The following is a 72,089-nucleotide window of genomic DNA, read 5'->3' as shown; positions in this document are numbered from 1 at the left end:
CCAGTCGGCCCTGTGCCATACTCTTCTGATAAGGCTGTCCCCTATCGTTACAATGTTATGGCTTTGGAAGATGGGAAGGAGGTTCCCCTGCCCTCTACTTCTGTTGTTAATATTGCCGATGTCAGCGGCCTGACCCGCAGCGGTCGTGTTTTCTCGACTCCTTCGAAACCCCAGGCTGATGTCCGAAGGGCTGATGTTGTTGATTGTGATAAACGCCCAGTTGGGAATGCTGTTATTGCTCCAAATCTGGCACTTGTTGCCAATAAACTTGCCATTGTTGTAAGAACTCATGTCTCTGCTGGCCAGAGTGGCTCCATGAAAGAAGACTGTGATGAGATGCTGAGGCTCATCAAGAGGAGTGAATACAACATTGTAGATCAGCTACTACAAACGCCATCAAAGATCTTTGTGCTATCTTTGTTGATGAACTCAGAACCACACCGTGAAGCTCTGCAGAAGGTGTTGGATGTGGCGTATGTAGACCATGACGTCACAATAGAACAATTTGATAGTATTGTTGCAAACATTACCGCTTGTAACAATTTGAGTTTTTGTGATGCTGATCTCCCTGAGGAGGGAAGAGACCACAATTTGGCACTACACATATCCATGAGCTGTAAGGATGATGCCATGTCGAATGTGCTGGTAGACACGGGATCATCACTGAATGTGTTGCCAAAATCCACTCTTGCTAGAGTCTCATATCAGGGGCCTCCCGTGAGGCAGAGTGGAGTAGTGGTTAAAGCTTTTGATGGGTTCCGCAAAATTGTGATTGGAGAGGTTGAGCTCCCAGTCAAGATTGGACCAAGTGATTTCCAGATCAGTTTTTAGGTCATGGATATCCACCCATCATATAGCTGTCTGTTGGGCAGACCATGTATTCACGAGGCAGGCGCCGTGACATCCACCCTACACCAGAAATTGAAATTTGTTAAGAATAAGAAGCTGGTGGTGGTAGGGGGGAGAAGGCTCTCCTGGTTAGCCATTTGTCTTCCTTTTCTTACATAGACATTGAGGATGAAGTTGGAACGCAGTTCCAAGCTTTATTTATTGTTGAGCCTATTAAGAAAGGAACTTCTTCATTTGTGTCCTACAATGATGCTAAGTTGGCCATTGAGCATGGCACAACTACCGGTTTAGGACAAATGATCAAGCTGGAAGACAACAAATCCTGGGCTGGCATAGGGTATTCTTCTGGCGCTTTCAACAAGCATGGGTTGTTTCAGAGTGGTGGGTTCATCCACGCCGTCCAAGACGAGGAAGTTGCTGCAATTGTAGAAGAGGATGCAGAGGAAGATTCTGGCAACTTTGTCATCCCTGGAGGGGTCTACAATAACTGGGTCGCTGTTGATGTTCCAACAGTTGTCCATAAGTCAAAGTAATGTTCATTTTGTTTAAAAACCCTTCTCCCATGCCAAAAGGAGGAGTGATGACATTGTTGGCTCATAAATACAATGATATTTCATTCAATAAGTTCATGTTAAATGTTTTTTTTTATTATTTCCACTTTTTGCTTTTTAGCATGAAATTGGTGATCACATAAAACCTTAAAAGTAGGATAAAATCAATATTTTCATCTGCATAATGATTTGCCTTGTTTGAATTCTAAAATCTCTTTTATATCCAAAATCATTATGCAGGTTGATCAAACCCATTGAACATAATGATCCAACATCATCTCCCAACTTTGAGTTCCCTGTATTTGAGGCAGAAGAAGATGATGTTGAAGAGATTCCTGATGAGATTACCCGTCTACGTGAGCAAGAAGAGAAGATCATTCAGCCACATCTTGAGAATCTGGAAACAGTCAACTTGGGGTCTGAGGATTGTGTGCGAGAGGTGAAGATTGGGGCACTCCTAGAAGAGTCTATTAAGAAGGGGTTGGCTGAGTTGCTACGAGAATACGTCAACGTCTTTGCCTGGTCATATGAAGACATGCCTGGTCTGGATACTGATATCGTGCAACATTTCCTGCCTTTGAAGCCTGAGTGTGTGCCTGTGAAGCAGAAGCTCAGAAGAACTCATCCCGACATGGCAGTGAAGATTAAAGAAGAAGTTCAGAAGCAAATTGATGCGGGGTTTCTAGTGACTTCTACATATCCTCAATGGGTGGCCAATATTGTGTCTGTGCCTAAGAAAGATGGAAAAGTCTGAATGTGTGTGGACTATAGAGACTTGAATAAAGCTAGTCCGAAAGATGATTTCCCTCTACCACATATTGATATGTTGGTAGATAGTACAACTAAATTCAATGTCTTCTCGTTTATGGACGGATTTTCCGGATATAACCAGATTAAAATGGCACCCGAGGATATGGAGAAGACAACATTCATCATACCTTGGGGAACATTCTGTTATCGAGTGATGCCCTTCGGTTTAAAGAATGTCGGAGCCACATATCAACGAGCTATGACTACCTTGTTTCACGATATGATGCACAATGAGATCGAGGTATATGTTGATGATATGATTGCAAAGTCAAGAACGGAAGTTGAACATGTAGAGCACTTGTTGAAGCTATTTCAGCGTTTGAGGAAGTATAAGCTTCGTCTGAATCCTAACAAGTGTACATTTGGAGTCCGTTCCGGCAAGTTATTGGGCTTTATTTTTAGTGAGAGAGGTATTGAGGTTGATCCTGCCAAGGTCAAAGCAATACAAGAGATGCCTGCGCCCAAAACTGAGAAGCAAGTCCGAGGTTTTCTTGGCCGCTTGAATTATATTTCCAGATTTATATCCCACATGACTGCCACATGTGCGCCGATATTCAAGCTCCTCCGGAAAGATCAGTCTCATGATTGAACGGAGGATTGCCAAAAAGCCTTTGACAGTATTAAAAAGTATCTGTCCGAGCCTCCGATTCTGTCTCCACCTGTGGAAGGGAGGCCATTGATTATGTATCTGACAGTTCTTGAGGACTCTATGGGTTGTGTCCTTGGTCAGCAAGACGAATCAGGAAAGAAAGAATATGCCATCTACTACTTGAGTAAGAAGTTCACCGATTGTGGGTCTCGATACTCGATGCTTGAGAAAACATGTTGTGCTTTGGCTTGGGCTGCTAAGCGCTTACGCCAGTATATGTTGAATCATACGACTTGGTTGATATCCAAAATGGATCCAATCAAGTATATCTTTGAGAAGCATGCTTTAACTAGGAGGATTTCCCGTTGGAAGATGTTGTTATCTGAGTATGATATTGAGTATCGAGCTCAGAAAGCTATTAAAGGTAGTATCTTGGCTGACCACTTGGCACATCAACCAATTGAGGATTATCAGTCTGTTCAGTATGACTTCCCAGATAAGGAGATTCTGTATTTAAAAATGAAAGATTGCGATGAGCCTACGCTCAATGAAGGGCCAGAGCCTGGTTCCCGATGGAGCATGGTGTTTGATGGCGCTGTAAATCAGTATGGAAATGGTATTGGGACAGTGATTATCACTCCTCAGGGCATACATTTTCCTTTTACACCGAGGCTAACTTTCAAATGCACGAATAATATGGCTGAGTATGAGGCCTGTATTATGGGATTGGAAGAGTGTATTGATCTTAGGATCAAGCATCTTGATGTTTATGGTGATTGACCCTCGTTATCAATCAGATTAAGGGTGAATGGGAGACGAATCAGCCTGGCCTCATCCCATATAGAGATTATGCGAGGAGGATTTCAACATTCTTTACTGAGGTTGACTTCCATCATATTCCTCGAGATGATAATCAGATGGCATATGCGCTTGCTACACTTGCTTCGATGATTATGGTGAGACTCTGGAATGAAGTTCCCAATATCACTATGATGTGCTTGGATAGACCAGCTCATGTATTTGCAGTAGAGGAGGTGCATGATGATAATCCATGGTATTATGACATCAAATGTTTTCTCCAAAGCCAGATTTACCCGTCTGGGGCATCTGTGAAAGATAGGAAAACTTTGAGGAGATTATCAGGCAGTTTCTACCTCAATGGCGATGTGCTTTATAAGAGGAATTTTGACATGGTTTTGTTGAGATGTATGGATAGACACGAAGCAGACCTGTTAATGATTGAGGTCCATGAGGGCTCATTTGGTACTCATTCCAATGGACATGCCATGGCTAGAAAGATGTTGAGAGCAGGCTACTATTGGATGACAATGGAGTCTGACTGCTGCAAATATGTTAAGAAATGCTACAAGTGTCAGATTTATGTGGATAAGATTCATATTCCACTGACACTGCTAAATGTGATTTCATCACCATGGCCTTTCTCTATGTGGGGAATTGACATGATTGGTATGATAGAGCTGAAAGCGTCCAACGGTCACAGGTTTATTCTCGTAGCAATTGATTACTTCACCAAGTGGGTTGAAGCGGCATCATGCAAACGTGACCAGGAAAGTGGTTGTGAAGTTTATCAAGAATCAACTCATATGTCGTTATGGTGTGCCAGATAAGATCATTACTAATAATGGATCTAACTTGAACAACAAGATGATGAAAGAGTTGTGTAGCGAGTTCAAGATTGCACATCATAATTCTTCTCCTTATAGACCCAAGATGAATGGGGCTGTTGAAGCTGCTAATAAGAATATCAAGAAGATTGTCCAGAAGATGGTTGTTACGTACAAAGATTGGCATGAAATGCTGTCATTTGCTTTGCATGGATACCGTACATTTGTCCGCACTTCAACAGGGGCAACCCCTTTCTCTCTTGTTTATGGCATGGAGGCTGTACTCCCAGTAGAGGTGGAGATCCCATCAATGAGAGTCTTGATGGAAGCCAAGTTGACTGATGTTGAATGGGTTCAGAGTCGTTATGACCAACTGAATTTGATAGAAGAGAAGAGATTGACGGCCATGTGCCATGGTCAGTTATATCAGCAGAGGATGAAGAAAGCCTTTGATAAGAAGGTCAAGCCTCGTGTGTTCCGAGAAGGTGATCTTGTGCTTAAGAAAGTTTTGTCTTTCGCGCTCGATTCTAGGGGCAAGTGGACTCCAAACTTTGAAGGTTCATATGTTGTTAAGAGAGCCTTTTCAGGCGGTGCTTTAATACTTACAACTATGGATGGAGAGGATTTCACTCGTCCTATGAATTCAGATGCAGTCAAGAAATACTTCGCCTAAAATAAAAACAGAATAGCTCGCTAAGTTGAAAACCCGAAAGGGCGGCTTAGGCAAAAGATGAGCGTCTCGGTGGATTGAAAACCCGAAAGGGCGATCCAGGCAAAAGTTAGAGACATAAAAAATGAATATGTATCCCGCTAGATTGAGTACCTCACCTTGGAGCAATCTAGGCAAAAATTAGGGATTTGGCAAGTAACTGCATCCTGACAAGACTTTGTTCTACAGTTGTCTTCTGTCAAAGAATTTCGCTCAGTCATCGTCAAACTGAAGCTTCAAATACATTGGATTCAAAGTTGGTGGAGAAATGGTCATTATGTTCAATGTAGCCCTTTTCCAATATATATCGCCAATTTCAAGTTTGTAAAGATCCATGGAGTCCCGCCATTTGCAGACTACCATTCCATCAAATAAATTTGAGCCTTTATCCAATTCTTTGCACTCTTATTTGTTTCTATTCAACAAATGTTTTGCATGTTTTAATTGATAAATATCATTGTTTTAAATAATTAAAATTTTCATAAATTGTTTTTAAACAAAGTCAACATCCACAATGACAAAAAGGATACTTAGGACGTCTTCAGTGCTCTCCCAAGGATAACATGATCTCCAAAAGGGTAAGACATTTGTTCATATTCCCAACATACTTGTATCCTCTTCATTATCATTCAAGTTGTCTCCCCCGCGATCACAGCAGAAAGTTGTACATCCCACCAAATCACTAGAGAATTTGAAGTTTTGGATGCAGTCTTTATCTTCTAATTCCCCAGTGAGTCTGGATTTAGCATTTGTGTTATCAATTATATGTTTGTCCTCCCTTGCGTGGATTGACCTAAAATCCCTTATAGATTGATAAATGGAATATGTTAATCTTTTAAAATAAATTGGTTTTCCCTCACTTCAAGTTAGAAATTTCTCCGACGGAGTGAGCAGGAAATCCCCAGCATGAGTGGAGTTATCATCAAGTTGGTTTGTAGCTTTTCCCCTGGGTGGACTTGTCTACTTTGATCTCTAGCAGATTTGCTCCTCGACCATTCTCAACAGAGTTGATCCCACTTTTACTCCCCAGTAGGGTAACCAGCAGGGTATCCCCAGTATTTGCCTACGGGTAATCCCCGATTCGGTCGTCAGCAGTGTTTCCCTAGTGGAATTGTCTGATCAGAGCCCGTTTGTGGTTTCCTCCCGAGCAGAGTGTTTAATGAAGATGTTTATCTTTCCTTCCCCATCGGAGTAGTGTCCCTTTCTCCTCGGCAGATGTGATTTCTTCAGCAGTGCAAGAAATGTGTGGGTATTGGAACCTTCTGATTGGTGGTTGTTTCCCCACAGAGCTTCATTTCGCTCTTCGATAATTTCCCCAGTGGAGTTGCTTCTACGGCAGATTTTATGCGTGTTTAGAGCACTGCAGAGATCTTTGCTTCCTGGTATCTGTCGCCCCCATCAGATTGGATGTTCTCCAATGGGCCTGACTCTCTCTTTTGAGATGTAGTACCGGATGTTTGTCCATCAATTCTTGGACCTGTTTGTGTTAGATATGTCTGTTTTGTCAGCATTCATCATGCATAAACTATGCATATACATGCATATTCTTAACATTCAGATATTCATGTTGCATTCTTTGCCATATATCTTTGATTGTTGTCTCCTGCTATGTGGTGATATAGTTCTCCAAGCAGATGTCGGTGTTTGATCTCTCCATGATAGAGTCAGCCCCATAGGCAGAAAGTGTCTACCCTTTCTTCCATATTCCCCACTGAGATATGTCCTCGTGGATGATTGTTATTTCCGTTTCTGCCCAAAATATGTACTGGGATGGAATTACTCCCCTGAGTTATATCCTCATTGGGTTGAGTCTTGTTTCGGTGTGTCTCTCTAGCTTGTTCCTAGATCGACTCCTTTTGTTATTTCCCCTGCACTTCCCCGTAATTTAGATGAACGATTGCTCAGTAACCAGTAATTATCCATCTATTCCCCGGCGGAGTTTGTGGCCTTCTACCCAGTAATCGGTAGTTGTAAGTCCTATTTATGTGGTTTTCTACCCTCATACCGGTAGTTGTAAACCCCATTTTATTCCATCGCAGAGTTAACCTGATTTTGTTCATCCTAATCGATGGCGGTTACTCTTCTGTGGTTTTCTACCTAGTATCTGGTAGATGTAATCCCCTCCTTGACGGTTATCTTTACCTAATATTCGGTATTGATATTCCTTCACCTTTTGAGTATATCTCCCAGTAACCAGTGATATATCTCCCGGATCATTTCCTTTGTCAATGTATCCCCAACGAGTCATCTTTCATTTACCCTTGGTTAGCAATTATCGTCCCTCCCTTTGATTAGTCATCATTTTATACCTAATATTCGGTATCTCGATGTCCTTTCCTTTCGGTTGGTTTATCCTTTATTAACCCAGTAACCGGTTGTGGATAATCTTCCATGCGAGTATGTTATCTACGTTCTGACGGTAATAGATAATATATCTCATGCGCTCTTCAGTCGAAGTCTTTTGTTCTTCTCTAGTCGAGTAAGATTCGTTTCCCCTTTTGCGGAGTCGAATGTCCATCCTGTAAATTGAGTTTGCTTTTTAGCCCTCCTTTTGGATGATGAGTGTCTTGGAAATATTCCCCAATTCACGCTTGGTTGGTCACCTATTATATGCCCAGTAACCGGTATCCCTGGTGTTCCTTCCTTTCTACTCCCTATTATGACTTTTTGTCCCGTGTGGAGTCAGATTTCCTGAGTCGAAGCATACCTTTTTAGGTCTTCCTCAAATATTTTTGGATGTTTGATATCTCTCACCCTCATACCGGTCTTAGATATTCATTCTTCCCGAGCGTGTTGTTCTCTCACCCTCATATCGGTGTTTCGATCACATGTCTCCTTGAGCTTATTACCCAGTAACCGGTAATACCTCATCCTGTTGTTTCCTCAGATGAGTCCCGTCTGGACATTTCCCGGTGAAGTCCCTTAGTGGATTTTCCCCATCTGAGTCCGGATTTTTTATCCGAGGTATCCTTTATGGATAGTTTTGCTGTATTGGCATATTCCTCAATACATGCATCTTTGAGTCAGCTTGAATCTTTCCATTGATTTATTTTCATGGAATTCCTCTCGTGTCTCAGCAAGTCTTAAGTCGTGACCTGCTCACGCAATTTATTCCCTTTCTTATTCCCATAAGAGTCCCCAGAGTCTCTGTCCCATTGAGCGTACTACTCATATGGATTGCCAGTTTCTCCTGATTTTTTTTCTTCTTTGTGGACACATATTGTCATACCCAAATTTTGTCCAGGCATATTTAAATTTTCATAGCATTGATTTCATTTTTATTTTTGCATCATATGCATAGCATGACATACATTTCATCATGAATAAATACCCAAAATATCAGTCAAGATAAATTTATTGAGAATACAGACATATTAGTTAAATCGTTTCTGAAGAACATGCACAAATCAGCGGGTAAAAAAGTTTCAAAATTAAAAACACATACACCAGTATTATTAATCTACGGTTCACGTAGTTTAACCTGGTGTGTTCGTTGTATTTTTCAGCGGCTGTTTCGGTTGCATTTCGACTCGCCTGAGCCTTTTAACCAGTGCAAAATTATTTCAGAATTTGAAGAAATGCTGTATTTTTTCAATAAGTATATTTTGTGTTGATCATTTTAATGTGTCCGATTTAATTTTTCGAGTAAATTTATATCCAATTTCTATTTTTAGTCGGGTCATTTTATTTCTTTATTCAAAATATCAAATTAAATAATTAAGATTTTTTATTTGTGATAATCATATTTTAGTTAAAAACGAATAATAATAATGGTTTTCAAAATAATAATGTTAATATAAGGTGGCATTGGATTCTCCTTTTTTTAAGTTGACAGCTCACCACAATACTGTTTCCAATCTCTCAATGTCTCTTTCCCTCATGTTTCCTCAATCTTCACGTTACCCTCTCTTCTCTCTCCCCACTCTCACTCAACGTTACAAAAAAAAGGGAAATAAAATGGAATTACTGTTTCCCATTTAATACCCACACACACGTTACCACAGACAAAAAGAAAACCCAGTACTCTATATCTCTTCCCTCTAGCTCTCCACTCTCTACTCTCACTCACTTCTCCTATTCTCCACCTTCATCCTCACCAACGAATTCGCAAAAATCCGCCATCACACGCTTCCATCTCCAAAACTCACACATTGCCCTCACCGTCAACAACCTTTCCGGCTACCCCCAAATCTGCCGCCACAAAACGACAACCCTTCAATCTTTTCATCCAACAAATCGCCAGCTTGCAACCCTTCTACCGCGGTGACCACCAACGCCTCCGTTTCACCCACCGTCGACCCACACAAACCTTTCGCCGAATCTCGCGCACCCCACACCTTAATCGTTCCTCACGCCGGCGAACTCACTTTGTTTCACAGCCTACCACCACCCATCTCCTTCTTCTTGATTTCTCCGTCACAACCACAAACCGTTCATCGCCGAAATAGAATTGTACCTTCCAACCCTCCAACCGTTGAACCACCCTTTGTCACCACCGAAAACCCCTGTTTTCGGCGATCTAAAAGATACGGCTTCCAAAACCATCTACTCAAAATCATTAAGGGAGTGCGAAGTTTTTTTTGTGAATCAGTGTGGATTGTCGTTTGTTTTATTCAGTTTGCAAGTTGGGATTTAGTTATGATTATAGAAGCCAATTTTGAAGCACGATGAAGAAACGGTAGGACGCACAACTATCACTGTTAGCTTCATAACACACTTTCGAAATTCCATCTAGCGTTTCCTTGTCCAACAATAATGGTCCATGACGGTAACAATCCAAATCGAACTTTCCTGCTATATGATGTGGTTTCTTGTGTTGATAAGTATTTTCGGTTACATGTTCAGTTCCATTGTTGTTTGATCTGTTGGGCATACGAAGCTTTGTGATTAAACTTGTGAATAATATTATATCAATAACTATTGTGTTTTGTTTGTGTGGTTTTAATTTAGTGTAGCTTTATTTAAATGGGAAAGAAAATTCAGATACACAGTAAGAAAATAAATTTTCAGAAAAAATAGGGTAGTCAATGCTTATGTTCATCGTCCTTCTGTAATGTGGGTTTGAAGCATAAACATATATATTATTTTGTTATGTTGTTATTGTATGTTAATTGATGGTGATGCTTAGTCAATGCTCATATTCATTTTCCTTCTGTAATGTGGATTTGAAGCATAAACATATATATTATTCTGTTATATTATGATTGTATGTTAATTCATGGTGATGCTTATTAAGTGGCTTAATTTATGGTGATGCGGTTTTGCGGTAGCTTCCGTTTCTAAATTGGCACCGAAACTTATCTCACATTGTGGTAATGATTATTCCAGCATAGTCTTTATGATTATGTCACTAAATAGTAATATTCTTGTTTGAAGAATTATGAGTTTGTACTTAATTTTATTTATTAGTATTCAAGTTCTTCTTATATCTTTTATTATGAACATTCCAAAAAGCACAGCCACGTAAATAATATTTCATTTCACGAATAAGTTTGAAGCATGGCCACGTAAATAATTCGGTTGCGTATGAGCATGTTGATTCTTTCACTCTTTATAACCAAATGCATTTGATTTTTATTATTTTATTTATTTATTTTGGTGCAACTATTTAAACAAATGAATAATAATTAAATTGATATTTTCAAATATATTTTAAAAAAACTTACTCCAATATCAAATGATCCATTTTTAAACCCGATTTAAATTCGATCAACCGTGCAAATTCATATCATTTTTCTAAGCCAATACAATTTCTAAAGAATATTCTTTTTATAATTTAAACCTGGGATGAAAAAGAATATAGGAATCGTCCGCTTCACTATTTCTCAATTACTCGAACGATTGGCGTACGCCACATTGCTCGAATTCTTGTCACCCGATTAAAACATCAAACCATAATATTCAAATCATTTATTTTAAATCAACTATAAAGTCTAAACTCTTTTTAAAATCTAAACTTCAGATAATAAGGATGGGAGGCGTTCGCCTCACTATCTTTCGATTATTCGAATAATTGGCGTACACCATATTGATCGAATTCTCGTCGTCTAATTAAAACCTTGAAACTCACAAATTAAAATCACACTTCCAAATTAAATATAATGTCCAAAGATTTTATTTTTATAATTTAAAACTTTGGATGAAAAGGAATATAGTAAGCGCTCGCTTCACTATTTCTCAAGTACTTGAATGATTGGCGCACGCCATATTGCTCGAATTCTTGTCATCCGATAAAAACCTTAATTGTACAAATTCAAATTATTTTTCTAAATTAAAACCACAATTATACAAATTCAAATTACTTTTCCAAATCGAGTATAACTTCTAAAAAAAAATTATAAATCAAATTCTGGATGATAAAAGAATGGGAGGCGTTCGCCTCACGATTTATCGAATATTTGAATAATTGGCGCTCGCCATATTGCTCAAATTATCGACTTCCGATTAAAACACACTAAACAAACTTGGATAAAGGAATGAATGGCGCACGCCTTATTGTTCCTTGAATAAACCAGTGGGAGGCGCACGCCTCACTACCGTGCATATTCGATTTCCGCAAACAAACTTTCAATAAATAATTTAAACGAAAAAGGGAGTAAAAGGCGTTCGCCTTATTATTCCTTGAAATAATTGAACGATTGGTGTGCACCATATTGCTCAATCTTTTGTCGTTCTTCAAAAATGTCTTAAACACATCAAATCTATCTGTTCTCGCCCCCGTGCGATCAAAACCAATCAAACAAAACACCAAACATATTAATTCAACTCGTCACCCCTGTGTGACCAAAACTCTTTTCAGAAAGAACATTGTTTAATCCTTTCTAATGCGCACAACAAACCAATGCTTAAACCTCTGCTGAGAGTAGACAAGCCAACGTTTAGCCTTTAGAACATGATCTAAACAATTGTTCGGTAAAAGACACCAACCAATCGTATTCCCCGAACTACGAATGCTCTGATTTCCTTATTGCACCATAAGGATACGTAGGCACGAGATTGTGAGATCTTGGCGAGCACACTAATAAAAAACCTCTCATTTCCCCCTCCTGAGGTCTTCATCCATATTTATCATCAATTCTAATTACTCGAAGAAAGCGAATAACATTTAACCAACATTCAAATAGCAAATTGGACTAAAAGGTTCCCGTTGAGTACAACGGACGTGAGGGGTACTAATACCTTCCCCTTGTGTAATCGACTCCTGAACCCGAATATGGTTGCGACGACCATTATTCTATTTTCTAAAAGGTTTTATCGATATTTTCCAATTCCTTCATTGGGATAAATAAAGTTCGGTGGCGACTTTGTTCGAACATAAATTTTTCTGCGACTATCGCGAGGAATCGTATTTTTCGAGATACGACACATATTTCCACAAAGTATTACCATTTTGCATACAAACCTTTGCATCATTGGGTCTCTTAGGGACCAAAATTCGTCTCTTTGTTATTATTTAAGCTCATTCTACCTCGTCGAGAGGAATATTTTTACCTTCACTTCTCCGGCTAGAATGACCTTAAATAGGGGCATCTGTAAGACCCCAATTTTGACCCTAAGATCCCTCATGGCATCATAACATTGCATTTGCATCTTGCCTCAAGGATCATAGCATCTTGGCTTCTTACCTTTGGGTGGGATTCCCTTGAGAGTTGGTTTGAGATCACCAAGCATGCTTGAATTTTATATTATTACTTTTCTCATTCTATTCACTAACCAAAAGCACAAAAATATGTCACTAGCATCTCTTGTTTGTAGCTTGAGCAGTCATAAGGTCCAAAGCTTCTAGGAGATCCTATGTGCATTGATATGGCCAAGAGAAGGTGAAAGCAAGCATGCCAATGGTTCCCAAAAGCTCTCATCCATCAAATATGCCTCCCAAGTATCTCAATTCATCATTTTGATCAAAGCAAATCAAAGGGTTTGAGGTTTGTTTCCCAAGAAACCCCTAATTCATCTGTTCATCAACTATGCCTTGCTCATGAAGCAACCTCAACCCATGATCAAATACAATAAAGGGAAGTTATTTAATTCATCATTTCATTCATATTTGAACTTATTTGAGCATCCTCAATCATCAATTCATCAAGATATGAGGCATGGACTTGAGAAGTTGATCAGTCAATTCATCTAACTATTTTGAAGTACATTGAGACCTAACTTTCTATGTGTTTGTCAAATGGAGATGACCCCAAGATAAAACATGTTATTAAGAACCATATGAACAACGTTCATGTTCATCACAAATTTATTTGAAGCTTGTAAGGTCATCATACATTTCAAAACATTATAGGTCATTTTGACTGAAACCCTAATTTTAGGTCAACTTCCCAAGAACATATCTCATTCATTTTTCATGATTTTGAGGTGGGATAAAATTCATTGGAACTATTAAGATGTCTACTTCAAATGTTATGTTGAGAAAAATTTCAAAATCCTAAAAGAAATACATGTGATAATGCAAAACATTATAGGTCACTTTGGACCAAAAGCATTGAAATGTGAAAAAGTCCAACTTCAAGTGCCCATAACTTCTTCATCAAAAATACAAATGATGCAAAATTTAAGTTAAAATTGATTTTCTTAAAAATATATACAACTTTGATGTTGAAGATTTTGTCATTTGGAGCTTACATCATTGAAACAGAAGTGCTTAAAGTTTGGCCATTTTTGGAATTTTCACATATACATGTTTTGCACCCTACACTTCATGACCACTTTTCATCAATTTCCAAGCTTCAAATGAAGTTTTGATCAACATAACAAATGATCCTCATGCAAAAAGCTTTCCAACCATTACTCATAAGGTTGTTTTTCAAGTATAGACATAGCATTTTCGAAGGCATGAACATATTGGTACATTTTTGAAAATCATTTAAATTTGCATTGCATGAGATGATTATGCACAATCTGCACGACCAATTTGATTCCAATTAGCATCAACTTGCAAATCCAAGTGGAATTGGGCCCTCCATGCGCCTGTACAGGCCCATGCATGGAGGCCCTTTCCATTCATGCAACACTTTGATCATGCACTTCGGCCATGCTTTTGCTATAAATACAATGCTCATGCCTCTCATTTTAGGAACCTAAAGGCACCTTACATGCTGCACGAATTACTCCTCACCCTCACTCAAAAGGAACTCACCAATTTTCTCTCAATTTTTCAAATCTAGAATTCAATTTCATTGATTGTTTTTTTAGATCTAAAAGTTCCTAAGCTTCACCACCTTGATTCATAGAGTGTACTGCAAGCATTAACACCAAGAAATTGTGTCTCCAAGCTCTGCAAATCAGAGGTTTACTTCTGATTTTATTGTCTTCGAATCTGCTCATATATTGCTTGTTTCTTATTGTTTTTGTGTGATCTGAAGTCCTCTTCATAGAGGCAGTTAATTTGAGCTTTAAATTTTCAAAATCCAATAAGTTCAGTTGGACACCACATAAATTCCACCTCTGATTTCTCTCAATGTAGAAACCTAGAGTGGATTTGGTTGGCACAGAGGTGATGTACATCACCCTAGCTTTCGTTTGGTACCTGGATTGTGGTTTTTCATGCACATTTATTTCTCTGTAAATTTTGCCCTTGCCGGAAGCTGGCCGGAGAAGACGGTGGCGCAAGTAACCATCCAATCTCCAGATTCAATCTGGACCGTGCGTGTGTGTTTCCAGATCAGATCCCATCCACTCATTGTTATGACTTTTCCATAGGCCATGTGTTATTCAGTTGACTAGTGTGTATGGTGAGCGTGCGCTTCCTGGCCACGTGATGATCCACGTCAATTAATGAAATCACATCAGACGCTCCACGTTTTTTCCATTATTTTAATTTCTGATTTTATTTTCTTTATTGTCTTTTAATTCCATTTCATTTTAAAAATTCACATCTCCTTCATTATTGGTCCAAAAAATGTGAGACCAATTTCATTTTTCTTCTTCTAATTTCTAGTTTCTAAAAATGATTTTTAATATTTTTTATTTTATCATTTGATATTTTTTAGGAATTTTCTCTTTTCTGGTTAATTTTAATTCATTTAAAATAGTTTTTGATATTCAAAAAATACAAAAATATTTTTCTAACCTCTTTGAATGATGATAGATCTATGAAAAATATTCTCATCAATTTATTAATTGATTTGAGATTTATTTGAGATTTTAATCCAATTAGGTTATTTTTATGCATTTTTAATTGATTAAAAATAGTTTCTGACTTCTAGAAATGCTGAAATTTTTTGTCAAACTTTGTTTGACCTTGTTGAACTTAGGATAATTCACTTGGACTTTCCAAAGTTGATTTGAAGTGAGTTTGAAGTTTGACCTTTCTTTATTATTTTAATTCAAGTTTTATTTTAATTTTGAAAAATCCCAAAAATATTTTATTTGTTTCTTGACTTCTAATCTTCATCTTGCTTCTGTTTACAATTGTTTGACCTTGATCTTCTTTATCTTTGGTCAATGCTTATTGATTATTTCATTTCATTTCCATTAATGTACTTTAATATTCATCTTCTACTTCTTCTTTTTTTTCTTTTTTTTATCATTGAGTTAAAGATTGGTGGTTAGTCTTGATGTATGGGAGGTCTAACCTTCCTTGATTCAAATCTAATTCGTCTTGATCATGGATCAAGTGAATGGATTTGCATTAAGGATATGTTGCTTCCTAATCAAGCAAAGAACCCAAATCAATACAAGATCATTTCTCATCTTCTTTTTGGCATGGCAAGTTGTAGGAGCTTGATTCACTAATCAAGATCTCTGACTTGTGTTGTTGCCTACATTATTATTGACTGGCATCAGATAGTTGTGACTTCTACATAAGTCCAATTATGATTGCTTAACATAGCGCTAAATTGCCTTATGGAACACTAACTCTAACACTAACCATTAACCATTAACATTTAATTCTTGCTCTTTACATTTATGCAATTTACTATTCTTGTACATATTATTCATTTGCTTTTGCCCTTTGCTCATTTGAGCACATGTTTATTGTTATGCAATTTGCCTTTTGCTCACTTGAGCACATAATTGTGTATATATTATTGTGCTTGTGTTTTGTTTTGATTGTTGTGGACCAAATGCAAAAATGGACAAATGGACTTAGATTCCAGGACATTCCCTATGCAAAAATGGAGTAAAAAGGCCTTAATATTGAAGATGGATTAGAAGAACCAAATCTCTAAACTCACTCTTGTTCATTCTTGATTTACTTCATGGAACCTTTTGATGTGTGTGCTTTTGTGCTAGGGAATCCTATTTGAGCCAAATTGAAGAACCATTGTCATATGCTTCAAAAGAGAGAGATCCAAAAGCCATTGGAGGATTTCTAAGAGCTTGCTTGATTAATTTGATTGCTTGAGCTTACACTTATTTGCTTGCTTATTCCAAAGGATGGGAGCTACTTGGATCATCAATATGATCTCAAGAGAGGAACTCCATTTGTGGTCTTGTTTCTTATCCTTCATCTCTTGTATGATTAGGACTTTAGTTGTAACACCCCGATAATAATAAAATAATTATTTAAATTGAGTTAATAATTTAATTATTAATTTAATTGAATAATTAGAATTTTATTATTATTATTATTTGGATTATTATTATTGGAAAATATATATATGTTGGAATAAGGAAAAGTTGTCATTTTTGGAAAACATTTCACGTGAAAACAGAAACATCGTGAAAAGGGCAGAGAAGAGGAGAAAGGAGCTGAAGAGCAAAGGTTGAGGAACGGAAAGCTTGAAGCTCAAAGATTCTGCCGGATTGTTAAGGTAAGGGGGGTTTATCGTCGATTAATGGGTATTGTGGGATAATATGTCATGGGTAGTAATAAGCTGTTGATTGACCCTAATTGGGAATTGTGGATGTTGAGAATCTGTCGAATGAACTGTGTTAAAAACTGAAATTAAACCGGTAATTGAGTCTGTTATAATTCCCCGATCGTATAGCTTTTTACGGAATCGGATTCGGAGGTCCGGAAGTCCTCCAACGGCGGAAAATGCGGAGAATTCTGCATTCTGCCTTATGTTAGCGCAGGATCTGATATTTTGTCTGCGTTAACCGGTTAACCCAGGGTGTTAACCGGTTAACACTGTTTTGAAATGTGAAAATATTATTATTTTGCCTGCGTTAACCGGTTAACCCAGGGCGTTAACCGGTTAACGCTGTTGCGTTTTGCCTAAGATTGTTGTTTTGTCCTGCGTTAACCGGTTAACCCAGGGTGTTAACCGGTTAACATTGTTGCAGAAGTGAAAAATTGTTGTGTTAACTGTTGTGTACCTATGTGAGGGTTGGCCTATGTTGCCTATGGTGTAATAGGGATGAATTCCCGCTGTTTCGAGCAGGAGATGTGATATTAGCATGTACTAATATTGTAGTGGTTGGTTGGCATAATCTGACATGCTTATGTGATGAAATGTTGCTGATGTATAATGATGTATAATGATGTATATGATGCAGTGAATGTATATATATGCATGTATGTATGAATGGACTATTGTATGGCTTAGAGTGTGAGCATGTGTCTGTTCTTGAGTTGTTGTTGATGTTGTATTGCTAGGTGATTAGCATGCATTGTTTAGCCTTCGGGGCTGTAGCTAATTCCCATGGTGAGGAATTAGTGAGTTGTGAATTATTGTTGATGTTTGCATACTAGATGATTAGTGTGCATAGTCTAGCCTTCGGGGCTGTAGCTAATTCCCATGGTGAGGAATTAGTGAGTGAGGCATTAGATCTCAATGAGTGGGACTAGTGAGCTCAGTAGCCGTATCCGGAGGGATCGGTGAGCTTGAACTGTATGTTCAAGAAGAGTCGGTACCGCATATGTGGAGTCTCATTTCATAATGAATGCATAGTCTAGCCTGTGGGGCTGTAGCTAATTCTCATTGTGAGGAATTAGTGAGTAAATCGTTGTGTTGTGGTGTTAAAGTTGCATATGGTTTGAGAATTAACCTATGATATGTGTTATTGTTGACATAATATTGGAGTTAATACTGCTGTTATTGAATGTGTTGCCTGATTTGGGTGAATTGATGTGTTATTTACTTAACATTACATAATGTTGTATAATGCCTTTTATATTGATTGAGGAACTCACCCTTACGCCTATTTTTCAGGTAACGAGCAGTGAGTTGAGTAGAAGCTAGTGCTATGGAGTCTAGTGTCGTCCTTAGTGGGTCATGCTCTGATAGATGTAACATCGGGCGGGAACCTTTTAATTATTTGTTGGAACTTGTTGAATTAGTTACATGTATTGTGTTACATGTCTTATGCTGATGTTGAATTCGATTCCGTTGCGTATTATGCACTGTTTTAATTGAAAAATAAATGAGCATGACAGGATGTTTTGACATGTGTTGTGAAATAATTGTGTGACACCCTTCGGGGCATAATTACTCTGTTTGGTATATTATTATTTTAATTAAATAATTTGGGGTATTTAGAAGGGTGTTACATTAGTGGTATCAGAGCATAGTCGGTCGTGTCGAGTCGTAGTTATTCTGTTTCCCTGTACGGGATAGGTGTTGTTTAACCCTATCAGTACTTATTGTTTTGACTTGTTGGACTTTCAGAATAGAAATGGCTGGAAGAGGTAGAGATGATGCTGCAATTGCTGAGGCTCTGGGTATGCTGGCTGGAGTGCTTGGAGGAAATCCGAATGTTGCGGGAATGGGAGCTGCTCGTCAACTGAGTGAGTTCCAGAAGAACAATCCTCCAATGTTCAAAGGAGCATACGATCCAGATGGTGCTCAGAAGTGGTTGAAGGAGATAGAGAGGATCTTCAGAGTAACTGAGTGTGCTGATAACCAGAAGGTCAGGTTCGGTACACATATGCTGTCAGAGGAAGCTGACGATTGGTGGGTTGCTACCCGCACTGAATTGGAATCTGCTGGGAATGCCGAGATTTCTTGGGCTGTGTTCAGGGAAAGATTCCTGAGGAAATACTTTCCAGAGGACGTTAGAGGGAAGAAAGAAATAGAATTCTTGGAACTGAAGCAGGGTAACAGGTCGGTTACTGAGTATGCTGCGAAGTTCACAGAGCTGTCAAAGTACTATACTCCCTATAGTGAAGCTGCTGGAGAATTTTCGAAGTGTGTTAAGTTTGAGAACGGGTTGCGTCCCGAGATCAAACAGGCTATTGGATATCAAAGGATTAGAGTATTTTCTGACTTGGTTGACTGTTGCAGAATTTTTGAACAGGATTCCAAGGCTAGAGCAGAGAGCTATCAGCAGAGGGTTGATAGGAAGGGTAAGAATCAGATGGATCGTGGAAAACCGTATGCAGCTGGCAAAGGTTTTCAGAGGCAGAGTGGGATGAAGAGGCCTAGTGGGGGAGATTCTAGTGCTCCTGCTAAGTGTTACAGATGTGGTCGGGCTGGACATCGTGTTCATGAGTGTACCAGTGTTGAGATGAAGTGTTTTAAGTGTGGGAAAGGTGGTCATCTGGCTGCAGAGTGTCGGTTGAAGACTGTGACTTGCTTCAATTGTGGAGAGTTGGGTCATATCAGCCCACAGTGTCCTAAGCCGAAGAAGGAGAATCAGTCAGGAGGTAAAGTTTTTGCTCTATCAGGTTCTGAGACTTCTGCAGATGAGCGTTTGATCAGAGGTACGTGTTATATTAATGGCTTTCCTCTTATAGCTATTATTGACACAGGTGCTACGCATTCTTTTATATCTTTGGATTGTGCTGTGAAACTTAAGTTAGAGATATCTGAGATGTTTGGAAGTATGGTGATTGAGACTCCTGCGAAGGGTTCAGTGACTACTACTTCGGTTTGTTTGAGTTGTCCTTTGAGTATCTTTGGTAGGAATTTTGGGATAGACCTTGTGTGTCTTCCATTAGTGCAGATTGATGTTATCTTGGGTATGAACTGGTTGGTGTTCAACCGGGTTTCTATCAATTGTTTTGATAAGACTGTGGTATTCCCTGAAGTTGAGGAAGAGAAGAGTTTGTTTTTATCAGCAAGGCAGGTGAATGAGGAAGTAGCAGACGGGGCAGAATTGTTTGTGCTGTTGGCAACTTTAGAGGCTAAAGATAAGCTGGTGATCCGTGATTTAGCTGTGGTGTGTGATTTTCCTGATGTGTTTCCGGAAGAGGTGAATGAATTACCGCCAGAGCGTGAAGTTGAATTCTCGATTGATTTGGTACCTGGTACTAGACCAATATCGATGGCTCCGTATCGTATGTCTGCTGTTGAGTTAGCTGAATTGAAGAGTCAGTTGGAAGACCTGTTAGATAAGAAATTTATTCGTCCGAGTGTGTCACCGTGGGGTGCACCAGTGTTGTTGGTTAAGAAGAAGGAAGGTACTATGAGGTTGTGTGTGGACTACAGGCAACTGAATAAAGTGACGATCAAGAATCGGTATCCTTTGCCGAGGATTGATGATTTGATGGATCAGTTGGTTGGTGCAAGTGTATTCAGCAAGATAGATTTGAGATCTGGGTATCATCAGATCCGTGTGAAGACTGAGGATATTCAGAAGACTGCTTTCAGGACAAGGTATGGACATTATGAGTATTCTGTGATGCCTTTTGGTGTGACTAATGCGCCTGGAGTATTCATGGAGTACATGAATAGAATTTTCCATCCGTATCTGGATCAGTTTGTGGTGGTGTTTATTGATGACATTTTGGTGTATTCGAAGTCTGAAGAAGAGCATGCTGAGCATTTGAGAGTGGTTCTAGGAGTTCTGCGGGAAAAGCAGTTATTTGCTAAACTGTCTAAGTGTGAATTTTGGTTAGAAGAAGTGAGTTTCCTTGGTCATGTGATTTCCAGAGGTGGTGTTGCTGTGGATCCTTCTAAGATAGAAGCGGTATCTAAGTGGGAAGCTCCTAAGTCTGTTGCTGAGATTCGAAGTTTCCTTGGTTTGGCAGGTTATTATAGGAAGTTTATTGAGGGATTTTCTAAGTTGGCGTTACCGTTGACCATGTTGACCAGAAAAGGGCAAGCATTTGTTTGGGACTCAAAATGTGAAGAAGGTTTCCAAGAGTTGAAGAGAAGATTAACTAGTGCTCCTATTTTGATATTACCAAGTTCGTCGGAAGTATTTGAGGTTTATTGTGATGCTTCACTGTTGGGTTTAGGCGGTGTGTTGATGCAGAATAAGCAGGTTATAGCTTATGCTTCGAGACAGTTGAGGGTTCATGAGAGGAACTATCCGACGCATGATTTAGAGTTGGCAGCTGTAGTATTTGTTTTGAAGTTGTGGAGGCATTACTTGTATGGGTCAAGATTTGAAGTTTTCAGTGACCATAAAAGTTTAAAGTATTTGTTTGATCAGAAAGAGCTGAATATGAGACAGAGGAGGTGGTTAGAATTTCTGAAGGATTATGATTTTGGTTTGAATTACCATCCGGGTAAAGCAAATGTAGTAGCTGATGCATTGAGTCGGAAGTCATTACATATGTCTATGTTAATGGTTAGAGAATTGGATTTGATTGAGCAGTTTAGAGACTTGAGTTTGGTGTGTGAGAGTACCCACAATAGTGTTAAATTGGGAATGTTGAAGTTGACAAGTGGTATTCTGGATGAGATCAGAGAGGGTCAGAAATCTGATATGCTTTTGGTTGATAAGTTGACTTTAGTGAACTCAGGTCAGGGTGGTGAATTCCGAGTTGATGAGAATGGTGTTTTGAGATTTGGTGATCGAGTGTGTATTCCAGATGTTATTGAGCTTAGGAAGAGTATTCTTGAAGAAGGACATCGTAGTGGTTTGAGTATTCATCCTGGAGCTACGAAGATGTATCATGATTTGAAAAGATTATTTTGGTGGCCGGGAATGAAGAGAGAAATTGCAAGTTTTGTGTATTCCTGTTTGACTTGTCAGAAGTCGAAGATTGAACATCAGAAGCCGTCTGGGCTAATGCAACCGTTGTCTATTCCAGAGTGGAAGTGGGACAGTATTAGTATGGATTTTGTTTCTGGTTTGCCGAGGACGAGTAAGAATTTTGAAGCCATTTGGGTAATTGTTGATAGATTGACGAAGTCGGCTCATTTCATTCCGATTAGAATGGATTATCCGTTAGAGAGATTGGCGGAGTTGTATATTGAGAAGATTGTGAGTTTGCATGGTATTCCGTCGAGTATTGTTTCTGACAGAGATCCTAGATTTACATCGAAGTTCTGGGAAGGTTTGCAGAGAGCTTTGGGAACTAAATTGAGATTGAGTTCTGCATATCATCCGCAGACTGATGGTCAGACTGAGAGGACGATTCAGTCACTAGAGGATCTTTTGAGAGCTTGTGTTTTGGAAAAAGGAGGTGCTTGGGATTGTTATTTGCCTTTGATTGAGTTTACCTACAACAATAGTTTTCATTCGAGTATTGGTATGGCACCGTTTGAAGCTTTGTATGGTAGGAGATGTCGGACACCTTTATGTTGGTATGAGTCCGGTGAGAGTGTTGTGGTTGGACCGGAGATTGTTCAACAAACTACAGAAAAGATTAAGATGATTCAAGATAAGATGAGAATTGCGCAGAGTCGTCAGAAGAGTTATCATGATAAGCGGAGGAAGTCACTTGAGTTCCAAGAGGGAGATCATGTGTTTCTTCGTGTTACTCCGATAACTGGTATTGGTCGAGCCTTGAAGTCCAAGAAGTTGACACCTCGATTTATTGGTCCTTATCAGATTCTGGAGAGGATAGGAGAGGTAGCCTATCGTATCGCTTTACCGCCGTCGCTTGCGAATTTGCATGATGTGTTCCATGTGTCTCAGTTGAGGAGGTACATTCATGATCCGTCGCATATAGTCCAAGTAGATGATGTACAGGTGAGAGATAACCTGACTGTTGAAACATCACCTATGAGGATTGAGGATCGAGAGTTGAAGCAGTTGCGGGGTAAAGAGATTGCCTTGGTGAAGGTAGCTTGGGGAGGACCAGCAGGTGGCAATGTGACTTGGGAACTGGAGAGTAAGATGAAGGAATCTTACCCAGAGTTGTTCGCTTGAGGTATGTTTTCGAGGACGAAAACTCTTTTAGTGGGGGAGAGTTGTAACACCCCGATAATAATAAAATAATTATTTAAATTGAGTTAATAATTTAATTATTAATTTAATTGAATAATTAGAATTTTATTATTATTATTATTTGGATTATTATTATTGGAAAATATATATATGTTGGAATAAGGAAAAGTTGTCATTTTTGGAAAACATTTCACGTGAAAACAGAAACATCGTGAAAAGGGCAGAGAAGAGGAGAAAGGAGCTGAAGAGCAAAGGTTGAGGAACGGAAAGCTTGAAGCTCAAAGATTCTGCCGGATTGTTAAGGTAAGGGGGGTTTATCGTCGATTAATGGGTATTGTGGGATAATATGTCATGGGTAGTAATAAGCTGTTGATTGACCCTAATTGGGAATTGTGGATGTTGAGAATCTGTCGAATGAACTGTGTTAAAAACTGAAATTAAACCGGTAATTGAGTCTGTTATAATTCCCCGATCGTATAGCTTTTTACGGAATCGGATTCGGAGGTCCGGAAGTCCTCCAACGGCGGAAAATGCGGAGAATTCTGCATTCTGCCTTATGTTAGCGCAGGATCTGATATTTTGTCTGCGTTAACCGGTTAACCCAGGGTGTTAACCGGTTAACACTGTTTTGAAATGTGAAAATATTATTATTTTGCCTGCGTTAACCGGTTAACCCAGGGCGTTAACCGGTTAACGCTGTTGCGTTTTGCCTAAGATTGTTGTTTTGTCCTGCGTTAACCGGTTAACCCAGGGTGTTAACCGGTTAACATTGTTGCAGAAGTGAAAAATTGTTGTGTTAACTGTTGTGTACCTATGTGAGGGTTGGCCTATGTTGCCTATGGTGTAATAGGGATGAATTCCCGCTGTTTCGAGCAGGAGATGTGATATTAGCATGTACTAATATTGTAGTGGTTGGTTGGCATAATCTGACATGCTTATGTGATGAAATGTTGCTGATGTATAATGATGTATAATGATGTATATGATGCAGTGAATGTATATATATGCATGTATGTATGAATGGACTATTGTATGGCTTAGAGTGTGAGCATGTGTCTGTTCTTGAGTTGTTGTTGATGTTGTATTGCTAGGTGATTAGCATGCATTGTTTAGCCTTCGGGGCTGTAGCTAATTCCCATGGTGAGGAATTAGTGAGTTGTGAATTATTGTTGATGTTTGCATACTAGATGATTAGTGTGCATAGTCTAGCCTTCGGGGCTGTAGCTAATTCCCATGGTGAGGAATTAGTGAGTGAGGCATTAGATCTCAATGAGTGGGACTAGTGAGCTCAGTAGCCGTATCCGGAGGGATCGGTGAGCTTGAACTGTATGTTCAAGAAGAGTCGGTACCGCATATGTGGAGTCTCATTTCATAATGAATGCATAGTCTAGCCTGTGGGGCTGTAGCTAATTCTCATTGTGAGGAATTAGTGAGTAAATCGTTGTGTTGTGGTGTTAAAGTTGCATATGGTTTGAGAATTAACCTATGATATGTGTTATTGTTGACATAATATTGGAGTTAATACTGCTGTTATTGAATGTGTTGCCTGATTTGGGTGAATTGATGTGTTATTTACTTAACATTACATAATGTTGTATAATGCCTTTTATATTGATTGAGGAACTCACCCTTACGCCTATTTTTCAGGTAACGAGCAGTGAGTTGAGTAGAAGCTAGTGCTATGGAGTCTAGTGTCGTCCTTAGTGGGTCATGCTCTGATAGATGTAACATCGGGCGGGAACCTTTTAATTATTTGTTGGAACTTGTTGAATTAGTTACATGTATTGTGTTACATGTCTTATGCTGATGTTGAATTCGATTCCGTTGCGTATTATGCACTGTTTTAATTGAAAAATAAATGAGCATGACAGGATGTTTTGACATGTGTTGTGAAATAATTGTGTGACACCCTTCGGGGCATAATTACTCTGTTTGGTATATTATTATTTTAATTAAATAATTTGGGGTATTTAGAAGGGTGTTACATTAGTCATTCTTCTTCTTCCCTCCACTCTAACCCAATCCAAAACTTTTGTGCAAACATTAACACTTGTTTTAAAACATTAGAAACCTAAGCATTATGCTTTTGATTTCAAACTTTCTTTTCATAACACTTATTTTGAATTGAATCTTTAAGTCAACTTTGATCATATTTTGTAAATACTTTCCATTGGTAAATATAACTCATTCAAATGCTTTTGTGGTTTCAATGGCCACTTCCTTATTAAAACTTTTCATAACCTTTAGTTATTAGGTTTGAGTTATCCTTGAGGAAGATGTAATACTCACCTATATCCTTAATGATGGACAATGAGTCTTCCATGCTTATTATAGGGTTAACCCCTCACTAGCATGTTGAAGCTATCCTCACATGGTGGATTTATGGTTTTTAGGTTGAGTTTTCTCCCTTGGATAACAAAAGACCTTAAGGATTTTGGACCAATCAATTCACCAACTTGTTTTGAGATTTTTACCCTGAACTACGAGGTTTTGATCCTAATCTTTTTTAAGATGGTACGTATGCAATGGGTTTATCCATTCAAACAAAAAATTGTAAATAACTTGTATATTCTCTTCTCATCTCTTCAATCATGTTTGCACAAACAAATTTTCACAAAATACCAACCTTACAACAAGTGTGAAAAGGGCTCCCTAGGAGTACCTAGGATGTTTTGGGTGCTTAAAACCTTCTCATTGCATAACCAACCCCCTTACCCCGATCTCTGACATTTTTACTAGTTTTTGATTCGATAAAACTATTAGGTTTTTGTTCGCTTTCTAACCATTCCTTTGGATAAATAGAAGTGCGGCGGCGACTCGACTTGTATGGTTTAATTTTGATTTAGTCAATAAATCTAAAGGTAACGAATACCGCGCTACACCTACCTTGTAGAGTCACAAACTCCGGTAGCATCCTTGGTTCAGACCATGCCTTCACTATTCAAACAACACTTGTTCTTTTGTAACTTTGGCTAATTAACATATATTGGTTAATGCCTCACTCTTGCTATTCAAGCAATTTTATTTGCGTTTTGGAAACCTAATCAACTCTTTCTTTCTTTGTTCCACATTAGTTTCCCGAACTACGGATCTCTGATTTTCTCTTTGCAAAGTGAGAATACGTAGGCACGAGGGTTCAAATCCTTCATGAGCATATTTATCTTTATTTTCTTTTTCCCTTTCTCCTTTTGCGAGTAATCTTTATATAGTAACACTCATTCGAGCAAAGAACAATCAAAATGGTTCCCGTTGAGTACAACGGATGTGGGGGGATGCCAATACCTTCCCTTTGCATAACCGACTTTCTTACCTGTTTCTCTTCCCCTGGGTTTTATAGATGTTTTCCCTTTTCTTCGGGAATAAATAAAGTTCGATGGTGACTCTGTTGTATCTTCGAGCGTGCAACGCGGTCATGTATTTTTCACGTAGCTTTAGAGGGGAATATGGATCAGTAGATACCCTTATTCCTGCAACAGAAGAAACATCACTCTCACAATCACTAACTGTGCGAATAGAGGTATCACACCTCTTGACCAAAGAACAAAAAATGGTAATGGTAAAAGTTTGAGTTGAGAAGGGTGCCTGGTAAGAAAGGGGGGGGGGGATAAGGTAAATGTAATGGATAAAGGTAGAAACTTTGAGTAAAGAGCTGTAATTGCTCTAATATGTACTTCTAGGAAGGAAGAGAAGAAGAGACTTGCTAATACGGAATGCTCGTGAATGAAACTAACTCTCAATAATTGCGAAAAGTTTCCTTTGCACTCAACATCCCATGTATATATGGGCGCATGCGATCAAATGAACCAAACCAACCGTGAAAGTAATTACAAAATCAACAACTGGATTTTCCCTTGGAAGCATAAACAAACTCGAGTGCACTATAAGCAACACCATGCCCTAACTAGTCACTTCAACCCACGTGTTAGAGAGAAGCAACAAAATGTTTCAATGATGGTAAATGCAGTTAATGGGCTTGTTCCCGCTACTGATTTCAAGAGTTTCAATGTTGGTTCGAAGCAGACGACATCTTTGGAGGTCAGCCACAACCGTTAAATACTTTCCCGACTCCCTAAGCGCACGACAAGTCTTGGGGCAACTATTTTGGACCGGCCCAAAACCCAAATCGTTGAGGCCTAAATCAATGCAAATCACCTTCACATGACCCAAGGTATAAAAGTCACCTCACACGAAATACAAGATACATTTTTTTTATCTCCATTTTTTATTATACTCATCTTAAATCTTGAATTGACTTAAACTTTATAGTGTTAACCTTGCAAGTCCACTCCAGACCGCTGTATCGAAGATTAACACCACCAATTAAGAATTTATCACCATTTATTTCAACTATTTCTAATTTCAGAACAATTATATATATATATATATATATATATATATATATATATATATATATATATATATATATATATATATATATATATATATATAATATATATATATATATATATATATATATATATATATATATATATATATATATATATATATATATATATATATATATATATATATATATATATATATATATATATAAAACCTTTATCATGGTCATCACTAGTATATTAACAATCTTAATTTTACAAGAATGGTCAGTGGCGGAGCCAGATAAAAAAATTTGGGATGACCGCTAACGTAAAATAAAGATTATAAATAAAATGTAAATAGTATTTTAAATAAAATATTAAATTTAAAATAAATACAAAGTTAATTACTAAAAACTTAAATTACATGACTTAAAACTACCTTAAAGTAATGCTTTACGCGTTCCGAGTGACTTGAAATCGTCAATAATTGACTCCGAACTAATGCTTGCACTAATCTCCCTTTCAATATATACTGTCATGCTATCTCCAAGAAACCCATCATCCATCTTGTTTCTCAACTTAGTCTTAATAATTTTCATTGCTGAAAAAGACCTCTCAGTTGTGGCCGTAGAAACGGGAAGAGTCATGATAAGACGAAGTAGTCTATCAATTAAGAAGTAAGTTTCAGCCTATCCAGATGCAACCAAACATGAACATAGTTCTTGAATAGTTGATAAATTATTCAAGTTTGATACTTGACGAGCAACAAATAGAAAATGTTGGAGTTGAAATTGCAAATTCTTCTTCTCTTGATCACTAAAATCCATAGGAAAACATTTTTCAACTAAAGAACAAATAGTATCAATGCTAAAAGCTTTATATCCATCCTTAGGAGATAAAGAACAAGAAAGAGTTAACAAATCCATTGCATGCTCACTGAATCTGCTATTCAACTCTTGTAATTGTTTGTCAATGGTAGTGAAAAAGATTTCAACTTTAAAGTAATGTTGAATTGTGACTTGATTCTCTTCAAGACGGGAGCATCCAAATCTTGTTGTTGAATGAACATCATTAAGATCAGGAATCTCAATACCATGCTTTTCACAAAAAGATACCACTTTAGTAAACAATATATCCCAACCATTTTCTCTCAAACCTTGAATAAGATGTTTTGTTGAACGAACCAAGTTCATAGCATTAACTACATCTTGATTTTTTTTGTAAGGCTTGAAAAAGCATATCTGTTATTCCCATGATTTCTTTCATCAAGTGCAAAATAAATATAAAATCAAATGCCTTCAAGTAATTGTAACAACTATCTGCATCCCCACGTGTAGCATAACTCCCTCTATCTTTTGCAATTTTTTTAAAAACTAAACAAGTTGCTTCATACATGTTTATCAAGCTAGAAATTGAATCGTAATGTGATCCCCAACGAGTATCTCCAGCTCGTTTCAATGTACCAACTTGATTTGCACCTTTATCAGTTACAATCTCATCAATCTCTAACAAATAAGCAATTTCTTCTAATTGAGAAACTCGTAACTCATCATGACGCTTTGTAGAAGAACAAACAACATTCACAACAAAGATCAGCTTCTCAAAAAATTTATGAACAGGTTTGACTTCTCTTGATGATGTAACTAATGCAAGTTGCAATCGATGAGCAAAACAATGAACATAGTATGCATAAGGACAATCCTTCATAAAGAGGGCTTGTAAACCATTCCATTCTCCCCTCATATTGCTAGCACCATCATACCCTTGGCCACGAATGTTAGAAACATCAAGGTTATGTCGAGAAACTATATCACATATTTCTTCCTTAAGAGTTAAAGATGTGGTGTCTTTAACATTGCCACATCAAAAAATCTCTCTTGTATTAAACCAACTTTATCAACAAATCTTAATACAAGAGCCATTTGTTCCTTTTTTGACTTATCACGAGCTTCATCAACAACGATACAAAATTTGGAATCACCAATTTCCTCACGAATACTCTTTTTCACCCTACTAGAAAGAATTTGCAAGAGCTCTTTTTGAATTTGATGTGAAGTATACTTGCACTTTTGTGGAGCATTTTCGAACACAACTTTTGCAACTTCATCATTGTAGGATGTTAAAAGTTTCAATAACTCAAGAAAGTTACCTTGATTTCTTGATTTGCTACTTTCGTCGTGATCCCTAAAAGCACAAGCTTGTAATGTTAACCAACGAACAATATCAATTGAAGTCTTGAGTCGTAACCGATTATTCACTCCTAACTTTCTTCCAATTTCTAAAACCCATAGAAATAAAGACAAGTGATCCGAGACGTCCACTTAGTGTTTTGCTAAAAAGGTAACATGGTAAGCAATATGCGGCATCTTCAGATGGTGAATATTCTAACCATGATGGAAATATGTTAAACCAAGTATGTTGAAATCTTCTCGGATGATCCTCGTTACCGGACAAAGGATAGTTTTCTAAATGAATTTGATATGGACCCCATTTTAGATAAGCTCTTCGTATTGCATCCACTTGATTTGGTGGATATTGCCAAATCGGAGGACGCTTTCCAGGATCGCGTTCCAAAGAATTTTCAAAACCATGATGCTCTTCAATTGTTGGATTCTCAAGAACTGTTTCAGATTCGGATGTCGGAATTATAATTTCTTCATCTCTCTCTTCTCTTTCAATTTCACATGCTTTCCTTTTGAAAAAAGAATCAATTTTCCTATTATTCATCTTTACTCTTCCTATAATATCATATCAGATCCAAAAATCAATTTAGAGAACATAAAAATTAAAAGAGAAAAAAATTAATAAACTTAATTAATCAACTTTAATCCGTTTTCAAATACCGGTAACTTCACTATTAGAAATTAGCAACAACAATGATTAAATAAACCTTATTATAGTGTAGAACTATATTTGTAAATTACAGTGTTATGAATTGGCTTAATAAACCTCATATAGATTATTTTAACACATCAAGCAAGAAGAACCCTAAAAATCTCAAAAACACAAATCAAGCAATCACTTTAATTTGTTACTTTTTATAAAAGAAGAATGAATAAAGTTTTTTACCTGTTAGATGCCGATCGCTTTAATCTGTTTCGATTCCGGTGCCGGTAGCAAACCCATATGAGAAAGAAAGGAAAGGTATGAGTTTTTTATCTTATCTGTATTTTAACCTAACTTTGAATGAAAAAAAAAATTAATTTTAATTATAAAATAAGGATGTTTTAGTAATTTAATATATATGAATTAAAAAAAAATAAAAAGTTGAGTGTGACCGTGGCCTTCCCACGTCCCCCTCAGTTCCACCACTGAGAATGGTACTAAAATAATACAATTTCATTTAAATGTCTTTGTAAAACTATTTACATTGAATTACTCAAAACAAATATTGTTCAATTAAATCAAATAAGTTATACTAAAACAAATGTCAAATTAAAAAATAGAAAATTATGTTAAAAAATTATTTTTTAGACTTTTAATAATTAAAAAATTCAAAACAATATTCTCAACATGTGTGTGTACAAAATGAAAATAGTATTTTCTTAAATAAAATCTAAATATAAATAAAGGAAGATATTAAAAAAAGAAGCAGACATACCGTTTTTCCTGGTATTAAATTATGACCTCATTTTTTTTTGTTTGGTGAACCATCCATCCCCTTACCTACCAACTACATTATTTAAATTCCCAATTCCATTACACAACCTTTACGTTCTTCTTATATTACGTTTGAATTCCCCAATTTCTAGGGTTCCGTATAAACCCCAACCTCGATCGTTTGCTCTAACATTTTCATTTAATTCTCCTTTGATTCAGGTCAGCTTCTTACACTTCTTTGTTTTTCTGTAATTTGATTGGAATTTGATGAATTGAATGATCCAATATAATGTTATAGTGATAAATTAGGTATTTAATTGTGGTTTCTCATTTGTTTGTCAATTTATTCTTTTAATCTTGAATTGTTTAACATTTAACCATTATAATATGCTTATGAATATGTATATATATCCCTACAACCGGGTGAAAGTGGTTGGGAGAATTTTAAATAAAATCCTGTTGCACAATACTTACTCCGAATATCTTTTGACAGTTCCATATTTTCATCTACTTCACTATGTCAAGTTTGGAGGAACCACTTGGCCTTGACAAGTTGCCAAGCGTTAGTACCATGGATAGAGTTCAGAGGTTTTCATCTGGTTGTTGCCGTCCACAAGTAGATAATTTGGGTATGGGAAACTGCTGGATTGAAGGACGAAGTTGCAGCACATCTAACAGCTGCAAGTGAGTCAAAATTTGTAACTTAGGATAAGTCAATACCTATGCATATATTTAATTATCACTCAACTTCATATCTACCTCCTTTACTTTTCACTGACTGCTGTCATATATTACCAACCTATCATCTGCCCACCAGGGCGGTCTTTGAAGGCGTGCAAGGGAGGCTACCTCACAGGACCTCAAATTTATTAGGGTTAAACTATAGCTAAACAGGACCTCATAAAATATTTGTCAGGTTAAATTGTAATTAAATAGAGCCTCTATTGGTTTTGTCATGGTTAAACTAAGACGAACCTACACAGTGTCTCTAAAATCTTGAGACGGCTCTGCTGCCCACTATATACATAACATAACCTTAAAACTATATTCTGTGCAGTGAAGACAATGAAGATTACCCTTGGAAAAGGCAAACAAGAGACATGTCCCGGGGAGACTCCTTCAGTCAAAAGATTGCGATCATAGGGAGAAACTCAAAATTTGGAATAGTCAACAATTCATTTTATACCTCAGATTATCAGTACAGTCAAAATCGCAATAACAAAGACATGCAAGATATGGCATATAAGGTAATGCAGTGGCAGCAGTACTTTCTGTACGCTGTCTTTTTTTGTATCTCCATTTTATGTCACATGTGATAAAGTTTAAATTCTCTTTAGTTGGTGATTTATCATTTTTTTTTGGTGGGTTTATAACATACTTCAAAGTTTTAATTGGGCAATGCAGTTTATGAAAGGCATGCCAGAGTTTGTTAAGATAGTTGAAGTTGGACCAAGGGATGGATTACAAAATGAGAAGAACATTGTACCAACAGCTGTAAAGATTGAATTGATTCGTAGACTAGCATCAACCGGGTTATCTGTCATTGAGGCTACTAGTTTTGTATCTCCCAAATGGGTCCCACAGGTATAAATTATAATGACTTTTGTCATATTTGTTTAACTTGATATTATGAATGATTGTTGTGGCACAATTTCTTCAATGTGTATTTACATGATATTAGTAGTTCTCATTCCCATAAGTTAAAAGGAAATGGCCAAAAATCATTTTCTATTCTTTAACTGAACTATTATATTTCTTCCAATGTAATTCCCCATACTTTATATTTGTGCTCTCACTCAACAATAAAGAATATTATATATTTATCCATTTTTCTTCCCACCATACTTATTCACCTCAAAATCATTCTATTCCAATAGACCTTACCCATATGGTGCACAGTTGTAGTTGATTTGTCCATTATAAAAGATATGGTGACAACTAGAGTACTAGTTGTTATTATTTTTAGCCCGTTTATTTCCAGTGCGATTTTGAGGCTTACCTTCTTGTATGCCATTCTATTTATTTGTCTCAGTTGGCTGATGCAAAAGATGTGATGCAAGCGGTTCATAACCTGGGAGGCATCAGATTGCCAGTTCTTACTCCTAATTTAAAGGTGCAGCTATCTAGAACAACTAAAAGTTGTCAGATTTATATTCAGATGTCTTATCTATATCGTATGATTATAGGGTTTTGAAGCTGCTATTGCTGCCGGAGCTAGAGAAGTAGCTGTTTTTGCATCAGCTTCTGAATCTTTCTCAAAATCAAACATTAATTGTAGTATTGAAGAGAGTCTAATCCGCTATCGAACTGTTACTCGTGCTGCTAAAGAGCTCTCAATTCCAGTTCGAGGGTATGCATTTTATTTCTCCATTATTCTAAGCATCCATCAAATATCTCCACTTCAATATACTCTTGCAAGTGGATTTGTATGTTGGACCGAAAAATTTCAAATATTGTGTCTCCTTTGATATTTAATATAGGATTTGCATTTCTTTCCCTGCAGTATCTTCTTTATATTTGGATTTGGCTGCGCATGTACAAATTAATTAGAACGTTCATCTTACATTAAACTAACTGGTTATCTTGTATTTGTACTACTTAACAGTTTTTTTACAATTTGAAATGCAGATATAGCAATTTACATATATATATTATTGACTTTTTTTTAATGGATTTGAAGCATGGATAATGCAGATTACTCTGTTTACCCTGCACTTAAGTTTTAATGTTTTGTTTAAGAATGTCATTGCAAGGATTGAGCACAAACTTAAGCTAAGAGTTGACTTAGAAATGGTTTTCTTTCTTCTGTCTTTTACCATGGTAAAGGTCCCTAGTATTTATCGGTTCCTTTATGAGTGATTTGTGACGGTGTTTCCATTGGAACATCTTTGTACCTCCTAACCCTTAAACCATTGTTCCTAATGCTATCCCGTAAGACCCTACATTCATGAAATGCTTAAAACCAATCTCAATATCTATATTTGAATTGCTGTTTTGAGATAACTAGGCACTGCCTTTGTATGTTGAAAAGCCATCAAGGTCTAACAGTTACAAAAGTGAAAGTTCCTTTGTGTTAATGCTGTAAATTATATGGACAAAAATTCTGTTCATGTTTTGTTTATTCCAATCAGTGTTGTATTTAAATTTGGTAGGTATGTATCATGCGTTGTTGGATGCCCAGTTGAAGGATCGGTCCCTCCATCAAAGGTAGCTTATGTGGCTAAAGAACTATATGATATGGGTTGCTTTGAAATCTCACTTGGTGACACAATTGGGGTAGGCACACCAGGTAACAAGTTAGATGACTTCTTTCCTTTCTAATTTTAAATTGAAGGCATAGTTCTAGAAAACGATTCTTTCTTATTTTCATATAATTACAAAAATGTTACCCTTGTTTTACCATTTCATCTTTTTAAAAATTTAATAATATAAATGTTATTTTCTCCATTTCGCAAAACAAATAAACTCAGAAAACAGATGGACAATAAGACAGTATTTTTGTAATTACGAGTGAAAATAGTAAATGAGTGTCAAATATGAATTGAGAGTGGGAAGTATTGGGGGATTAATGTCAAACTTTGTGCTTTTCCTTGTAATCCTGAATTATTTACTCTTTCTGAGAGTTTGCTATTTCTGTTATGATCAGGAACCGTGGTTCCTATGCTTTTGGCCGTAATGGCTGTTGTACCAATAGAAAAGCTTGCTGTCCACTTCCATGACACATATGGGCAATCTCTTCCAAATATTCTTGTATCCCTCCAAGTAAGTAAACAAATAGCTTGAAATTTTCATTTTCTTGTTTATTGATGTGTAGAATGTGTTGAAGTTTTGCCTCTTCTATATAATGCACTAAAAGCGCCAATTAATGAACCAACCATCAAATGACTATAATTAATGAAAATTTCCTAGTCATATATATATTCGATATGGATTTTCTACAGTTGGAAAATCCAGAATTTGCCGCAAGCATCCATCTCAGTGCTTCCTGATCAAGATCAAACAAATCACATTTCAATTGAGTATTTTGATTGTGACTTACCAAGATAAAAACATTAGCCATATCTTGATTGGACGGCCAGTACATGTCTGTGGAAAATTCAGGGTTTTCCAGCTCTAGGGAATCTTGTATGTATAACCAGGTTTAAACTGGGTCTTCCTTATATGATTTGGTAGTCACAGTTATTAATGGACACTTTTGGTTTGTATGCTTATATAAATAGATGGGAATAAGTGCAGTGGATTCTTCCGTTGCTGGTCTTGGTGGCTGTCCATATGCTAAGGGGGCTTCAGGAAATGTAGCTACTGAGGATGTTGTGTACATGCTGAATGGACTTGGTGTGAAAACCAGTGTTGATATTGAAAAGCTCATGTCAGCTGGGGACTTCATCAGCAAAAAATTGGGGCGCCTCTCTGGCTCAAAGACTGCCATCGCCCTTAACCGTGTCACGTCTGATGCTTCCAAGATATGATAACCTTATATATATATATATATATATATATATATATATATATATATTATATATATATATATATATATATATATATATATATATATATATATATATATATATATATATATATATATATATATATATATACCCCCTCCTGTCACATTTTTTTTGGTATATTTGACGATATTTGACGATTAATGTATTTAATCTATATATGGACTAGATACATAAATTGTCAAACGTATCAAAAAAAAAAGTCAAATTTATTTATAATAAAAAAAGTCAAATTTACTTATAATAATGACAGGAGGAATAAAATTACATTTGTTTCATGCATCTTTTATAATTTGAATTAGAGAGGAATAAAATGTCCACTTACGTTGATGAATTAGGAAGCATCGTATGCTAGCTTCTCATTTGAGTGAAAGCTTGCAGTTAACCATCATACATTCATTTCTATGTATGATGTATAGTTAATTATATGGATGACTCAAGTTTACATTGAACCACGGAATTATTATATTGAAATTACAATTATTTACCTCCATGTTAAGGGTATTGTGTGAAGGGGAGATTGATAACTTATATTATTTTTCAAGGTTAGACTTAATAACTAACATTGTCATGCTTAAGAGTGATTGTCCAACTAACTTTGGTTGACTAAGATAAATTTGTTGGCCAAGCTTCTGTATTTAAGTTTAATATTTAAAAACTGCGTTAAGAGATTTTTTTCTTAAATAATCACTTATTTAAAAAAAAAAAGAAAACCTAAATAACCACATTTTAAAAAAATAAATTAACCACTTTTCAAACTAAAAAAAAATCATTTCCTAGAGGATGCCCCACGACATGTGATGCATGCATTATTTTTTTAGTTTTAGGCGCCAAAGCTTCTGACATATGCTCATGTGTGATGTCAATGGTTGTGACACATGCATGCAACCCTTAGGAGCATGCGCCATTGCTCGTGGCTCCTATGTTTTTTTTTTTGAATTATTTTAATAATAAAATAATTATAAATAAAATATTTAATAAAAAATAAATTATAATATTATTCTATCAAATAAAATTACACAATGATCGAAAATAATTTTAATAACTCGCACGTTCGTAACTCCCACTAGTTTCACACCCAGGCACATTTGCCTGCCTTCGAGATCGCTCACGATTTCTTTGAGGTGTTTGGGGTCTCCTAGTATTCACTTGAGCCAAAGGTGGTTTATGTGAGGTTCTTGGGATATTATTGTTATCTAACAAATCTTTGATCATATCTCTCCAGTAGTTGGCGTTGCCGTAATTGAGTTCGGTATCCATGTTGTCATAGTTGGGTCGTGTTGGTTGGATTACCTGTGGACGGGTTGGTTGGTTGAATTGAGACATTGAATCGTTATGGGAACGAAGCAATGGTTCTTGTGGTATTTGAAAGACATGTGTTGGTTGGGTGCTTTGGTGATGTGATACTTGAGTGTTTTGGTGGAGTAATATTTGAGTATATATTGGTTGGGTTCTATGATAGGATGTGGTAGAATCATATGTCTCATCGGGGCTATAGTAAAATGAACAAGTATCCTTTTATGCGTTTTTAAATAAAGAACTATATAGATGATACAAAGCAGCTGGACCCCAACTATATGTTATGTTATTTATGTTTCTTAACAAAGATAAATACACCGAGTTTTAATTATTTTTTCATCCTTTGTCGAATCTTAGGTTAATATCATATTTGAACAATGTTATTTAAGATACTTTAGATTAATACCTTGACCCCTTGTTGTCTCTTCAAACAAAGGGGCACCAAAAATTTATTCGCATATTGCGTTATCTTGGTTAACTCGACCATTAACAACCCTACATTCGATAGATAAACCCAACAACATGTGCATGTCCTCTAGTGTGACGATACATTCACTCTGAACAAATGGTGAAATGTGTGTGTTTTGAGTCTCCATCTTTTTACCAAAGCGAGAATACATTTGAAATCAACAAAGTATGAGTCTATGTTGAGTAGATTACCAAAATTGATTGCTTGTAAATACATTTTTTATCAATTTGTCGTGTGTGACATATTCATGTACACGTCAACGAAATCTCTTTGGATCGTAACAAAAATTATTAAAAGAAACTAATTAAGGAAAAGAATTAATGAGAAATATAGCAATGTAACGACAAATTTAATAATATATTCGAAATAATGACTTAAAAACTCCGCAATGTTGTTATGGTTCGTCTATGTGTCTCACCCATGGTTAATAGAGTCATATTTTGGAATGCTTATGTGTGTTTATTGCTGATAAAGTGTGTTTGTTGATTACTTTTTATGGAAATATGTTGAGATAAAGTGTTATTTACAGAGGATTTAGGCTATCACGTGGAGGTTTTTTTTGCATGTAAACAAACACTAATGCGTCATTGCCTACGGCGCATGGTCTTAATTTTACACACTTGCGTCAGTCAAAGTGGCGGGTCCTAGGAGGATGCATGCAGTGCATGTGGCAGCTTTGTAGGCTAAGGAGGCTAGGAGTCATCAATGTAACACCCTAATAACCCCAACGTGAAAATAATATGAATTTAAAAACAACTATGCACATAGGGTGTCACGCAAACACAATATAAACCTGCTTCGTAACACGGGTTAGATAATGCATATAATAACTTAAGCATTTAACATCATATTCTCGCCTTTACATAGACTCATCGCAGTGGAAAATAATTCAAATAAAGTAACTCAACAAACAATTAAGTCTCATAATACATTCTTTTAAACATAAAACTTGGTTATGACAGAATGCCATCAACATCAACAATGCCTAACATAACGAGTTACAAGTCTAATGATTGCATCAACAATATCAAAATAGTAATAGATAATAAAACATGACGCTCTCCCTCAATGTTACAGATCAAAGCAACGCAAGTTAATTATCGCATAAAACATGACAAGAAGAATAGCCTCAACACCATCCTTCAACTTCTAGCATCTATTCATTTACCTGCTCGTCTGTACCTCAAGAAGGAGCAAAAAATCACAGAAGAACAGAGGGATGAGAATACACTCGAAATATATAATGTTGCAAAAGTATGCAAGGGTAGCCTAAGCAAATATCAACAATCACATATCTTCATTCATACCATTCTAACATAACTCATTCACATCAACCATATAAGTATTCTCAGTCACCAATATCAACACAATCATTCAATTACATATGCAAAAAAATGGATGCAATATACTTAACACCAAGATTCTACATGCATGTGATATCATTATGGATAACACATGTCTATCTCGCTCCTGAATTCTCTCCTTAGAACCAGAGCACACAAATTCGCTACTAACACCTTTTGTAACGCTTCATCGATTTCCATATGAAACCAGCTACTCGCTCCTGAATCCACACAATCAGACCAGAACACACCAAAATTGGACCTAAGTCCATACACCATGATGCATGACTTTCAACAACATGCAATATCACCAAAATTATCACCATACAATCACCACAATTACACACAACATCATCCCCAATACACAATAATTGATTAATGCTACAATAAATAATAAACAACACCAAATACCTCAAAACAATGGCCAAACGATAGCATAATCACAACACAACCTCAAAAATCGGAACCAACAACTAAATTCCATGCAACTGAGTAAATGATGCTCATTCAAGGAGCACGACAGATTGCCCGTCACCAGGGTGACGCCCGTCGGCCGCCTACTCTACCTCACTTGTCATCCCTATGACGCTCGTCCCACAAAACTGGGCCTGGTGACCATGATGGTCTATCCGTGAGGCAGCTGATGCCCGTCATCGCCTTAAATGTCACGACAACCTGGTCGTCATGAGGGTGATGCCCGTCACACTGAACCAGAAGGCAAAAACTGCATTTTTTCCATGGAGTTCAATTCAGAACTCCGATTTTTCCTTCCTAACCCTCAAATCGATCACCAACATTAGGGAAAACAGTATCTAACATCAACACATTATATATTTATTTATTAACTTGCATTTTCTTCGATTAATCATGGTTTCTTTATGTTTTATTCATCAAAGCCACAACATACATATAAACACTAACTCATACCATTTTCACTAACAAGAACACAAGATCTCCATGGTAAATAAGTACATGAAATTCATATAACACAACACATAATTCATGTTATTATAGTAATTAATTCACATTCATCAATTATTCATCAAAAAGGAAAAATTAGGCAGAAACCTAATGGGTTTAGGACATCCCCTACCGAATCATGCATTCAACACCATATTTGGAGTTAACCCCTTCCCCCTTTACCTTAGATTTCCAGCAAAAACAACTTCAAGGTCTAACAATGGAGGTTCTTTCTAAACCCTTGTTCTCCTAGCCTTTTCTTTTCCAATTTATGTGTTTACGTACTAAACCAAAAAACTCTCTACTAACTCCTTTTTATTAGAAACCTAATCTTCCTTAATTAGTGATTGTCATACCCCAAAATTTGCCTTCCCCTTTTGCTTTTATCTGATCTTTGGCCATTGGTTCATCTACGTGCTCATATTCATTCATGACTACCTATTTGGCCCTTGGCCATGATCATCATGTCTAGACCTTAGGTTTGGCTTTTCTTAATAAATCCTTATTTCTTGGTTTTGCACTTGGTTTTGTTTTGAGCTTAGTTGGGGTGCTCATTTGAAGTTACCATGCTACTGCCATTTATGACATTCACATTTACAATGACATTTTTTTTTTCATGTTTGAAGAATTCTTAGTTGGCCATATTGTAATCTCATACTCATGAGCATTGGATTGAATTTACATTATCTCATATTTTAGGTTAACCTTGCTTATAAGTTAATGCGAACTCATGGTGAAGTTTGAATCTTGTTTCTTCTGGATGGTAAGTGGGGATTTCAAGGGTTTGTTTTATCATTAAAGACTTATTATTTAAATCAATGTTTTTTTGGTAAGTTACAAGATACTCGGAAAAGTGGAAATTAAGGGTGCAATCATTTTCCAAAGTCATCTTATTTCTCTTTCATTACTTTAAGGGCAAGTTACATTTCTCTTTCAAAAAGGAATCAAAGAGTGCACTGTTTGGCAAAATTTTGAATAAAATCCCAAAGTTCTATTACAGAGTTCTATTACAATTTAAAGTCCTATTACATAAAGTGCACGATTTCACAATTCACATAGCCTACTTGGGATACAAGACTTCGAAATCCTCCAAGCTTAGGCCACAACACACGATGGCATTTTCCTCCTCCTTTTCACTAGCATGCTCAGTTGCATTTCTGCCTGCAAAGACCTACAATCATCAGTATCATGACTCAAAGGCAACCTTTGTGCAATTTGTTTCTAACTTAAGTCACTAACACTTCATTCAAAACAACTCTAATCTACTATCTATCTCCCATTCTGGAAATTCTAAACAAGAAAGCATTGGCAAGCACATCGTCGAGAAGAAATAACTAGCAATGACATATTTGTTGATGCAAAGCCAGACATCAAAGAACTTCTTAAAGGTGCCCACAAACCTCCTGGTGGAGACAACAACATTGCATGCTTTATGCTTCTTCTCTCAAAGTCTTGTATATTACCTTTTTGAGCTGACTTTATGCAGTGGAATCGTGACTACCTTAATGCAAACATGGAATTTGAGTCTTCAACTTTAGCACTATCAAAGCTATAAAAAGTATAAGAGAGTGTTGTAGCCAATGTTCAGCTGATGGTTTAAAGCTCTCTTTGCTTGGAGTTAAAGTGATACCCTCAAATAGCTGTATAACAGACATAAAAAAAAACAAAGCCAATTTAAATTACTTCTCAAATTTCATCCAAATTACATGCAAAACCAATTTCAAATTCAAAAACCAATTCACACTAACTTAACACTATGACTTCACCATCTAACAATTAACCATTTGTCCTACATTAAGCTAACTACTAACAAACAAGTCTAAACTTACAACAAACAAATTTCAATTCCAATATAACAAACCCAAACGCAAAATCAAATTGAAACAAAATGCAATTCATCTCACCATTTGAATTTCATTTACTAACCAAAATTGAATTTCATAACTGTTTCATTTCATTTAAACCTAAACTTTGCATTTCATATAAATTTATCAATAATTTCATAAGCATTTCATAACGGAATTAGAGTACTATATATAGATTATGCACTCACAAAATCTAAAGATCAAAAATCAGTTTTCAATCATCTTCATTCAATCAATCACAGAGAAAAAAAAATCGAAACTCTTCATTCATACAGAGAAATACAAAACTCTTTTCACTCATTCATACAAACCGATCAAAGATCTTCCTCACTCATCTCTTTTCACGAAAGCATCAAACGCAACACACACAACCAAAACGCAGAAGAGTTGAAGGAGGAGAGGAGAAGCAGGGGAGAAGAGAAGAAGCAAGTTACGTGTGAAGTTGTTGCCGTCGAGCTACCGCGTTGGAGCATCCTCCACTTCGATTCGGTAAGAATCTTCTATCCTTTGTTTCAGCTATCTACGCCTTTCTTAGACACAATCCAATCCAAAAGGCAAATTCATGAAAGAAGAAGGTGAATGATGCAAACGCAGACCGATGTTGAGCCAAGACGCGCGATCAACAACCACGTTTTTAATCCAAAGCGTGAAGGTTGAACTGAAACGCAAGTGAATCCACAAAGCTTACACAAATCTGCGATTTGTTCTGATTTTTTGTGCGTTGCGACGTGAATCCATTGAAGCGACAATGACGAACTCTAGACACGATGCCGACCTTTTGCGGAAGCGCTTCTTCTTGTCTGCTTCAGTTTCTGGATGAAAGGCTCTTCGTTGAACCTTGAACGTAATCACGTTTGGATTGTTGGCTGATGAAGCTGCATTTGGATTGTTGGCTGATGAAGCTCTCGTGTGGATTGCAATGACCTGGTTTCATCATATCTGGATTGGGTTTAGTTTTGGATACACCGTTTTTGGATCATTTGAAGCTTATTTTGTTTGGGCTTAAGGCCCAAGAATTACTATGCACACTTCCTTCAATTGTCAACACCCCTCCTCTATGTCATCAAGTTTTTATCACTTTAATTTCAATTATTTTTGATTAATTATTCTTAATTGATTTTTTTATTAATTCTTGATCTCTGATTTTTATAATTTTATTAACTAGAATTAGGTTAATTAAGATTAGGTTAATTTCCATCATGTAATATCATATTAATTTTAATTCGAATTAATTAATTTTTTATTAATTTTGACTAAATCTTGATTGTTGATTCTATATTAACCAATTTGTGAACAATGGCCATATTTCCCCTAGGTTTAGGAAACTCCTGATTTTGGCATGATCCTCTAGTTTAGGGTTTTACTTAGAATCACTTGATTTAATTGGACTGATTAATTCATTAGGTTGTTGTACATAATTCAATTGATTCCTTTCAATCCCACTTATTAATGTTGATCAAAGTTCACTTTGATCAACCAAATCCTTTGTCCGTGCTTAAATCTCCAAGTCTATTCAAGTGATCAAAAGATCCTTGATCACTTGATAGGGCAAGCCCATTGTGTTCAAGCTGTACTGGATATACTGGATCTTAGGAACTTAAGACCTCAAGATTCAAATCCAAGTTCAAGACTTCAAAGTCAATACCAATCAAGAATAGCTGACAAAGTGGACTACTTCTCAAGCACAACAAAAGTATCAACACTTGTCAATCATGATTCAAGTTGTGTGATATGAGCCTTAAGAAATAGAGAAGGAGTGAGAGTGGATAATTCCTTAACTCATTATGAATATCTTTGGGTACGGTATGAATTACCCAGTTGCTCATCATATCCACTTTTATTCATAGACTTTAGCACAATTCGAATCAAATGATTGTCAAGTATCCTCCCACAACAAGCAACACTGCATCATCAAGATCAATAATCCGAATCTTCTATCAGCAACTTGCTAATCATGATTCAAGTTGTATTCCATGAGCCTTAAGTAACGAAGAATGATGAGAGTGGAGCATTCTTATCCTTGTCTAGAATATCTTTGGGTACAGGACAAATGACCCAGTTGCTCAAGGTATTCTCCTTCATTCATAGACTTTAGTGTAATTTGAATAGTATAATTGACAAGTCTCCTTCAGGCAAACACATCAATCATTCAACACTTTAATAGTGAAGCACCATTGCTCTTCTCTTTGGATTCAGTTCCAGACTCTCCTCCTTGATGTCCATACATCTTTTGGGATCATTACCTTAAGGTCACATACCTATTTCCTAATCAATTTCCTCGTGCATTACCTATACAGTTACAGGCTTTGGCATCCTAGATTCCTTGTCTATACAGTTACAGATTTGGCATCCTTGCCCTACAGAGTTACAAATTATGGCAAGCTCTCTTTTGCCCTATGGAGTACATACATAGGATAAACTCGTGGATAGTTGTGTTCACCTGCGTTTCACGCATTTGATTGTCATGAGAACCACACCCAACTAGATTCACTTGGAAGTACTTTTGTCTTGCGAGAATTTGCTACGACTGGGTATTTTCATTCTGGATCGATGACTCTGGGAACCTTCTGAAGGAGAATGGCGATCTAAAACGTAGTGGAAATTAAAATTTTCTCCTTTAGTGATCCTTACGAATGAGCATGATCAGTGATAGAATCCTTACCTCTTGTGACGATAGAAACCTTTGATGCAGATCTACGGAGCGATCACGAACGTTGAACGATGACAACGCCTCTACTCAGTCCACACGAACGGATTCCTTCAATCTCAGTGCTAGCTGCTACGAATGAAGGCTTTGAGTGAGAGAGAGAGAAACGAAATTGCAACTGCACTAAATGCTTCTGCACAAGGGTTCCATTTATAGAACCACATGTGTGGGCTTCAAGCTAAAAAACCCACTTAAGTGTATGTGGCTCATATCTTATAATATGCCAAAATCACTTAAGCGCGTGGTACCTTACCATATTTCGTATTCTACTTAAGTACACCTTACCTTATGATGTTCTATAATTCACTTAAGTGCACCGTACTTTACGGTGTTCCTTAGTTACTCTATCTCTCATCAATTCGTCCTTTTGTGTGTGACCCTGTAGGTTTTCGCGACATTGACAATTATATTAAATCACGTATTTAACATAATAAATAGTGAGCGGTATCTAGTAACACATCACTGCTACCCAAGACACGAAAATGTCATGTGATCTGACAAATCCTTTTGTGATAATACTTATGTGTATAATTACCCTTTTGCCCTTATGCCTATATTGAACACAAGGCATAGACCGTGTCATCCTTGCCCAGTTCAATATTGGGCCCATGGATATTTGTCCTGTTACGCAGGATGGGCAAATTCCATCTAGGTCACTCATGTCCTTTAGTATTCTTCGTGGAGTACCCATCAACTGTCTTTATGGTCATCCAGTTACGGACAACGTTTGATCAACAACAAGGCACTCGACTCTACATCTAGGGTCCATAGTGGTTTCAGGTCGAAGGATGGTATACACCATTATCACCATGAGAATAACTTATGACACTTTGCATAACATTCTATATAATATTCTCATAGCGGGTCAATCCAGTATAAATATTACTCTTAATATTCATACCTATGTTTAAGACTTGATAACTCCTTATCCATGATCCATGAGATGTGATCATCAGTCTATATACATAATAATCTTTATGCTTTAATGTTATCCCACTTCACAATAAAGCTCGACTACGGATACTTTAAGAATAGTGTCCTTATGTTTAATGTGATCTCATGATTAAGTCACACTTGATACGTTAAACGGACTAGTTGTTCTAGGGACTTTATTAAACAAACATAATAAAGAAAAAGTTTTTTATTATTAATAAATAATTCGATACAAGTACCAAAAGTATTGGCCTCTAGGGCTTACCCCAACAATCTCCCACTAGCACTAGAGCCAATCAGGCATACCCCTAATGCCCATAGATCTAGTATGGCCATCATGCTTCTACTGCGCAAGAGGCTTTGTCAGTGGGTCATCAATATTGTCAAGTGTAGGTACTCTTCATATTTTCACATTTCCTCTATCTATTATCTCTCGAATGAGGTGATAACGCCTAAGTATGTGTTTGGATCGTTGGTGAGATCTAGGTTCCTTAGCTTGTGCGTAGCACCATTGTTATCACAATAGAGACCAATGGGATCCACAATGCTAGGAACCATGCCAAGTTCACTAATGAACTTTTTGATCCAAACAGCTTCCTTTGCTTCACTTGAGGCAGCAATATACTCGGCCTCGGTTGTAGAATCAACAACTGTATCTTGCTTTGAACTTTTCCAGCTCACAGCGCCACCGTTTAAGCAAAACACATAACCAGATTGCGATCTAAAATCATCCTTATCTGTCTGGAAGCTAGCATTGGTGTATCCAATTACAGCCAGCTCTTCCTGACCTCCATATATCAAGAATGAGTCCTTAGTCCTTCTCAAATACTTAAGGATATTCTTGACAGCTGCCCAATAAGCATCACCAGGATCAGATTGGTACCTACTCGTTGCACTCAGAGTATACGAGACATCTGGTCGAGTACATAACATGGCATACATGATAGATCCTATTGCAGATGCATATGGAATCTTATTCATGCGATCCTTCTCTTCCTTAGTTGAAGGGGATTGTGTTTTTGATAGACACATGCCATGTTGCATAGGTATGAATCCTTTCTTGGAATCATGCATATTAAAGCGTCTCAGCACTTTGTCTATGTATGTACTCTGACTTAGGCCAAGTAGTTTTTGTGATTTATCTCTATAGATTCTGATTCCTAATATATAGGCTGCTTCACCTAGGTCCTTCATAGAAAAACATTTCCCCAACCAAGACTTTACTTGTTGTAGGGTAGGGACATCGTTTCCAATGAGTAATATGTCATCTACATATAATACCAGGAAAATGATCATGCTCCCACTAACCTTCTTGTAGACACAAGGCTCATCTTCGTTCTTGATGAATCCATATTGTTTTACTGTTTCATCAAAATGAAGATTCCAGCTTCTGGAAGCTTGCTTCAATCCATAGATTGATCTTTGTAACTTATATATCTTTAGGGCTTCTTCAGGTATGTCAAATCCTTCAGGTTGTGTCATGTACACATCCTCAAGAAGATTCCCATTAAGGAAAGCAGTTTTGACATCCATCTGCCATATTTCATAATCATGATATGCAGCGATAGCAAGTAAAATCCGAACAAATTTAAGCATTGCAACTAGTGAAAAGGTTTCATCATAGTCAACCCCATGAGTTTGTTTATATCCTTTTGCAACCAGTCTTGCCTTATAGGTATGTAGCTTACCATCCATGTCAGTCTTCTTTTTGAAGACCCACTTGCATCCTATAGGGTTAACTCCTACAGGAGGCTCTACCAAGGTCCAAACCTGGTTTGTGTACATGGAATCCATTTCAGATTTCATGGCTTCTAGCCACTTCTCAAACTCGGAACCAGTTATGGCCTCTTGGTAGGTCACATGCTCATCTTGATCCATGAGTAATACATCACATTGATCAGTTATGAGATATCCATATCTCTCAGGTATGTGACGTATCCTGCCTGACCTACGCTGGTCTTGTTCTACTTGAGCAGGTTGCTCTTCCACAACTACTTGTGTTTCCTGCTCTAATTCCTCTATAGGTGTATCAATGCTTTGTGATTCTTGAATTTCTTCAAGCTCTACCTTCCTCCCACTGATTCCTTTGGAAATAAAATCCTTTTCTAGGAAAACTCCAGTTCGAGCGACAAACACTTTGCCCTCAGAAGGATTGTATAAGTAATACCCTCTTGTTTCTTTAGGATACCCCACAAATAAGCATTTGTCAGATTTGGGCTCAAGCTTAGTTGAAATTTGTCGTTTCACATAAACTTCGCAACCCCAAATCTTCATGTAAGACATATGTGGTTTCTTACCACTTCATATCTCATATGGTGTCTTCTCAACCTTTTTGGATGGAACACGGTTAAGTGTATAAGCTGCTGCCAATAGTGCATGTCCCCAAAAGGAGTTTGGAAGATCGGCGTGACTCATCAGTCTATATACATAATAGTCTTTATGCTTTAATGTTATCCCACTTCACAATAAATCTCGACTACGGATACTTTAAGAATAGTGTCCTTATGTTTAATGTGATCTCATGATTAAGTCACACTTGATACATTAAACGGAATAGCCATTCTAGGGACTTTATTAAACAAACCTAATAAAGAAAAAACCTTTTATTATTAATAAATAATTCGATACAAGTACCAAAAGTATTGGCCTCTAGGGCTTACCCCAACACCTTCTAGGAACTACCTTTTGAAGACTAGAATCTACATGTGAAGGGGATGTGGGTTTTTCTGTAGGAAACCATAGACTCTATATACCTTTTGAAGACTAGAATCTACCTGTGAAGGGGATGTGGGTGTTTTTTGGTAGGAAACCATAAAATCTACATACCTTTATTCTCATGGATGCATTGGACCTTTGATCCTGCATCAGACCGTATATGCAGATGATCCAGATTATTTTATGTGTTAACATATATTCTTGCACATCATTATTGTATTACTATATATGCCGAAATTTTGTACCTGAGTTATTAAACCATCAATGCTTTGAATATATGGATGTTGCATAATTATTTGCATTCCACCCATAACATGTGCATTCATTCATTTGCATCTCATGCATATCAACCAGAAAGAGCTTACCTTGTCCTTTCCTCATCCAGAAGGATGACGACTCTTCGACACCAGTACTTCACAAGAGCTAATAAATCAAGAATTATGGCAGATATGGAACATGAGAATGCTACATATAGGGAAACCTTAGCTCAGTTCCAAGGCAATATGGATCTTTTCCAGGGTATTATGAACACTATATTGGAGTACCTTCAAGCTCAGAAGGCTAATACCTCTACCACTTATGCCGATCCTACTACTGATGTGGTTACTGATGCTACTGTTGTTGTCACCACTACTGCTGATACTGCTGTTAATATTGTGATCCAACATGTGGTAAGCCAATCGATCTGTCAACCTGGTCCTAGTAGGCATGCTGCTGCCTATCTGTGGGGGTTGCCTCCAAACTTTACTCCCTAAGTTGCTAATGGGAATGCTTTTATGCCATACCAACTTTTTGTTATGCACCCTGCCAATGGGAACTCTGTTGCCCATCCTTGGGGCATGACCACTCACTCTCCTCAAATGGTTGATGCTGACAACCGTGAGATCAACCTAGAACACGCTCTTTATACTTTTGTGCTAATTAAAACTCCTGATAATAATAAAGATAAGTACAAAGGTCCTCGCCTTCATTTTCATGTTCCTCATCAGGCTACTCAACCTACTATTTAGAATTTGAATCAAGGTGTTCAGATACCTCCTCCTTATCCTAGGGCATCTTCTGTTGTTACACCTCCACTTGTTTATCTCGGGGTACCTTATGCTCCATATCAGGGTCAGTATGGTCAGACTGCTGGTCAGATAGTTAATCTGAGATTGATGTATCCTCAGGGGTATCCTCAATTTTCTTCTCCTCTAGTCCTTGCTCAGACAACCTCTCAGGGTGTTCAACTCCCAAACCATCAGACTAATCTTCAACCTGCCAATCAAATTGCCTTTGGTACAAATCAGAATAGATGGGCAGACTATCGATTATTAGATTAAAGGATAAGAGCCATTGAGGGCTTCTCCGCTTACAATATGGATACTAAGGGTTTATGCCTGGTTCCTAACGTGGTGGTTCCTCATAAGTTCAAAGTGCCAGACTTGCCAAAATACAAGGGTTTAAGTTGTCCCAGTAGTCATGTTATTATGTATTATAGGAAGATGGTATCCTACATTGACAATGATGAGCTTTTTATCCACTGCTTCCAGGAAAGCCTATCTGGGGAATCCTTAGATTGGTACATGATCTTGGAGCGCATTAAAATCAGATCATGGAAGGACTTGTCTGAATCCTTTCTCAAGAAATATAAGTATAACCTGGATATGGCTCCTACCAGGTTACAACTACAAAATCAAGCCTACAAGAGCAGCGAAACATTCAAAGAATATGATCAGAGGTGGTGTGAAATGGCTTCCCGAGTTAGACCTGCGCTGACAGACGCTGAATTGGTTGATATTTTCATGAGAACTCTTCAAGGTATGTACTATGAGAAGATGGTCGGTAGCTCGTTGTCCAACTTTGCTAATATAGTAACCATTGGAGAACGTATTAAGAATGAGCTGAAAACGGGGAAAATTACTAGCGTTGATAATCAAACAGTGGTCAAGAAACTCATGGTTTTGCTAAGAAAAAGGAGGTTGAGGCAAGTGTCGTGATAACAAATGTATACCCTCAAATTCAAGCTCTTATGGCTCCTGTGCCATACTACCCTTATCCGTACATTGCTGATGCCCAATATCAGCAACCACCGTACCAACCTCAATGTCAACAACCTCCACATGCTCATGTTTCTCAGAATCAGCGACCTCCAAAAGATAATAGAAACCAGAGTCAGGGTCAGGGAATACATTATGATAAGAAGCGCCCTCAATGCAACTAGATCCCTGTATTGTATGCTCCATTGCTACCATATCTTTTCCAGCAAGGGGTGATTGTGCCAAAGGAGATTCCGCCTGCAACTTCTCCCTACCATCACATGCATAATCCTAATGTGCCTTACGTGTTCCATGCTGGATATATAAGACACTCTACATAGGATTGTTTAGTTTTTAAAGCGAGGGTACAAGAGCTAATCGATCATAAGATCTTGTTCTTTTCTGAGGTAGTGCTCAGTGTTAGGACTAACCTGTTACCAGATCACAATGGACAATGGTAAGTGTAGTTATTGGTGGAGATTGCTCAGATTTGGTTACCTCCATGGATGAGTATTAAGGCTAGTCATGTCAGCAATATCATATTGTTCAATCATGTCTCATTTGTAATCTTTTCCTGTCTGTTATTTGTTGTTCATTTGTAAAACTTGTCTGATTTTTAGATGATAATAATAATGAAATAAACGTGCATGTTTTAATTAAATTCATTTGTGTTCACTCATATTTCATTTATCAGTATCAAACTTTTGTTCAAGCAAAATCAGAAAAGAATGATGCAATAAAAATGCGCAAGATCATTATTTGTATGCTTTTGAATAAAACCGTGCAGATGATGTCAGGCATTGTTTTGAATCCCTGAACACCCGTGGTATAAGGAAGATAATGCCTATTCAACCCCTTTGGGCCTTGGAGTAAGAGTTTCTTTATGTATATAAAACCCTCAATTTTAACCAGGGGCAGGGTAGTCTTCAGTCAGTTTGACCTTGCGTTCAAAATTCAAAAGGAGAATGTCCCATCAAGGGATCAATCATATTATACCTTTATCAAGAGGATTGAATCACAAATTCACAATGGTTATCCCCTACTAGCAAAAGGAGTGAGACAGTCACGACCTGTGCCACAAATTGAGCAAGCAAGTGTCACAGGATTGGCTCCAATATAAAAAAAAGGGATGAGAAATAAAAATCAAAAGCAAAAGAAAAGGACGCTAAGTCAAAATCTTGGAAACAAGATTGACTTAGGAAAAAGTTAGGGAATCCCGATGGACTGCAAACCCAAAGGATCAGTCCAGGCAAAAATAAGGGAAAACAAAATAAAAGAAAAAGATAGAATCAATAACAAATTCCTCAGTAAGAGAAAATCCATGTGGTCGCAAACAAAAGTAGAAGGTGAGTGGCTATCACTCCAAAAACTCATTGGGTTCCATGACCATCATTGATAATATTCAAAATCCTTTTCTGAAAGATAAACACTTGTTTTAAGCTAATTGAACACATGACTGGAGAACATCATGTAAAACATGTGGGTTAGAATAGGTTTTGAGCCTTATATCCTTTCTTTCTAAAACCATGAACCATGCCACGTTACAACCCTGAAAAGACCTAATTGAAGCATGGTTTATTTTGAAAGCATACTATGGTAAGATCACATCAAAGCTGACTCGTAAAGATTTACTTATCATTTGTATTGATACTGATATGACATTTTAACTAGTGATTCATTCACTATATGTCATAATCTTAGTGAACATATTTGAGTTTCAAAACTTGCATGAGCATGACATTACAATTATCATTTTCAAAATGAGCATTTTTACTTGCGAACAGGCACTTGACATCAAAAAAGTTTACACAATGAGAAGATTGAATATTTCTGACATCCCAAAGGACATATCTCTTCATAATTCAGTCAATCTAAGGCAATCACGTCGATATTCGACAATTCTCTCTGAATCAACCGTGCAGGGGAAAAGTTACTTCAAGGCTCATATTGGGGCAGGCCACCCCAAGAGCTTGAGAAGTCAATCACTCCTAGAAATGGTTAATCAAGGGGATGCGATTTCAAGATGCCGGGGAAAGCCAGTTTGAGGTCTTCAGGTGACAAGATCGCTTCATAGGAAATCCATGCAGATACCTGAAAGACTAGGGCAAAAGTAGGTTATGAAGGTACAAGTTCTCTTATCAAATCAAGAGGTGTGACAACAACTGAAGTAGGTGTCGAAGAATCACGTTTGTATGAAGTTTATCCTATCCCAAAATTCCCACCTCCCTCCATACGAGTATCTGATTCAACCATTGCATAAATTATCATCATGTATTAATCACGTTGCTCCACTCATGTATATCATTCATCTAGCATAACATGAAACCATGTGTGCAGATCAGGAAAAATCAAAGCCCAATATTTTATTTTCATTTCCAAATCCCAAACATGCCTGACATCTTTTAAAGCTTAGTCTTTTTTGGAACTTCCCTCAAAATCCAACCTGCTTGGCATCTTTTCCGACCATCACGGTTGATAACATCTTTGCTTCCAACCTTCATGGTTCTTGACCATTTTTCCAACCGTCATGGTAATCGTGCTTTCTACAAGTATACGAAGTACGTCAGAGTAATACAAAAGATTATTGATCCCAAAGAGACCAATGTCAATCTATCGTTAGCTATTCTTACTGTGTTTATCTAAGGCAATATCAAGAATGTTTGGAACGGAAACATAATGAAAATAATAATGTTTAAATGAATTCAAAGATGTAATACTGGATTTTGGATCACATCAATCAACAATACTCGTATTATCTCTAATTAGAACTACCTATGGGGCAATGTTTTCTTCCTTGAAAAAGAGTTAATTAAAAAGGAACCGTCACTTTCGATTTTCGGAACCAGACTTTATATTTAATCTATACCAGCTGCTCACGCTGCACTGGTCGCGTCTTGCGTTAAATTAGAAAATCCTTTTTATATAATCACTTCTTTAACTCAGTTGAACAGTTATTTTGATTAAAAACTTTAACTTAAAAGGGTTTCCGTCATATGCTCGGACAACTGGATTCTAAACATATAAACACGCCCGAAAATAGTTTCAAAACCTCCTTCTAGTAATATTAAACTTTCCTAATTAATTAACAAAGTGCTTATGCTATTCTTATTAATAAAAAACTAACCAATTTTGTCCTAAGTGTCAGACGACTTTCAATCTTACCCGACTTGGTCACGATACTACTTTCGTAGTAACCGATCAGATGAATCATAGAAAAATTATATTAAAGTCAAAACAGCCCCAAAAACACTCTTATAGAGACAACATATGGAGTACCGTTGACTCGATGATCCTCACATTCCATCACTAATGATTTAGCTGAACATGGTTACAGTAAACAATAAAACATATGATTGAAAAGTAAGTTATGACATATTAAAGTGATATGTGTGCGATTGAGTTTCAACAAGAACTTGCAAATAAATGTAGAGCTTTGAAAATAAATTTTTGCACGGAAAGTAACAAGCGAGAAATAAAGTAAACAAATTAAAATGGCGTGGGAAAATAAAACAAAGTAAAGCGGTGCGAGGAAATAAAAGTAAGTAAAGCGATGCGATAAAGTAAATAAAATAAAGCAGTGCAGAATATATTAAAAACCTGTTCCAATCGGAAACTTGAATCTGGTGCAACTGAAACGTAAATGGTGGCAAGATTAAATTCTATGACTAAGATGCTCCAAACTTACTAACAACAATGGTGTGATAACCCCTCAATGTGAAGAATTATCGCTTTAATAGTGTGAATATATGGCCTACGCTGCAACTAAGCTTGGATGATAAAAACTGTGAACTTTATGCCTTATTTATACTAGTACTAGACCTAGGGAATCACATAACTTCTTCAGCGTTTGTGTGAGAGAAAAACGGTGGTCATGGGGCTGAATCTCCAACCGCCTTTGACTAAAGCGCAAAATTTAAAGATGGCGACCGCTAAGTAGGGATGGCGACCTCCATATTCCCAAATTGGCTGGACCCAATCTTTGTGACTATTGGGACGTGGAACACATTATCTTCCTCATGGCTACCTCTATATGAAGAAAAACAGTAACACACAAGAAATTATTCCAGACCTCAGATTCTAATTCAATTAAGGTTGTGTCGATAAGTACTATTCACAAACTAAGGGTATCGTAGTAACACATACCGCATTTGCGGTCGTAAGTCTCCTTCCTGTACAAACCAATCTGTAACATGTTATTATACCTCAGCATAACTTACTCATCTCATTTTTTTTTATCCTTTTTCATTCAGGCACAATCACATTAAGCCTGTTATCTGTACTCGCATGGTGAACAAACCTGTTAGTGATTATGATCCTTATTATGTCAACATTCAGCAATTTAATATTTTAACACAGACACACAAGCATAATTTTTCAGAAGTTTCACTATTGTTGGGCTAAATAACCGGGTGAGGGTTACCTAACTTAGTAAGTAGATTATTCTCTTTCAAATTTCATGCATATATATATATATATATATATATATATATATATATATATATATATATATATATATTCTTTCCTTTTTAAACACGGGATCATTCACCTATTTGCATCGGTATGTTCACTTAGCGGTATTCAGATGGTGCTGACTGCTCAGATAAACTGCTTAAGGATTAATAAAGGGTGAGATTTCAAGGCCATGTCATAATAAGTATCCATATCGATATCTATAATTAGGAAACTTACGGTGTTAAGACGATATCAATTTTTTCAAGAATTTTCCCAAGTCTCTGCAACCTATCTTAAAAGCCTAAAATTTTAAAAATTAACTATTTTCTTTTTCAATTTTTTCCAGCATGGCTCAAGAAAATGGGGGAAATAAACTAATAGCATAAAACTACACAAAATGACTCGTCAAGCAGATGCAAGAGTAAAATTCTAAAGGCGGTAAAACTAAAAACAACACTAAATCTAACTAAAAAACAAATAAAAATATAGAGCACAAAATAGAATGAAATAGGTAAAGATCCCCTCCTAGACTTAAACCGAACATTGTCCTCAATGTTTCAATAAAAAGTGAGAAAGGATAGATGGAACCTGAATGACATGCTATTGTTGGTACTGTTGGCCACTAGTTCCCTCTCCTCCCAAGTCTGGATGCTACTGACGCCGACACCTGCTACAGTGGTGAGAAGGAGGCGTTGTCCTCCCGTAGCCTTCTGAAGTTCCCAAGCATAGCCTATTGGTTAGCCTCAATGAGTGTGAAGTGACTCATTAGGTAGGCTTGCTGATGCTATTGCTGGGATGCCATCATGTGCTAGGCTTCTAGCATCGACCACATGGAATAATCTGTCTGGCGCTTTGACTATCGTATGAACTCCATCATGTCTTGTTATTGCTCATACATCGCATAGAATAGACCGTCACACTTTTCCTCTCTAGCTCTTTTCTCCCTCAGCATATCTTCGTCATAATGGAAACCAAATGGGTACCTGCAAAAGGTGTTAGAAAAAACTGGTGCAGTGTGTGTAGGTGGATGAGGGGTATCATGAATGGGAGACATATTTCTCCGTTCATACTCATCATCGGTCCCATCATCCTCGTTTTGTGGGATGTCCTGGGGTACTGGTCCAGTGATTGGTGGGTCATTCAAATGATAGGTCCAATTTCTATTATGTTGCACATCTGTACAACGAGGACAAGGTAATACACCACCTTTTATGGCTACATTATGAACCATGAGGTGGTAGCCTCCTTCTTTCCTAACTTTTCACAACCGCATATTTCTTAAAAGTTTCATGTCAATGATGCGGGGTGGTAGGGGTTTCGATGTAGCCAACTCAGTATATACCCCTAAAGCATGGGCGATGGAGGTAATCAATCCTCCAAAAGAGATAGTCCCCTTCTTTTTCACAATAACACACATATGGACTATCATGAATGGGACCAAATTAAGCTTTCGCTGTGTGAGAGCTGCCTGTAAATAAAGAAATTATTTTGCATTCAATTTATTAGAGTTCTCCTGGCCGAATATAGTATCTACCAACAGTTGGCGGAAGATACGTATGGTCGGGTTGTGGATATCAGAAGCCATGTTTTCTTCAAAGGAATCAGTGGTGAGACATGTCAGATCTCTCAAAAACTGGTATGCTTGAACTGCCCAGTTAGTATCTAATGGTGTCTCACATAAAACACCTTCCCTATGGGGGAATCCCAATAAACTTGCAAATTGATCAGTAGTATATGCATACTCCACATTGAACATGCAAATCTTAGCCGTGCCTACGGTAGTGTTTGGACTAACAGTATAAATTAGGGAACTCAACAATTCCCTAGTCAGGTTCACATACATATTTTCTCTATGGTCAAACAGGTGTTGGAGACCTAAGTTTTCTAACAGGTAGTGAACATAAGGATATATGCCTAAACTATATAAGCAGTTGTCATCGATATACCTCATTGAGTAAACTTCTCGGGTCAGCAACTCCTGATACCTCTGCCTCTTCCTGTTACCATCATTTCCCTCGCGGAAAATAATTCCTCCGTCTCCCATGGCTACCATTCTTGTTGGTTTTGTGAAGAAATTTGAGTACTTTGGTGAAGATGGAAGAATGAGGGTTTTGAGTGAAAAATGGGGGTTTTTAAGAGTGAAGAGTGGATGGGTTAGTGGAGAAGGTAATGGGTATTAGAGTTTTGGTGAATGAATATGGGTGAGTGGGATTTTATGTAGGTCAAAGATGAGAGAAAATGGGTTATAGGAGGTTGAAGATGAGTTGAATTTGGGAAAATGGAGTTTTTTCAATTATGTCCTGTGTTTCACCTTCAGACCCCATGACGGGTGCCACACGGGGATGGCGAATGCCATCTTCATGGTTGGGCTTTAGGCTTTTGGCCGCGGATCTGGGCTCCTGAGGGGTGTTTATATGCATTCTCGGGGGTGTACGACTCTACTTCAAAGGCTTTTGCTTTGCTTGTTTAACATAATTGAAAAATAATTGAAACTTACTTAATGATTAATAATATAGCAAAGATAAAAAATTTAAATTTAACCGCTAAATGCATAATAAGAAAAATAAAAACGGTGCTAAAAATTAATAAAAAAAATGAGTCTAATAGATGGAAGATGCGAAAAATAAATTGGAGAAAATAAAATAAATAAATCTCATGATGGTGAATTAAATAAATGAATAACGATAATGCAGTAAATCTCCCCCCCCCCACTCCCGGGCTTCTGCTAGATGGCATCTAAGACTGTAGATATCCTGGTACATGTTATATGTCTCCTCGGCGTGTGTGGCGTTATCCACTTCTATCTGCAAGGAAAGATCGGTAAGTTCTTCACGAAGAGAAATCATTTCCTTACGCAGGGTGAGGAATTCTTGGTCAAAGTTCTGCCTCTGAAGATTAGCATTTGAAGAAACTACAGTTGTCCTATTCGAGGGAGGTGCTAGATGGTATTCAGGAGTAGGTGGGGGAACATGTTTGGTTGAGGTCTCTCCTTGGTATTCTAGAGCATAGGTCCAATTTTCCTTTTTATGAATGTTTGTTCTTCCGTGGCAGGGCAAGGAAAAATAGTGGATTGTCTGGTCATCGATCAGGAGTTTGTACTGCTCGGTGCTAAAGTAGACTCTCCTCACCAGGCCACAGTCTAAACAATGATTCATATCTATGAGGGTGTATCCATAATATGGAACTAAATGGGAAATCTGTTTTAGGAGGCCTAGTGCATATGCAATATGGGTCACTGTTCCTACCACATGGATCGGTCCTTCGGTTGATTTGGATGTAAGTTCTAGGTTTTCGATCAGGAAAGTTCCTGATTTTACAAGACGGTACTAGGTGGTACAAAAGAGAAAGATATCTCCTTTGCACTGACAGCCTAATCAGTCCCACTTCTTCCAAAGAATGTCTGGGCAAGTATCATTTGGAAGTACCTAAAGACTAGGTTATGGATGCGGTTAGAAAGTTGGGTGGATGGGTCAGGTTGCCTCAATCGGTAATGTCACTCCAGAAGTTGTCTATTTCTTCCTGCGTGAAATCACCAGTAGGAAGTTCAGATACAACACCAAGGTCTCCCTGAAAACCTAAGGTTAACAAACTCCTTGTGGTTAAACTTATATTCCTGTCCAAACAATCTAAAAGTAATCAAGCCTCTTCTGAATCCACGACCATGGTTAGGCTAGTGGGTCAGGGAACTAAGGAATTCTAAGGCCAGGTTCTGATAGGTAACATTCATAGCTTCAGCATATTCCTCCCATTATAGTTGCTAACCCAAGTATCTAATGCTCGCCTCAAGCCCTATGGCTTATAAGCAGGCAAGGTCAGGGTATATGGTGGGAAGCATCAGTATCTCAGATAGGACCATATAGAGGTTCCTCTTACTGTCGTCTCTGAATCGTACGTGCATGTCGTCAAAACCCTGCATCCTGAAAAATAATTAGTGGGAATGGCTATGTAGAGATCTGAAACCTGAAATGGGAACATCACGCAAGTCAGTCCTGTTAAGAAAATAGTTAATTTAGCGATTCACCGTTCATAAGTTTTAAAATATGAAAAAATACAATAAAAGTAAATACAAATAAATAAACAGGGTCGTGGGTTGCTCTCCCACGCAACGCTTGTTTAACGTCGGTAGCTCGACGATCATAGAAATCACAGAGTTGAAGTAGCGATTGGTGGTTCTATTAAAGTAAGGCCTGAATAATAGGTAGGGGTGTCGCCTCCATTATAGTGTTTAAGCCTTTATCCACTTACAATGAAGGGATTGCACGATTGATTTTGGATTTCGAAAGCTTCGGACTTCACGACTTTCGTGACTTTGTACGGACCAGTCCATTTGAAGCATAATTTACTTGGGAAAAGTCTTTGTCTGGAGTTGAACAGGAGTACAAGATTGCCTACATTGAACTCTTTTCTCGCAATTATTTTGTCATGCCATGCCTTAGTTCTTTCTTTGAAAATATGGCATTCTCATAAGCATCGCAATAGAGTTCTTCTAGTTTGTGAATGTCTAGTGTGCGCTTGTCACCATCTGTTAGGTAATCCATTATAAGGGATTTTATAGCCCAATAGGCTTTATGCTCTAATTCGAATGGTAGGTGACATGATTTTCCATAAACTAGTTAAAAAGGGGTTGTCCCTATAGGGGTTTTATAAGCGGTCCTATAAGCCCACAATGGATCTTGTAGCTTAAGGGACCAATCTTTCCTAGAAGTGGAAATTGTTTTCTCGAGGATTTGTTTGATTTCCCTATTCAACACCTCTACTTGTTCACTATTTTAGGGATGATAAGGTGTTGCTACTCTATGTTTTACACCATACTTATTCATAAGATTATTAAGAATTCTCGAAATGAAGTGAGATCCACCATCGCTTATAACGAGGCGAGGTACTCAAAATCTCAGAAATATATAGTTTTTAAATTGCTTGATGACCACTCCTGTGTCGTTGGTAGGTGAGGTTACTGCCTCGATCCACTTTGACACATAATTAATATCTACTAGAATGTACTTATTTCCCATAGATGATGGAAATGATCCCATGAAGTCGATTCCCTAGACGTTGAAGGCTTCCACTTCTTGGATGTTTCTTAATGGCATCTTATCGCGCCTCGATATGTTCCCAGTGCGTTGGCACCGATAACATTTGACAATGTGAGTATGGACATCACACCATAAGATTGTCCAGAAAAGAACTGCTTGAAGGATCTTAGCGCAAGTTTTGGATGTGCTCGCATGTCCGCCATATGAAGCGGAGTGGCAATGAGTTATAATACTTTCCACTTCCTCCTTAGGTACACAACAATGAAATATGCCGTATGCACCTCTTTTTAAGATAAAGGGTACGACCCAATAGAATCGTCTCACGTCATGGAAGAACTTCTTCTTTTGTTGGTAATTTAAGTCAGGGGGTATGATATCGGCTGCTAAGTAGTTAACGAAATCGGCGTACCAAGGTACTTTTGTTACTGCTAGGGAAGTTTCAATGTTCAGTTCCAATTCATCATCAGGATCATTATCATGATTTGTTTTAATTGACATTAGAAGTCTATCATAAGTAAAGTCATCATTTATAGGTATTAGATATGGTTTTAGATATTCGAGCCTTGAGAGGTGATCTGCTACCATGTTTTGAGTACCCTTTTTATCACGGATTTCCAAGTCGAACTCTTATAACAATAGGATCCAACGAAGTAGTCTAGGTTTTGCATCCTTTTTGCTAAGTAGATATCGAATGGCAGCGTGATCGGTATATATTATGATTTTAGCTCCAACTAGATAGGAGCAAAATTTGTCTATTGCAAATACTACTACGAGTAGTTCTTTTTTAGTAGTAGCATAATTTAATTGGGTGGCATATAAGGTTCTACTGGAATAATAGATTACCTGTATTCTTTTGTCTTTTCATTGTCCTAAAACAACACCGACAGCGTAATCGCTTGCATCACGCATGATTTCAAACGGTGGTTCCAATCTGGTGGTTGCATGATAGGTGCATATATTAGTGCAAGTTTCAGGAGTTTAAAGGCCTCCAGAAATTTGTTGTTGAAATTGAATTATACGTCTTTCATTAGGAGACCAGTTAAAGGTTTAGTTATTTTGGAGAAGTCCTTGATGAAGCGTCGGTAGAAATCGGCATGTCCAAGAAAGCTTCACACCTCTCTAACTATTTTCAATGGTTGAAGGTTTTTTATAACCTCGATCTTAGCTTTATCAACCTCAATGCCTCTTTCTGATACTATGTGTCCTAGTACTATACCTTTGGTAACCATGAAATGGCATTTCTCCCAGTTTAGAACAAGGTTAACTTCTACGCATCTCTCCAGGATTCTCTCAAGGTTATCCAGGCAGTTTTTAAAACTGGATCTGTAGATCGAGAAATCGTCCATGAAAACTTCCATGGTCTCGTCAAGGAAATCTGCGAAGATTGACATCACACATCATTGGAAAGTTGTAGGGGCATTGCAGAGTCCGAATGACATTTGTCGATAGGAAAATGTTCCATAAGGGCAAGTCAAGGTTGTTTTCTCTTGGTCATTGGGATGAATTGGAATCTGGAAAATCCAGAGTATCCGTCTAAATAATATAAATAAGAGTGTCTAGCCAGACGTTCAAGCATTTGATCTATGAAAGGAAGAGGAAAGTGAACTTTCCTGGTTACTTTGTTTAGCTTCCTATAATCAATGCACATACACCAATCGTTGGTTATACGTTATGCTACTTGTTCTCCTTTATCATTTGTACAACTGTGACACCTCCCTTTTTAGGTACAACATGCACCAGGCTTACCCATTTGCTATCGAAGATTTGGTAAATTATTCCGGCTTCTAGTAATTTTAGAACTTTTTTCTTAACTACATCACTCATTACAGGGTTTATCCTTCTTTGGTGATCTGTAGAGGGTTTAAAATCTTCCTCTAGCATAATTCGGTGCATGCACACAGAAGGACTTGTCTCTTTAAGGTCGAAAATGTTATAGCCTAGAGCTGCAGGATATTTTCTTAAGATATCTAAGAGTTGATGAGTTTCGTCCTTATTTAGGGTTGTACTTACTATAACCGGACGATTTAGTTAGTCGTCAAGGAATCCATATCTTAGGTTCTTTGGTAGTTCCTTAAGCTCTATTGATGATTTCTTAGGACCAAGCATATGGTCAGGGGTGAGTGCCAAGCATTCATAAAGGTTGTCATCCACGAAGGGTGTCATTGATTTAAAACCATCATCCTCCATTATAGGCGTTGAGGGAGTTTAATCGTTTCAATGAGTGTTTCTTGGTTTTGGTCTAGTTCTCTTATGCACTCATCAATGATATCGATGGCACTACATGAGTCATCTATGGAGGATTCCATTAGAAATTTGGATAAGATAAATTCTACCTTTTCATCTCCTACCTCGAAAGTCATTTGTCCTCTTTTAACATATATTATGACTCCAACTATTGATAAGAAGGGTCTACCTAGAAGGATATGGATTTCATCATCTTCTTTAATGTCCATAACAACAAAATTAGTTGGAATATAAAGTTGTCCAATCCTAACTGGAATATCTTCCAATATACATATTGGATGTTTAACTGATAGATCGACCAATTGAAGGGACATCCTAAGTGGTTGCATGTCTCCTAGGTTTAATCTATTACAAACAACTAAAGGCATCAAGCTCACACTGGCTCCTAAATCCAGCAGTGCTTTATTAATGACATGATTTCCTAGAACACAAGGTATAGAAAAAATTCCGAGGTCTGTCTTCTTTTTGGCTAGTTTGTTTTCAGCGATTGAATTGAATTCTAAAGGTTTAGGATCGTCAAGCTTAGGTTTATTAGTTAAGATGTCTTTTAGAAATTTGGCATATGATGGATGGTATTTGGGTGATAGCCTCTGGGAAGGGAATTACGACGTGGAGTTTCTCAATTAGTTTTAAGATCCTTTTATATTGGTTATCTAGTTTGGTTTTGAAATTCTGGTATCAGATATAAGATGTCGAAGGTAATGTCACGACACTAATATCTGGTAATACACAATGAATAAACAACAATAGAATGGTAAAGCGAAAAACACAAGCAATTGTTAACCTAGTTAGGTGCAACTCACCTACGTCTGGGGGTTACCAAGCCAGGAAGGAAATTCACTAAAATAGAATTAGTTCAAAGACTCTCCGTACACTTCAACAAGTTACAGTCTTTCTCACCTAATCTCTACCCGTGCAATTTCTACCTAAGCACTCTTAGATATGAGAACCCACTCACTTCCCTACAATCACACACCAGTGATCGTAAACAACAATCCCTTGTGAAAAGAAAATACTTTTCAATTACACACTCTTGATTTTACTTCACAGTTTCAATCAAGAAGACACACTCTTGATCTTGCTTCAAAGCTTTGATCAAGAAGACACACACTCTTGCTTAACAGCTTTAGAATGACAAATTACAACCACAAATCAGTCCAATTCAATCATCAATGGATGACTTGAATGACCTACAAGTCTTATGACTAAACAAACACAAACCCTAGCTCTCTCTCTATATTTCGCTCAGTCTTGGTTGTGTGTTCAAACAGGTTTTCTAAGTCCTTTTTTATTGAAGCATCCAGCTGGGCTTGGACATCTTGAAAACCCTAAATCTATTTTCCAATCAAATCTTTTTATAACAGCTGTTTAGATCTCCTTGGAAAATAAGTAAATCTGGTTGTAATCCATGATTGAATGCGCCAACTAGCCATATCTTCAATCATCCAAAGATTGCCATTAATTGTGCAATCAAAAAACACCAGACATTCACACTGAATGTTCTGTGTACAGGATGTCATGACATCGGGTCTGACATCCTGGAAAAATCCTGCATAATCCAATAATTCCTTTTATAACTTCCAACAGGTACAGCCATATCAGATGCCATGACATTGTGTATGTCATCTGAAACAATCCTGCATGAACATGTCTTTCATTTAAGCTCCAGCAGGTACATCCAATATCAGAAGCCTTGTCATTGTATGTGGCATTCTGAAACAATCCTGCATGCACATGTTCTTGAACTCCAGCAGGTACATAGGATATCTCATGTTAAGACATCACACATGACATCTTGTGAACACTCTTTGTTTTACCAAAATTGCTGCTAACACTTAGAATCAACATGTTTGTTTAAGTCTTTGTGGATATGGGGTCGATGGTTTATAAGGAGGGGGTGGTATGTAAACTTGGTTGTCTTTTACCACTTCCTTATTTTTAACTTCTTCCTATCTTTGTTTTTTAGATTCTACAGGTTCCTCCACTGCTTGTTTCTCTGGTGTTGTCACACCAACCTTTTTTGGTGGCTCCGGTTTCTTCAACCTAGGATCTACAGGTCCATTGTATGTAGTTCCGCTCCGTAGGTCAATAGCGTTAGCATGCCCCTTGGGTTTAGGTTTAGGTTATCCAGGAAATGATCCTCCCGGCGTAGCCTGAGTGGCTTATTGCTGAGCCACTTGAGAGATCTAGGTTTCAAGCATCTTATTGTGGGTTACCACATAATCGACCTTGGTGCCTATGTGTGTAATCAACCCATTTATATGAACTTTTTGGTTCATGGATTCTTTATTTTTTGAGTTTGAGCTGAAATTAAAATTTCCATGATTTTCTCAAGGTTGGATTTCTAAGGAGCAACTTGTATAGGCTGTGTGGGTCTTTGAGCTTGGAAACCCGATGGTATTTGAGGTATAGAGTTTTGAGTAGGGTTATTATTTTTATAAGAAAAATTCAGGGGATTCCTGCATCTAGGGGTATAAGTGTTTGAATAAGGGTTTCCTTGGGCATAATTAACCTGATCTGGGTTTGATTCAGCTAAAAGATTGCATTCAACAATTATGTGTTAGCGGGTTCCACAAATTTCACATCCAGGTTGTACTGCATCTATGGCAACTGTAGGGTTAATAGTTAAGCTTTCTACTTTTTGTGCTAGGACGTTCATCTGGGCTTTCATATGGTCTAGGCAACTAACTTCATGCATACCTCCCTTTGTTTCTTTCTTCTCTACTGATGTTCGTTCCGTCCCTGATCGGTAGTGGCTTTGTGCCATATCTTCAATGAGTGTGCATGCTTCGGGGTATGGTTTGTTCATCAATGCGCCACCGGCGACAGCGTCGATGGTCATCTTCGTGTTATAGAGAAGTCAGTTATAAAATGTATGAATAATTAACCATTGTTCTAAACCGTGGTGTGGACAAGCTCTTAATAGTTCTTTATATCTCTCCCATGCGTCAAAAATTGATTCACCATCATGTTGGGTAAATCTGGTTATTTGGGTTTGTAGAACATCAATCTTACTTGGTGGAAAGTATCTAGCAAGGAGGACTTTCTTCAGGTCATTCCATGTAGTGATAGAATTTGCTGGAAGGGAATATAACCAAGATCTTGCTCTATCTCTGAGGGAAAAAGGAAATAAGCTTAAACATATCGCCTTAGGGGAAGCATTATTGGTTTTTAATGTGTTGGCTAGTTGAATGCAAACTTTTAAGTGTTGGTTCAGGTTCTTAGTTGGAAGACCAGCGAACTGGTTTTGTTGCACTATTTGCAATAAACCGGGTTTAAGTTCAAAATTATTGGTTAGAATTGTCGGGTTAAGAATACTCAAATGGGGTTCTTCATTAGAGGGTAAGGTAAAGTTTTTAAGTGGTTTTTGGTTTTGTTCTTCTGCCATTGCTCTTTTGATTCATCAGAGAAAAAGTCGTGCGCGTGCGTATCTTTCTGGTTCTTCTATTGGATCTTCTAAAGTTCCGATACTGCAAGTACTTTGCATTGACCGACACAGGTTTCCTTAATCTAGACGGTGTAACAATAGGGTACGAAACTTGACGTAATTGGTCCTCAACAATGACGCCAAAAAATTGATGCGTGCTTTCCGCAAGTATACAAAGTACGCTAGAGTAATATAAAAGATTATCGATCCCACAGAGACCAATACCAATCTATCGTTAAATATTGTTACAGTGTTTATCTAAGACGATATCAAGAATCTTTGGAACAGAAACATAATGAAAATGACAACGTTTAAATGAATTCAAAGATGTAATACTGGAACGTGGATCACATCAATCAACAATACTTCTATTATCTTTAATTAGAACTACCTGTAGAGGTAAATTTATGACCATCAAGCTATGGATAAGCTTAACGTCAATAAAACCAGAGTCGCCGCCGTGCTTTTATTGTTTCTAAAGGAAAAGGGAAAAGTACAAACAAAACCCAAAGATAAGAAGTTTTCAAATGAAAACTAATAAAATTCCAGAGATTACAGGTAAGGGGGTTGGTTACACAGAGGGAAGGTGTTAGCACCCAAAGTGTCCTAGGTACTCCTAGGGAGCCCTTTTTTATGTGTGCATATGTGTTTGGTATAAAAGATGTTTGAGAAAAACTAGAGTGTGGGGATGAGAAAATAATTCATTGATTATATTTTTGTGTTTGACAAGATCTTCGATCTTGTGCCTACGTACCAACATAAAAATGAGGGACTAAAACCTCGTAGTTCGTGGTAAAAATTTCAAATAAGTTGGTGAGTTGCTTTTAACAAAAGTTTAATGAGAAAAGGCGCAAAGGGCCAAAAGTTTGAATGGAGTTGTTAGTTCTTTTTGTTTTTTGAAATTTAAGTCAATATGGTTAAGTTATTTACAAATTTGATTTAAGAAAGAGTTTGAAAATTCAATGGCATAAGGCCAAAGTTTCTAATTATTAAAACAAAGTCTAAGTTTGAAATCACAAGCAAATAAGTTTTTTGAAAAAGGGGTTGAAATTTTTAAATTTAAGAAGTGGGAGGAGATGAAGAGTCTATCCTAAGCATAAATTTAAAAGTTAAGGGTTGAAAAGATCTGACCAATGGGATGCAATCCAACAAACAAGAATGTCATATAGAAACCCATTTTTCTTTGGACTTTTATCAAGCAATAATCAATAAGAAATGAGCAGTATCAAGACATCATGAAGATCAAGGCATCAAATAAAGATAGCCACATCCAAGCAAGCAATTCCAAAAGCTAGCAGTCTTCATTCTCTTCCCATGTCTGAGATGAAATATTCCTTTATCAACTCAGAGCAAAGCATCAGACACAAGATCAAAATAACAATTAAGCACAAAGACAGAGTAGCAGATGAATACAAACAAATCCCAAGGCTTGTATCAGATGAAGGCTCAATTTAGAATAGCTCAGTCTTAGAATGTTGGCATTGGCCAAGTCCTTTTTGCACAGGGAATGCCACCTAATCCTAAGTCCAAGAGTTCAAATCAAGTTCAACAGTCCACCAAATGTTTTTTAGGGTTTTTGTTGTTATTAGGTATTTTAAGGTACTAAGACCACAAACAAAACCAAAACACACAAAATATACACAATCACAAGATATGGCTCAAATGAGCAAAGTGAAAATGACATAAACATAAATAAGTTATATGAAGTGTAAAAGGCAATGAATGATAAATGACTGAAATTTAAATTGCATAAAGTAAATGACTAGAAAGTAAAGCAATATTAACAAGAGTTAGTCAAATGTTAGTCGAAAGTTAGTTAAAAGTTAGTCAAAAGTTAGTGGTGATTTTTAATTGATTAAGTCATTCTTTGGAGAACACTCAACCATTCACTCACAAGTATAAATCCTTAAACCAAGACATATTCCATGAGAAGGGCTCCAACTTGGATAATTCAACAAGTATGTCAGTAGCTCCTGTAAGACCCCAATTTTGACCCTAAGATCCCTCATACAATCTCATCATATGCATTAGCATTGGGATCATACCTTGACATCCTCCTTAGCCCTCTTTCATTGGGTTGGTTTTGAGAGAGATCACCCAAGCACCATGTGATTGTATCATACTTGTATATTTATCATTTTACTAACCAAAATACCAAAAATATGTCTTTGTATTTGCCTAACTCTTTTGTAGGTAGGGCATGGTCCCCATTGGTCTATCAAGTTAATATCAAGAGTTTAAGACCCTCATTGCTAAGAGCACAACCAAGGAATGATCCAAAATGTCTCTAAGCATCATATATGAGTCCCATTGATCTCTACATGTTATTCAGATCAAGTTTTCTTCAAGAGTTCGGAGTTGATTTTCCTTGGAAACCCTAGTTTGTCTGGGTATCCTAAGTAACTTCCTCAACAAACTTCCTCCCCAATTGATCAAATTTCTCAAGGGACACTCCAAAATTCATCATCTTATGCATATATGATCTACCATGAGCCTAAAAAGTCAAGAGAATTGCAAGTTAGTAAGTTGGTTGATGGTGGTTGGCCAGATAAATTCATCTAATCAAAACTGGGTCTCCCAGGACCCTATCTCCTACAATTTTCACCATATGAAAATGATTCCAAAATAAACGTTACTCTAAATGACACTATAAACAACTTTAATGTTGAAGTCTAGAGATAATTTTGCTTGGAAAGTCATTTTCTATGTTGAAACATTATAGGTCATTTTGTCCAAACCCTAATTTGAAAGTCAACTTCCCAAGGCCATAACTTGCTCAATTTTTATGAGATAGAATATTTCCAAGTTGCACAATCAAATTAAAGATGTCTACTTCAAATTTGATATTTGTAGTGAAATCTAAATCAACTTTTATGAGCATGTGATATGAGGATACATTATAGGTCATTTTGGACCAATACCATTGAACAAGTGATTTTCCTCAACTTCAAAAATGCATAACTCTCTCATTCTAAATCCAAATTATTTAAAATTGGTGACCATTTTGAAGTTCTTTGAAAGAGATACAACTTTGATGAATACACGTTTCTCATTTGGAGCTCACATAAAAAGCTTAGTAAGGTGGAAAATTGAGGTATATGGCTTGACACTTATAAAAATTTTCAACATGTTGAAATTTCCAAACTTCCACCTCAAAATTCACCTTGATCCAAGTTCCAAATGGAAAAGTATTAAACGTAAGAGTTGTTCCTCTTGATCTAAGCTTTCCAAAGAGTCCTAATTCATTCATTTTGGACAAAGTTTTCTAGGGAAGCACATGGTTTTAATAGGCCTGCATCATTGGTGGAAATCAAAGTTCAAATGATCACATAACATTGCCTTGCCATTCAAGCTTCATTCCAACCTCATTTCAGATGCATTTGGACCTAATTGGATTGCTTCACAGGCCTGTACACGCCCATGCAAGCTTGTGCATGACATTGCCAAATTTGGAAGAAAATTCAGGTGTGCATATAACACTTTCAAATGCTATAAATATGGACCCTATGAGCTCATTTGAAAGGATCCTTGCACGCCAGCTTTTCCCCTTCTCTTCAAACCCTCACAATTCAAAGGAAAACCTGAAAATTTTCACTAGAAAATTGAGTTTGAATCTCACTATTTGGAGATTCAAAAACTCCAGGATCCGAAGCTTCTTTCCATTCTTAATCCACTTTTGCAAGTCATTGGAGCAAGATCAAACAAGAATTGAAGCAAGAAAGAGCAAGTTCTGCACAACATTGAAGGTATTTTCCAAAAAATTTCCTCTCTTCGATTCTCACTAAATTCTCATCAATTCTCTTGGATCTTTGATTGTCCGAAGTCCTACCAATGTAGGCAAGAAGATTGAGTTGCTTTGAGGTCAAATTGAAGGAACTCAGTTGACACACCTCAAAATTCAACTCCTCATATCTTTCTATATATTTGGAGTTAGTTAAAATTGGGGTCAGATTCGTGCTCTACGCCATTTTTTCTTTCTGATCATGTCCTCCTTTTTCATTTGTGTGATGGTGATGACTGAACCAGTCAGGAGAGGTTCGCCTGAGAAGGTGACCGGAGGTTTAACGCTGGTGATGTGTTGGCATGGTTCAGAGCCATTGATCCTTTTCAAATTGTTTTAATCTCGTGCGTTGCTTGTAAATACCACTTGTGTTACGCGTTGACTAATGACTATGGTGGAAAGCACGCTTGTGACCACTTGATCTGCCACCTCAATTAATGAGGGAGATCAAGTGGTCCACGTTTTTTTTTGTATTTTCTGATTTTCATTTTATTCCTTTGATTTTCATTAATTCATATTAATTTTAATATTGATCCAAAAAATATGAGAGTTTCACCATTTTTTTAAAAATAAAATCCTCTTTCATTGTTTGAATTAAAATTATTTTTTGGATCATTATTAATATTTTTCATGATTTAATTGATTTTGTGATTATGTTTAATTGTTTAAAAATACTTTGAAGAGTCTAAAAATTCAAAAGTTTTTTCTCCAAGGTCCTTTGACCTTGTTTGACCTATGATAAATCTCATGGCCATTTCCTTGGTGTTTTGATGAGGTTTTAGGAATTTGACAAACCATATTTAATTTAATGCATTATTTTTAGTATTTTTAAATTGAATATATGCCAAATGATTGTGTTGAGCCATTTTGATTGACTTTGTAAGTTTGACTTGTGTTGTGGGGCCTTGGTCAATGTTGATTTGACTTTATTAAGTTAAGATCATTGGGTTTAGGGGATTGATGGAATGTACATTCCATCTCCTAAAATGAATGAATGATCTTAATTTGGTAAAAGTCCTCCTTTGTCCAATTTGAGGTTTGATCCATTCCCCTCCCTCTTCATCTCATTCCCCTTCTTTATGCATTCATATCATGGACCTATGATATCTCTACATCCTAAGGCTAGTTGATTGTAAAATCAACATAAGTATGAATGAGATTAGGCTACCACTTTTGCATATTCTTTTTGTGTGTGGTTTGTTTCATGAGCATAGTCCATTATACTATGTCTCTAACATGCATTAACACCAAGATTCTATTGCCCGACCTCAAATAGTTGTGACTTCTACATAAGTCCAATTACGATTGCTTAACATAGCGCTAAATTTTTGATACAAAAGACCTAGCATTCTAGTTAGTGAGATTGTAAGTCTCCCCTCTTTCATGGTATTGTGTGGAAACTTAACATTTTTTCCTTCCTTTGGAAGATGTCTTGGTTCAAGGATCCATGCTTGTGATAAGTGGGTTGAGTGTTCTCCAAAGAATGACTTAAAATAAAAAATAAAAAGCAATACTAACTTCTAACTCATTAACAACTAACATTTAATTTCAAGTCATTTACTTTAATGCACTTTATTTTTAAGCCTTATTCATTTGTCATTGTTCATACCATTCTAATTGTTTATGTTAATCTCATTTTCACTTTGTCCATTTGGACCATATTTTGTGATCTATTTTGCTTGTATATATTGTGTTTGTTTGGGCGGTCTTTGGCCATTAATGTACATAATAAAAACCAAAACCATAAAAAACATCTTGTGTGGACTGCTGATTTGATATGAGACAATTGGACTTAGAATTTAGGCAACACTGCCTATGCAAAGGACATGACCAATGCCAACTTTCATGTAACCAAGTGCTTGTAATCTGAAATTTCATCTGATACATTATTGAAGATCCATTTGAGTTCATCTGCAACATGATCATTGTGAAACTGTTATTTTGAACCTGTGACTTATGGCATTGTGGAATTCATATGCTACATGGGCAAATTTGAAGAAGATCATGGAGTTGCTAAGATTGGATGTGGCTATCTTTATTTGATGCCTTGCTCTTCAAGTTAATATTGTGTGCATTGTTTGTTGCTTGATTCTAATGTCCAAGGGAATTTGGATTTCTATATGACATTCTTGTCTATTGGATTGCAACCCATTGGTCAAATCTTTTCAACTCTTAACTTTTAAATTTATGCTTAGGTTTAGTCTCTTCATCTCCTCCCCTTATTTAATTTCAAAATATCTCCCTCCTTTTAAAAACTTCTTTGTTTGTACTTGTTCTTTCTAAACTTAGACCATTTTGTAAACTAGAAACTTTGGCCTTATGCCATTGCATTTTAAACTTCTTTTGTTAAATAAACATGTAAATAAACATAACTATACTTGAATTAAAGACTTCAAAAGCCAAAAAGAACTAACTCATTCAAACCTTTTTTTAGGCCTTTGTACCTTTCAAACCTAATTTTTGTTGAAAGAAAAGCATCCACTTTGAAATTTGTATCACGAACTACGAGGTTTTTATCCCTCATTTTTATGTTGGTACGTAGGCACAAGTCCGAAGGTCTTGTCAAACACAAAAAAATATTAATAAATTCTTTTCTCATCCCCTAATTCTACTCTATTGCAAACATTATTTGTACAAAATACATATGCACACAAGAAAGGGCTCCCCAGGAGTACCTAAGACACTTTGGGTGCAAACACCTTCCCTCTGTGTTACCAACCCCCTTACCTATATAATCTCTGGAATTTTATTAGTTTTGATTTAAAAACTTCTTATTTATGAGTTTTTTTTCGTACTTTTCTATTTTCCCTTGGAAGTAATAAAAGCGCGGTGGCGACTCTTGTTATTTGATGTCTTGCTTATCCATAGCTTGATGATCATTAATTTACCGCTACAAAAATTAAGTGGCGACTCTGCTGGGGAGTAGTCTCCAGTGGGTTTAGCCTACTTTTTTGTTTGTATATAATTATATGTTTGATGTATGTATATTTGTTTGTGTGATATAATCTGCTTGTTGTGCTTGGTGATTTCTAAGTGGTGAGATAAGTTCTAACCTGAACTTGAGTGCAATTAAGATAGGAGGATGATATAGTCATGTTCGACTTGTGTGGAGTAGTCCTTAACAAGTTGGCTTGAGATCCATCTGCTCAGTGGAGACCCTTTTGGATTTGGAAATATCACACAAGTATTTGTGGTTAGGCATTACTATCTCTGATTTGGGGTCAGAGAAGCTGAGGACCGTAAAACATTTACCCCTCTTGGCCTATTTAGGACGTAGTGCGGAGACTATTCAAGTTTAGACTTGATAACAATTGTTACG

At 37.0% G+C, this 72,089-nt stretch overlaps 1 protein-coding gene, 1 long non-coding RNA gene and 1 pseudogene across 2 annotated transcripts; 2 read left to right on the top strand and 1 right to left on the bottom strand.

Moving 5' to 3' along the window:
* The first annotated feature begins 31,050 nt into the window (after positions 1-31,050).
* On the top strand, positions 31,051-35,523 carry LOC127085202 (hydroxymethylglutaryl-CoA lyase, mitochondrial). Its single transcript, XM_051025753.1, has 9 exons — positions 31,051-31,238; positions 31,513-31,703; positions 32,077-32,266; positions 32,424-32,603; positions 33,052-33,132; positions 33,206-33,369; positions 34,172-34,308; positions 34,666-34,781; positions 35,240-35,523. The coding sequence occupies exons 2-9, from the start codon at positions 31,537-31,539 to the stop codon at positions 35,486-35,488; spliced, it is 1,284 nt and encodes a 427-aa protein (XP_050881710.1). The 5' UTR covers positions 31,051-31,238; positions 31,513-31,536; the 3' UTR covers positions 35,489-35,523.
* A 4,947-nt stretch (positions 35,524-40,470) lies between these two features.
* Positions 40,471-42,400, bottom strand: LOC127085201 (uncharacterized). The gene is made up of 3 exons (XR_007789007.1): positions 41,895-42,400; positions 40,996-41,235; positions 40,471-40,756 (listed from the first exon to the last, which is right to left on the bottom strand). It is a non-coding gene; the product is annotated as an uncharacterized LOC127085201 (long non-coding RNA).
* Positions 42,401-64,459: 22,059 nt separating this feature from the next.
* On the top strand, positions 64,460-64,559 carry LOC127089584 (uncharacterized; annotated as a pseudogene).
* The last annotated feature ends 7,530 nt before the right edge of the window (positions 64,560-72,089 follow it).

The sequence above is a fragment of the Lathyrus oleraceus genome, chromosome 5 (genome assembly GCF_024323335.1).
Source record: "Lathyrus oleraceus cultivar Zhongwan6 chromosome 5, CAAS_Psat_ZW6_1.0, whole genome shotgun sequence".
NCBI classification, from domain to species: Eukaryota; Viridiplantae; Streptophyta; class Magnoliopsida; order Fabales; family Fabaceae; genus Lathyrus; species Lathyrus oleraceus.
This window is presented reverse-complemented; position numbering and strand designations above follow the sequence as displayed.

Coding starts and splice junctions, on each gene's coding strand:
- LOC127085202 (XM_051025753.1), top strand. CDS start 31,537: ATGTCAAGTTTGGAGGAACCACTTGGCCTTGACAAGTTGCCAAGCGTT. Junction 32,267..32,423: donor TGCAAGATATGGCATATAAG/GTAATGCAGTGG, acceptor TGGGCAATGCAG/TTTATGAAAGGCATGCCAGA. Junction 34,782..35,239: donor ATATTCTTGTATCCCTCCAA/GTAAGTAAACAA, acceptor TTATATAAATAG/ATGGGAATAAGTGCAGTGGA.